Below are 72,089 nucleotides of genomic sequence, written 5' to 3'. Positions count from 1 at the left end.
ATCTTACATTTGGACATTTTTATAGTTTGTAATCATTCATAAAAATCGGGTTTTTATTAGTTCTGAATAATTAAAAAACATTGTTTTTTATAAAATATTCATAATCTTCTTTGGGTACTCAGAGTCCCAAAAGAGACGAAAGAGTTAACGGACGGATGGACGGGACAGACTAGTCGGAACGGAATGGAACAGAGGAGATATGAAAATAGGTTTTTAGCGGATATCGTATTCTTGATATATGGATGAGTGTGAAAATGTATACGTACAAAGTTTGGATCGGTCAAGTCCAGATTTTACCTGGGACTACAAAAGAAGCAAAGGTTATAAGGAATCTCAGCCAACTAACTAAGAGATGTAGAAGTCAGTTCTTCTATTAAAGTTAGTTACAAAGGTTATAATTTGAAAACCTTAAGTTACTTTTTCTCCCTTGAAGGGAACTGTATAGAGTATTCGTGGAGAGAAGACTCAGACTTGGTTTGAGCGTGGAATGAGGAGTATCACAAGTTTCGAGTTCTGGGCTTCTGAGAGTTCATAATTGGTTATCCCAGGGTTCAAGACATCAGAGACATCTTCCGAAATTCTGTAGTAATTCTGTAGAATCACAAAGCTATAGCATCAAGATTCTCCAAAACTTTCCTAAATTCATGAAAAAGTAGTTAAAAATTAGTGAGAAAAGTACTCCTGAAGACAGAGAAAAATTGTGAGAACATTTTTTAGGCGACCACTAAAGTAGGTCCACATTGGGATCGAAAGCTCTGAGCAAGACGAAGATAGTGTTTCCATCTTACGGTGACCTTTTTTAATAATAATTGGTAATAATATTATGGATCTACAATCTCAATCTATGCTGTACCATCGGCAATTGGACTATTATTGATCTAATACTGCATTGCTTAGAGAATTCTTTAATACAATGTGAAAAGCAATTGCTTCACATTGTATTAAAGTGTGGTAAATGTAGCGGAAAAGATTCTCCCAATAAATTCAACAATAATATCAATTATAATTAATATAGATTAATTCAATTATTCTCAAGTGGTTTTTCTGCATGCAAAGAATATTCTATGAAATGGGTTTAAATATTTCCCCATCAACTTCACTGCATAAATAATCTTGTTTTATTGACCATATGACCTCCGTCGAGATGCTGAGTTTCTCACTCCAAGAATTAGTGGGTGGTAGAGGCTCCTTTCTCGAATCTCCCCCATTTCATTCAATATGCTTTTGTGGTGAGAATCTTCATTTTCTCCCATTCTCAAGTGTCTGTGGGTAGTAAAGTGGCAAGAGAAAGAGGAAGGCAAAAGTTTCTTCTCAGCACCCAGAGACAGGAGCATATGCTGGGGGATTTGAGTCGAGACAAAAGGGAAGCCAAGAGAGACTTTATTAGTTTGGTACTCATGGGAATTCACTCTGGTCACCCAGGCAAACAAAAAGAACGAAAGGAAGTAAAAATGTGCTGGGCGCCAATGAACCTTACTAGTCTCTTAGGAATCCCACCCCTCGAACTGGGAACTTTATCGATCCCCCAAGAGTGTCTCCTCGGCACTATGCCTTCCAATGTACTCGTACGCCTTGTCATCGTCAATTGTTGAGCTTTCAACGTGTGATGCTTCTTCATTTACAACATAATCTCTACCAATTAATTACCAATACGATGATTCTTTTTCTCAGCAGATTTCTATTTAGTTCACAACAACGAGTACAGAGTGATGTATTTGCTTTTCACGGATTAAAATACCGATTCAGTAGCATAAACTAATTCCAATAGGGGAAAGTGGTCTGGCCTTTAAATGCGGCAGCCTTTGAACATTTATTTTTTTTCCTTATTTCCCAAAGTAAAAATTCTATTTTGTTAATCGAAGTTAATAGAAAATAGTTAGTTGTATTGACTATAATTTAGGGAATAGAGTTTTTGCTTTGGAAAATAAGATAAAAAAAAAGAAATATTCAAAGGCTTCCGCATTCAAAGGCAGGCCACTTTCCCCTACTTCCTTTTCATGAATGTTGTTTGGGAATTTGTAAAGTAGTTTATCATTTTTGCTTTTCTAAAATTAATCTTCATACGTTCAAAAATAAATAAAAAGGGACAGATAATCCTAACCGGCTTATGTAGGTGAGATTCTTAACGTGAGCTAACTCGGAGTGCATGCAAATTCGATTTAGAGCCGAAATTGTGAGTCGCCATTCAGTTATCTTGAATCAAATTCGTGAAATTATACAAATTTTGTATTTAAATCAAAATATCAAGGATTTGGATGAACTGACAAAAAAGTGTTATATGGGTGAAATGTAAACCAGAATGTTCTCTATAATTTTGCCGTAGAACTTGAACTCATCGATTACTCAGAAGCCAAGATAAGCGAGGTTTTTTGTTTCTTAACTCGTTTTTCCATCCAGAGTGCCCCAAGTAGTCATTTGTTGAACTTCAACTATATCAAAGAATTGTTGTCTTTTGTGGGACTTTCCATTTAAAACCATATTTTAAGTGTCTTTGTGGAGTAGAGGCAGTCAAATTGGCATCTGAGTGATTTCAAAGCGTTATTATGGGAAAAATCAATTTTTTCACACTTAAACGGCAAAATCGGAGTGATAGCGTAGTCTGAGCGGAAAATGATGTATGGACGAAATGTAGAGACAAATGTGCTCTACAATTATGTTGAAGTAATCATCAAAATCGGTTCAGCGACAGTCGAGATAATTGAGGTTATGTGATATTGAAATTGGTTTTTCGACGGTGGCGCCCCTGGTGTTGGTCCCACGAAGTTCATGTTTTCTAGAAAGTTGTAGCATTTGGTGAGATCTTTCGTTTAAGCCCTCATTCATCAAAATCGGTCACATAGAACCGGAGATATGATTTTTTGAATTTTGTGAACTTTGACCCCTCATATCTCCGGTTCTATTGAAACCACAGCGCACATACGCACCATTTTGGAAACGTCCTAGACTGGACTACAACATACTAAAATTTCATTAACTTGCACAATGCCGTTTTTGAGAAAAGTGACTTTGAATTTCGATGAATTTTGACGCTATCACAGCGCCACCTGTGGTGACTTTTTGAACTTCCATCTGAAAGTGCTCATCGAGACGAAACCAAAAAGGTAAAATTTAGGTTGCTATGTTAGTTAGAACCGGAGATAGAGGACGGTCAATGTTCGAACTTTGACCCCTTATAGCTCGGGTCAGGGGTTTTAGATCGACTTAAGGTTTTTTTTTGTTTGATAGGTATAATCAACGGCTACAACATACTAAAATTTCAGCCCGATGCACAATGGAATTTTTGAGTTATTTAACTTATAAGATTTAAAAAATTTCTTTTTAATAATAGCGCCCCTAGCGGTGGTTTTATGAACTTGCGATGTTAGAAGGGGGAGTGGCATTTCACGAGAGCTTTCCAAAAAGCCCTCACTTTTTAAATTCTGACAATTAGAACCGGAGTTATGGCCATTTTAAGAAATTTTTTTTGGACCCTTATAGCTCGGGTCAGGGGGGTCGGGGGACCTTAAGTTTGGTATTGATGGAAAGCTCTAAGGCCGAGCTATAACATACTAAAATTTGAGCCCGCTCGATGCCATAGGGGCGGAGCTATTGAGAAAACAAAAAAGGGGGATCTTCAAAATGGCGGAAGGAGGGGTGGGGGGTGGGGGGTCAATACACCAAGTTGCAATTTTCACCCGATATATAACCTTTGCCGAAAACCGCAAGTCAATATCTTTTTTAGTTTAGGAGCTATTAAGCTCCAAAGAGCGGCCGGCCGGGAACGTAAAATAGCCACATATATATTCGTGATCAGGAAGTGCTGAAACACATTTTGGCCAAGTTTGAGGTCGATCGGACGACATCAAATTTTGTTAGGATTATAGTAGGTGAGATTGTTAAGAATCTCACCTAATATAGGCAAGAATTTGATTGTAATTTTGGACACCTTTCTTGGAATTTTGGCCACTTTGTTTGTAATTTTGGACCGCTGATCTGCCTCAATAGGATTCACATTGTCCTCCATTTCAGTAACCCAACTTATCAAGTTCTCTACCTGTTTATGAGACGGAACTTCAGGGTATACCAAAGAGGCTGGAAACTTTCTAAATAATTGATCGAATAGAGTTGATATAGACACTTCAAGTACGCATGGATACACGCATCTTACTGTCTTTCTGGGACTCTTTTCATGTGAATTTTTAACACGAAAAACGTAATTTGCATGGCATATTTTACTTCAGGTTGTAAGACGAATTCGTTCCGCGGCTAAAGAATCTGTTGTTATTTTGAATACCTAAAGACTGATTGGGTTCAAAATATGCCTTGTCCCTAGCATTAGCCCTCTGAATGGGAGGTGAAGAGTGTACATCTTTACCGCCATATAGTGAGCTTGCCTTCCGATGTGTATAAGATTATGGGGATGAAGCACTCATGTCTTTCTTTGGCATAACGCTCTTGCAAAGAATCAGTTGTTCTTCAGCTATGAGTACAAACGCATCCTTAACAAGAGAATCCTTGTTGGGCCATCATCACCAGTCGCGTTACTGTGCCCGCTTTCCAAGACCTCGGTTATTTTAATCTCATAAGGTTTAAAAAACAAATCACACTGTCAATATAAATTTACCATATATTCAATGTATATTTAATAATATCACTTAAAAATTTCGAAGAAATACTACTGATGCTTCATTACAGTTTAATAAAAATGAAAATAAACACAAAGATTTGTCTGATTTGTCGTATTTTTCGGAAGGAACTGCACACACTGAAGATTCAACAAAGCAATTTCAAGTTATATTACATTCAAATTTGTACGAATTTAGTGTTAAATACTAAAATATATTATATTTAACATCAAATATTAAATGTGAATAAATATTTAAATAGAGTACCATTTATCATTAAATGTGTAGAGAAAATTCCATAATTTTAATCAATTTATTTGTGGTGTCAAATTTTATCCTCAAAGCGTCCAAAATTACAAACTTTCCCAAATTATGAGCTAATTAATTATAAATTTAATTATTAAATTCGTCATTGATTTGTCAACTTCATACCTATACAACTAATGGAAATTGCCCTTGTTTTGTACAGTCTCACGTTTCATAATGACTAAATTTTTGCTATGTTTCTGAATAAATGTGATTCCTACACACATATGCAGGTATGGATATTTTCAGACCTATAATTTTTTTATGGCATATATGATCTAAGGTTTGTATGGGTTCTGCCGTTTCTTAAATGTTTAAGCTTAAAAGTGTTCAAATAAAAGCATATTTCTGAACCGAATGGTGTCATGGTTGCAGCAGTTAGATAGATTTTGGAATTTTTGATATGTCTAAACCGATTCCAAGCGATTATCGACTGGCGATAAACCGTTTATGAACCGATAAGTAATTTATAATCAAAATTCAATTGAATTACTCCTAAGTCATTTTGTACGATTTTTTTTACGAAAATACTTTTGATGTACAGCATCGAAGTAACAAGTTCGAGCCTTCTGCAAAGCATGGAATGCCTTACCAATATTCTTTAATTCCAATAATCGCTATAATAATGTTTTTTAGTGATGCCAAAAGCTTGCAATTTGAATATTAAATTATTAAATTTGAAAAATCTGATTAATTTTATAATTTCAATTGCATAATTAGCATTTAATAAATAAATTAAATTTAAATACTATATGCATAAAAATTGAATTAAGCGAAATGTACCACATTTCGGACAGTTTTGTATATTAAACACATTGAAAACAGCAACTAAACTGATTAAAATTATGGGGTTATATTTGAATATTTAATGATTTTTTTCTAAATATTTATTTCCTTTAGTACATATAATATTTAAACAACGGAACAGCGTAATCTTTATAAGCGAGATACTGTGAATAAAGTCGTGGAAGAGTTGCGGAAGGATAAGACTATTCGAGAAATTTGGTCTCAGATTCCTCTCGTTCAGCAATAACTTTCCCGATTTGAGAGCCTTCTCCTGTTGAGATTTTTCGGTACCGATTCAAAGGTATATCAGAGAGGACTTACCTAAAAACCCGTTGGAAGTTCGAAGGTTTACACCGACGAGATACGCAAAAGTGAGAAAGTTCATCAAAAGGACATTTATTTTAATGAAATTGCAATTCAAATGTTCTGCTATCCAGATATTCCACAAAACCGCAAAAAAATTCACTTTTTGCAGCAAACAAATTCTCACAGAAATGACTTCTAATCTCCGGGCAAATCCGGGGCAAGTTTATTATAGAATCGTCCACGGTTCACCTGCCTGAAGATGATTGCACTCTGTCGTCATCTCGTGCATCGAACCATTTACTCGAACGTCAGCCAAAGTCCAACTAACTGAAATGAGTGATCTCCTTTCTCCCCTTCACTTTTTAATCACCCTTCTAACTCGTACTTCTGGTGCGACTTTGTGTAGTTTTTGCTACTAATCTAAAATCGTCATCTGGGGCCCAACAGCCACAAAATCGTAATAATTTGAATAATAGAGATAACGACTTCCTATTTAGAGTCCTCTCCCTCAATAAGGCGATATTATCGCCAGACGTTTTATTTTCTTTTCTTCACCGATGCGATGTAGGTTATTGAATAAAATTTTGTAAACAGCTCCAGCAATCTCTTATATTTCCAAAAATGATTTTCGAAATGTATAGACGACGACTTTGTCTCTACACATTTATGACCTTAATTAATTCCTTTTACTGATTTTTCATTATCAAATGTTTAGGTTCTGAAAAATTATATCACAGTGAGTATTTAAAACTTTAAGTTTAAAGGTCAATTTCTCAAAAATTTACACTGGCTAAAGGATATTCAAAATTAGGATGATTTTCTAACAATTTATGAATTGTTTTAAGTCAGTAGTAAACCGTTATGGATCCAAAAAAAATATGCAAAAGAGAGTGCAATTCATGGAGAATTCGATCATGAGACCTTGCACATTCCGCAAAACCGGAATGAAGACAATTTAACATCTCTACAAGGTTTCAAAAAACACTTTTTTTTTTAATGAAAGTGATAATAAATTTTAATTTATATTTAAAATAAAATTCTTTAAGCCATGTTCATTATAATGCTTTATATGTAATGATCAACGCACAATAACTTTTATTTGTAAACATGTTTTCAAGACTTCCTATAAGAGAGAGCGAGATGACTAAATCTAAAAACATATTTACAAAACAAAAGTTATTGTGCGCTTGGCATAACCTATCAGAAGTTTGCTACAGTTTGTTTAATAATATTGAGCTTTTTGGGCAGTGTATTATGGCATATTTTAGTGAAAACAAATCTATATTTGTACGTGGCATAATTATGGTCAGAAATAATGTACTTATTTTATAGCTCTATCATAAAATACTGGTAACATAAGGGACACTTCGCACAACTGAGGATTAAATTTCGAATTTGAACACTGAACACATATGTTCAATTTAATGCAATTCAATAAATACTCATTTGTGGTTTTTATTGACTTTATCTTTGAATTTCGATGTTTTGATATTTCTATAATTTTAAATAAATTTTATTTAAACGTCAAAAATTCTTGGAATACTTGGAGTTTATATTGACTATAATAAATGTGTTGTGGTTAAATGTATAGTTGCATAAAAACGAAAATTGAACATACGAACAAACTGATTTGAGATGATGTCAAATTTTAAAAGTTGCTGATAAATGTTGGGCCATCAAAAGCAAACCCCAGATAGAGAAATTTGAAACATTGGGCATATGATGTTATGGGTGGTAGGAAAACTTGCAATGTCACATAAATTGTTTCATATTCAACAATGACACGAACATTTTCGTTTCAGTGTGATACATTTGAAATTGTGTCTCGTGCTGATGATATTTTCATAAAGCGCCTCTTCTCGAGGACTCATCATCGCATCCACTTTGCTTGACTCTCCCATTCCCAACACATCTCATACAGCATCTACCAGATATACAATGTTATAGATGCCAAAACGTTGGGGTGGAACTGTGGGGGCAGAAGGGAATGACGAATGGTAAGCAACAATTTGTGGAAGGGTCTTCCAGCGACAAGGAAGTGAACTGGGTTCTTCGAGTACAAGATGTGCAAGCATAGGATATGTCTAAGGCAACAGCACGCAGATGCAATTGAAGTATACTCTTTGTCACGTCAACCCTGCAGCGATGACAAACACAAAAGTAGAAAAGCATCAGCCTAGCTAGCACTTGGGTATGTTGGGAATGGTGAAAAAGGAGGTATAAATACTCCTGTTACATACTCTTTTTCTCCCTTTTCTGTTTCACATTCAGTTCCATTTGCCAACTTGCTTGAAGGATTGTCAAATAGTTTCTCTGAATTTAACTTACATTTTGAGAGATGATGGATCCTTAAAATGAGGGAACTCTCTGACTCTTATTGCTAGAATTCCACAGAGAGAGCAATAAATATAATCTCTCGTTTGTCATATTCTCGGTGACTATGTTTTGATGTGGGAAACCCTTTTTGACATATTTTAGCAAATCGTTGATTTCTGCAAGAAGGTCATCCCACCAATTGACACAGCTAGAGTCTACACTACACGGTTAGAAATAGGGGCTTATGACCTCTATATACTAGAGAAATTTATGTCCATATTGAAGAGTTTTTCCTACACAACCATAGGGAATTTGCTTCAACATGGACATAAACTTCTCTAGTGTGTAGGGACTATTACAGTCTGCAGGAGGCTTTCCTCATAGATCTACTTAATATTTTTAGTGTAATACAAATAGCGTATAGGGAAAAGTGCCCATGCTTGATACGATCCAAGTTTAATAATAACTATTTTTTCCTATGTTAATCAATAGTTATGACTCATAGCAATATATTTTAATATCTGGTCCTAAGCCTCACATTTCCTAAACAAAATTAGGGTCTTAGCTATTTTTTTCTAGTTTCAGGAAGCAAAAATCCAAAATAGGTCCAAAACTGTAATTTTGATACATGATATTTCGGGTCCCGGTCAAAATCCCGAACGTTAAAATCCCGAAAACCAAAATCCCGAATTCTTAAAACTGTCACAGCTACTCCCACGATTGTACCCGCGCTTGCTGGAGGCAAAGGGAAATCTTCTGTGTCTTAGGAAATTATTCTATGCATTTTCCTCTATATAATTTTATCCCTTTCAGGATTTTGAAAATTCGGGATTTTGGCTTTCGGGATTTTGGCCTTTTCGGGATTTTGGCATTCGGGATTTTGGCTTTCGGGATTTTGGCATTCGGGATTTTGGCTTTCGGGATTTTGGCTTTCGGGATTTTGGCTGCCACCGGATATTTCATAAGTTTTTTTCTTAATTAATGCCGCTGTTCAGAAAAACTGCTATCATAGTCACATAGAGGGTTCATCAGTATTAATATTTATGTAAAAATATTTTTACTTGGGGACACTGTTTTTGTGGGTGGTGACAAATTATTAAATTCTACCTGTATCCATCCTATATTTTAAGAAGGGTCCATGAATGATAATTTAAATGTGGCAACTCTATCATTAGATGTGATTCTTTCATAATTACACCTATTCTAATCCTCCAATTTTATCGACAATTGACATAACCTTCAACCCTGTTGCCTGAATTTTACGGTTGCAGAGTGACATTTTCATGGACTCAAAGTGAAAAAATGGTTTTCGCTAGTGCCCTAATGTATATCATTTAACAATATCATCAGGGCACTGATGTATATCATTTAACATATCAGGGCACTTTCCTCTATGTGGTAAATATGTATTATTCTTTTGTTTTTGATCATTTTTTTTAAATAATAGAAATATTTTTTTAAGTAATTATACTCGAAAGTTGAAGATCTTTTTAAGGAATGTAGTAACTGTTCACCAGGAAAACAAGCACTTTAAATTTTGTATTAAAAATCGCAAGTGAAAAATGAACCGCAACATGCCGTCTTTGGTGCTGTGTATTTAGTTTAGTCACATGATTTAACTAGTCTAATTTCTTATCGGACAAGTTTTTTGTGAAAATTTTGACTTGAAGTATGTTATAAAGGGCAAGATCAACTGGATTCTCAAAATCAGTACTTAAATTGCTGAAGTGGCAGAAGATCGAGAGGCGTGATCTGCTAACTCCAGTTAAAGTTCATCTAACGTTACCAATGTTACGATGTGTTTGCAGCTTAAACACATGAGAGAGAGAATTATGTACTATAAAAGATCATAATTCACAATTAATATTAGAATGTTCAAGAAGTTTCTCAATGAGTTTCTCTATTGTAAAGGCCAACATTCTTGTATGAATTTAATCTGAAACAATTCCTCATAAAGATTACATTTAAGTTTAAAATACTAAGAAAAGCGGGTATGTAACAAAGATAGTGTAAGAAGTCACTGGAGTTTGGAGAGATTCTTGGCTTGGTAGGGGAGACTGGGGTAAAAAGTCACAAGTCGAAAATTTCATAATTCAATATCTTCCAAGATAAAAGAGATAGCGGCTTCAATTTTTTTTCTTAGATAGCTTCCATGGACCTTCTTCAATGTCGTAAGTTTCTTAGAATTCGAACAGGGGATTTAGAAAATAAAAAATATTGAAATTTTTAGGCCTGTTTTTGAAATATTTTTATTCCAAGAGATATCAATTTTTACCCACTTAATTTCCAAAATTGATGCACTGGCGAATATTTCCTAAATGATTTGGATTCCCTGAGTACGAATCCACTACCCGTTTTAGCTTTTTCCAAATATTCTTCTCTCCAGAAATCTTTTTCTTAAAAATGACCACTTGGGGTAAAAAGTATCAAAAGGTATGGGGCAGAAAGTAACAAAAACCGAAGCAATTCCTGATGTCTCACGGCGAAAAGAAACGTCATTCATTGCCATGTGTCGCCGCTTGTTGTTTATTTTGCATGGGTCAAACAATTTGCAGTTTTATTGGAATAATACTCATGAATCACAGAACTGTGATTCGTTACCTCATTCCCCTTAGCCCATCAACCATCGATGTTCTCTGAATTACTCCCCGATTGAGAAGTTTTGCCTGGTTCTCCACTTGATCATCGTGCTCATTTTTTTGTGAGACACAGAAGCAATTGAACACCCCGGATACCCCATGGAACCTAAAAAGATTGCGATGACACGTTGAGAATCTGCATTCCTTCGTTTATAGGCATCAACTATATTATATAGCACTACTGAATGGACACACATAGTTAAATTGAGTGGCATATACTATGAAAAAAAACTCTATTTTGCACTAGCACTTCTTCCTTTTTCTAATTTGTTTTTATTTTGCACTTAAGTGACGTTTACTCGGCAACTCTTCAGCAGATTTCGTCAAATGCATCTCGCCCAATTCGCCATTTTCGCCTTTTCAGAATGGTTAAATAGAATTTTCTTGCCAAAAAAAGCCTTTGGAAAATAACTTTAAAAATGTTTTTCTCGTTCAGATAGGAAAAACTATGTTGCACAAAGGTGTAGAGAAATAAACATCCTATGAAAATATGTCATCTAGGCATTTTTTAATGTTATGGGAGCCCGTAATAAAGGGTATCAAAATGTGATAATTTTACCCCATGCCTGATACTATTTGCCCCAGCATTTTTGAGAATGGTCACAAAATCACCTTTTAGAAATCGGCTCAATAAACGTATTTCCTTACAAAATAGAGGAAAAATTACTTCCACAAAGTTGTAGAGCGGTAAATTTCCTATAAAACTGTGCTAATTAGAAATTTCTGAAGCGCTCGAGTAGCTTGTAAAAAAATAAAATATCCGTTTTGTGACTTTTTACCCCAGTCTCCCCTATAGTTATTATGGGATATCACACATGGAAAAGACAGTGGGTATTACAAGAAGAAATACTGCTTATTCTTCATAAAGGAAAATTTATGCCTGGTATGTGTTACGTGTTTCGGAAACTATCAAAGTTAATGTGTCTTTTATCGTGTCGCTCAGTGTTCAATTGTACTGCACCCGAACCCAGACTGATATTGAACCAAGAAGGGTCCTTTTCCTTCTTCCATTATTGTCGTTCACTGTATAAACAAGTGCTATTGAATTACGTGAGGATAGCTGTGATAAGGCATGTTTTCTTTTCCTTTGGACTCCTCCTAAATACACCTTCTACCAAATATTTGTACTTTTTGCTCCAAAAACCCAAACCTGGGTAACTCTCATTTTGCATATTCGAATAAATTCCATTTGGAATTTCGTTGAATATTTCAAAAACGTGCCATACAATTTCTTTTCATTTTCTCAAGGATTTTCCTTATTTGTATGAGCTCAATGTGTCTCAGATATTAAAATATATATGAGGACAATGTACAAGTGATTTTTTTTATTAGAAGTTGAAGGTTAAACGTGAAATTTATTTTAACAATTTAATACATAGCTTTTTAGCATATAATGGTTCAGAATACGAAAGCAATTTTTTTTAATAGAGTTTTCTTAATATTAATAAACTAAATAATTTATATTATAATAATTGTGAAAGATTATGCTCTCTTTTTTTCAAAATAAAATATGAAGATTCATTTTTTGTGTTGTGAATAGTAGATTTAATTTAAAAGGTTATGAAGTTTCAAACAATCTTGAACTTTGTACGTGCAATCATTATTAAATCTCTACCTTGATCTATACTTAATCCAAATGAACCTCGCGGGTCGTTCTGGGGCACTCATCATGTGGATGATCTGTGAAGCACTTAACTCATCTGGATTAGTGTCTACATCTTCATGAGGCATGGCCAAATTTCAAATTGTAATTTGATTATGCCTCGTGAATGGAAACTCTGGCAATTGAAACTCTGCGACAGGTTACCCTTCTTCTTAGAGTTCATTGGACATGGATAGCAACTAGACAGTAGTTTCCTTTTCTTGAAATGCACGATAAAGGTACCGTCTTGGACATGGCTGGTTGTGAACTTAATCACTTTCTGGACTTTTGTCTCTTGAGTGATGGCAAATTCCTTGATTTTCTCTTTTTTTGTGCGTAGATCCCTGATTGGAAAACCTAGAATGATTTTTCCTCTTTCTTCATGAATGAGTGGAATGGCCTATAGTTCCTATTTTCTGGAGACCGTCGAGTGACAACCATGCGTCTCGATAATCTTATACGTAATAGTGATTTTTGTTGGATACTGCTCTTTCACCTTGAGTTGCATGTCCTTGATGTCGCCCTTGAAAAGCTTTTCCTTGAGTTTCCTGGCCTTGTTATGAATGAATATGATAGGACTGATCCTCTTCTCGTTGGTTCTTGATGATCTCGGTCATTAACTCATAGTCATCTGAATCAGACAGGGGGCCGAAACGATTGGCCGTTGGCACCGAGACAAGTTGAAGAAGTTTCCTCTTCTCTAGAGCTGAAGGCTTGATGATCAGCGTCGCTTTGCTGTGTCAAAAGAATATATTCTATTTTACATTTAAAATAATAAGAGTTATAAAATAATAAGAGCAATAAGAGTTTGTTTCGATTTGAGTGTTTTGATTTGGTTAGATAAATACTTTGTAACTTAAATATTATATATAAGGTTTCATTTAACCCATTCCTTACCATTGTATTATACATCATACGCAAATTGAGTGATTTTTGATGATTTATTTCTGGGGAATTTTCATCCGAATTGCTGTCGGGAATGGATTTTTAGTAACGTTAGTTATTCAATTACTTGAGAAAAATTGTTCGACAGAGATGAAAATAGTTTGTTATTATTTTCTTGCTTCGTGGAAGGTCATTCAAAATTTTTGTTCAAAATGGCGGACGGAAAATACGACATCCCGTCGAATTTGCTAAAATTGGCCTCTTTCCTCTTTCCTGATTTGAATTCTAGTTGCCAATTGGTGTTCTTGGATAGTTACTCTATCTAAAGCAATAGAGTTTGTAATGAATTAATGCACAGAATTTAAATTCACTGACCGTTAAGACGTGTGTTTGACAGAGGCTCCCCGCGCCCCCATATGAGATAAATTTTTTTTCTTTTCAAAAAATTCATCTACTAATCTGTAGGAAACTAATCCCAAAATATGAACATTCTATCTCAAGTATTTCTGGTACATTGACTGAATGGGTTAATAAAATATGTGAAATTCTGTTGAAAAAAGATTTATTTTCAATCCAAAAAGATTTGCTTCAATGGTTATATTGAATGTTGCATTGTTCTTTATGAACCATCTGCATGTTGCCAGTTTTGTTTAACGGTTATATGTTCACATTTCACAATCAAAATGATATTTTTTACCGACCAAAATTAATTTTTTTCTAACAATCTTGATATATAGGGGAAACTGGGGCACCACCAAAGACGGGATGCTACCAAACAGTGTGATTTTTTAATCAGATATTCAACTTCAGAGGACAAGACTTATAGGAATTTATAAGCGTTATAGGAATGCTTGTCCACTGAAGAAATGGTCGAGATAGGCCAAGTAGTTTAAAAAGAAAAATTAGTGTTTGGTGATGCTGCAGTTTTCCTTACGCTGACTAATTTGATTGTTTAATATCTGTAAGCCTTGAAGGGGCTTACTTAAATAATATTATAACTTACGGTGTTATCACACTTGCACATTAAAATTTGAATGTGATTTACATTAATTGTCGCTTGTGAGCGTCCGAATATGTTATTTGTGTCTTTGAGTCACTTAATATTTCGGGTTTTTCTATTTATTGATAAAGAAGTGAACTTGGCATGCAAAAATAAGTTTAAATTAAATTAAAAAGAAAATCGCATTAATTTTTCGCATTAATGCTATAAATCAATTTATATCAAATTTTGCGGGCCAAGTATACCTATCAAAATTTTGAAGTTGCAGCCCCTGTATCCAGACAATCGCTTGACCTAGGTCGGATTTTATATATGTTCTGAAAAGGCCTTAACATCAGCTAGAATGTACTAAAATTTCAGCTCAATCGAATGAGATTTTTGTTTTGACAGTTATTCAAAATGGCGGACAGAAACGTCAAATCAAGATGGCGACCATACCATCTTGTAGATCTCGATTATTTTATCTTAAGTTCCAAAAAAATTGGATAACTTTTAGCCAAATACTTCTGTAATAAAGCTTTAGAAAGATCATTATGTGCAATTTTATAACATAAATCATGCGTTCTTAGGAAGATAATAGTAAAAAAAGTATTTTAATAAAAATAATGAACAAAATCGAAGTGGATTATTCTAGCCAGATAAATTTAGAATAGATTTGGGCAGCTTACTACTCTGAAATCGATTTTGGAAATGTACCTTCAGATAACTTTTTCACGGAGCCGTTTTTTGACAAAAAACCTATATTTGCAATTCATTGACTATTACTAAGACTACAAGAATCCTTTTGAGGATCGTTGTATCTTACTTGGTACATAATATATCCCTATATACTTTGACATGGTAGACCGGATCAGCTAAGACCATCAATAAGTGCTAGAATTTATGAAATTCTTCCGGACAGTAGAGTGTAAAGTCACCCCCCGAGTGCAAAGTCACCCGCAACGACGGTACACTCAATTTCTTCTAAAAACATTACTTATGTTCATTTTTTTTAAAATTTGAATTAAACTTTCCATAAGTATCGTCATAATGATATAGAATAGTATGGAACGTAACTGTCGTCGTCGAAATGTATTTATTAAAAACTTACTCATAGATCTAACCTATCTAACCATGAATTCTCGACACACAAATTTGAGCTTAGAGTTCAATCGTGGTGATTTGCGTGATGAAAAGCCAGTGGGTGAAAGCGTCTGGCTGGAAATATTGTCACAGAGGGAAAATTACTATTTGAAAAGCAAACACTAATCTCGAGAAATTTCAATTTCCATTAATAATTCCACCATAAGGGTTATTGTGAGTTGCAAAAGCCCTCTGGAGGTGTTCTGTGTTGACCTCAAGTTTTTGAAAGTCCTCCAAGAGGATTAAAAGCTCACAGAGTGAGCCAAAAGAGGACACACTCAAACTAAATCATATGCCTCATAGAGGCACGATGAGAGTTTACTGAAAAGTTAATTACAGTATATAAAGGAATTCTCTCCGTTTGACTAAATGGCTGGCTCAACTTTTTTTGTGCTCACCACATCCATTTGCCAAACTTAATTGTGATTATCTTGCACATTTTTTTCCGTGCTAGTTAAAATTTCATATTCTTCTTTTATGACTCCAACTCACTTTTTAGATCGGGAGAATTTCATGCGATCAAAATTTCCATCCCTTTCTTTATAAAACATTTTGCATACTTCTGTTCCACTCTTTCGTGCTAAGATCCAAGTTTAATTTGTTGTGAGAAATCAGGTCCATGAATTTCGGCCATTTAATTTCACTAAAACCTGCAGATTTGCATGTGGCACCCCTAACGCTGAATTGCTTTTAACGTGTCTGACAATTCACACGGATGTAAAGAATGGTGAGTGAATTTGTTGTGGGTTATCAAAGTGCGAGATTTCTTGGGTATTTTAATGCAAGGGAAGTAAGATATTTAGTGCAAAACCACACAGATAAAAATTTGGATGGTGTTTTCCACAAATCGTGTCTTTAAATTCTACTGCCTTAAAAGATAGTAGAAAATACCATCCTTAATAGATATTTTCCTTTAGAATCTATTATCTTGGAATTTTAAAATTTACTATCCTATGGATATTAAATTCTAATAGTCAGATGGTAAAATCAACTATCCTTCTTTAGATTTTACTTTGAACTCTCCTAGATTCTAATATCCGAATAGTAAATTTTACTAGCCGGATATTAGATGTTAGAATTTAACTGGAAGACAGAAAATTTTAACGGAGGATAGTAATTTGGATTGAAATTACTATTCTTCGATTACCGAATCCGAAGAATTAAGTCGAGCCAATTTTACCCATTTCGACTGATAAAAACAGTTTACTCGACGCTATTCTTTACCTCCAAAATTCAACTCAAAATAATATTTTCACGCATTTCAACTTGCAAGCACTCCTAGTTGCACGCATTTAAAGTTCGCATGTAAAGAATCTTAAATATCATGAGCTCTTTTGGGCTTATCTCTGGTCATTTTCTATACTTTTGTTTTTTAATATTACCGTGTAGTTGCGGGTGACTTTGCACTCGGGGGGTGACTTTGCACTATGCTGTTCGTGAGAGTTTGAACAATTCTAGCACTTATTGATAGTCTTCGCAGATCCGGTCTACCATGTCAAAGTATATAGGGATATGTTAAGTACCAAGTAAGGTACAATGATCCTCAAAAGGATTCTTGTAGTTTCAGCCATAGTCAATGAAATCCTAGTATAGGTATTTTGTCAAAAAACGACTCCGCGAAAAAGTTATCTGAAGATGCAATTCCAAAATCGATTTCAGAGAAGTAAATTGCCCAAATCTATTCTAAATTTATCTGGCTAGAATAATCCACTTCGATTTTGTTCATTATTTTTAGTAAATTCCTTTCTTTCACTATAGTCTTCCTAAGAACGCATGATTTATATTATAAAATTGCATATAATGGACTTTCTTAAGCTTTATTATAGAAGTATTTGGCCAAAAATTATCCAATTATTTTATAACTTAAGATAAAATGACCAAGATCTACAAGATGGTATGGTCGCCATCTTGATTTGACGATTCTGTCCACCATTTTGAATAACTGTCAAAACAAAAAACTTATCCGATTGAGCTGAAATTTTAGTATGTTGTAGCTGATGTCAAGACCTTTTCAGAACATATATAAAATCCGACCTATGTCAAGCGATTGTCTGGATACTGGGGCTCTAAGTTCAAAATTTTGACATTTTCATTAATACAGAAATACGGGGAGCTTCTTTTATCGAAACCATCACGAAAAAGGCAGTATTATCGTTAGGCGATAAGATCTAAATAACAAACAAAAAGAAAAGTAATGTTTTTCTATATAACAGCATATTATTTCAAGATCTGAAAAACCTTTGCAAAGACGAAAAAAAAATAAATGCACTTTTCATTTATTTTTTTTAATTATGTAAGAGTAAATAAATACATAAAATAAAAGCCTCAACCATTTCTAATGGTTACTGAGGTATTTCGTTTAGGTTTTAAAATTCAGGCTTAGAAAATAAAGATCGCCAGTATATGAATATTTCAAATTTTTAAACTTTGAGCCTCTGTATCAAGGTAAATACTTGACGTAGACCGGAACATAGGTACGTTCTGAAAAGGTCTTGATAACAGCTACAACATACTAAAATTTCAACCCAATCGAACCTGTTTTAGATTTTGACAGTTATTCAAAATGGCGGACAGAAACGTCAAATCAAGATGGCGATCATGTCATCTTGTAGATCTCGTGCATCTTACCCTTAGATGTGAAGATCTTCATTGTCGTTTATTATCAGAAATTGTTGATTTTTTAGTATTTATTAAAAAGTGCAAAGTCACCCGCACCTTATCCCCAGTGCAAGCCTTTTTTCTTGATTTTTTTAAATATAGTAAAATTTTATAAAATTAATGCTAGTGGCACAAAATCCATTCATTAACAACTGAATACAAATAATTTTACTCAAAAATCCCCCTCCCTTCACTTTAACTGCCCACTTTTAGAGGGCAAAGTTGAAAAACAGCGAAAAAACGTGCAAAGTCACCCGCAACGACGGTATGTTGAGAATTATAGATTATAAAGTAAAATAATTAAATTCGTTATTCTGATAAATACAAAGCATTTGAAAACATTTTAATTAATTTTTCAGTATTAATATGTATTCATTTCCACATAAAGTTATAGAAATTTAGTGATCATTTACAAAATCTTACATATTTTCTTATGTTTGTTGGATTATATTATCAACATAGCAAATTATGTAATACTTTAAGTAATTCTTTGCAAAAAGTCTGGTTATATTATTTTTTAAATAAATATCCCTAAAAATAAAATAAAATAGTAGTAAAATATTTCAGAAAATCCTTGCTAAGGTACTTAAAATTTTCGAAATACTTAATATACAGTGGAGACTGGTGGTAATCCGTGCCTATACGCATTGGAAACGTTTCCGCCTACAATGATATGGGATTTACAAAAAAAAAAAACATATTTTAGAAAAATTGCTCCCAGTATGGAGAGGCCTTAAGTTCAGCTAGTTTATCTTACTTACTGGTTATTGGGAATTTTTGGCACATTTTCTATATAAATTATTACAAATTTTAAATGAATTTGATTTTTTAACCTGCGTCCTTTTTGTGTGAACTCTTTCTGTATTGAGGAACTTTTATAACTTCGTCATTTTTTGGTAGTAAGTTTTGGTTATTTTTATTATCAAAACTGATTATAAAATAGTTTTACACTCTCATGCGAAATTCATACTTGAAACTTCTCCACTGTTCTGTATTTTTGCTCAGAGTATCAAAACCAAATTTGCCTCTGATCTCTAAGGGCAGTATTTCATTTATTAGTTAATTTTTAATATTAACAAAAAAAATTTTGAAGATCAAATCGTTGCGAATGAATTCAAGAAATGCAAAAATTCTCATATTAATAATAAAGTTAACAGAAATTAAAAAAAAATCGATTCAAGTGCCACTCCCGGTGGCTATATTGAAAAATCGACGCTATGTTGAACATTTGGTAAATTAAACAATCACAAGGTGTAAGCTAACTCTTTGGAAAGTTAAAGAAGATATCCCATAGAAAATTAAGACACTTTCTCATTCAACCATTTGCCGACAAATTTGAATATGATTACCGAGAGAAGCTGCGTGGAAAATATTTGTTTTGACAATATTTGCTGAAAAGTCGAGTTGTATTTGGATTGGTCTTTAAGCTCACCTACGGATTATAAGAGCCATTACTTGAGAAAATTCCACCTAAGATTAGTCCAAGTGGGATCACATTTGTAAATCCGGCAGAGAATATGACAATTAAAAGAATTTGATAAACTTCTTTTAAATAATACGTGACTCAATTATGAATGCTTTTTCTTTTTGCATAATATATTGATTTTCTGTCCTCTAGATGCTGGAACAAAAGACACAATCAGTTGATTGTGATAATGAAAACACTGTATAGACACGATAATTAAGCATGAATGATAATGATGTGCCATTGAGAAAAACTCTAGAATGACTGAAGGAATCTTTCGATAAATCATCTCTGATTGCAGAAAATATTGTTTCAAAGGAGTAAATTTTTACTGTTTTGCATTCAAAACGAAAGTGATGTGTATATTGTAGATTATATTCTATTCTATTCTATTCTAAAACTACTTTGAATAATTTTACTCCAAGAAATATGTATTTTCATATTGAGATAGTGCTGAAGATATTAAGGTAACGAAACAATTAAATTATACGATTCCATTGCTTTCTCACTTTAATAATTGTTCATATGTTTATAGGTCCACTTTAAGAGCTGATGTTCAAAATTATTTTAGTTTAAGAAATTGAAACTGAAAGTTCTACAATCAGTATAACAATTTTCTAACTTCAAATAGTCTTAATTTCATTCTGTAATTTTAATCAGAACATTTTGTGAAAAATTGCTATAATATTGTTAGACTATCATTACAAAGGTAAAGGCTAGATTTGTGAGTGATTTGAGATTTTCTTAGAAGGTTAAAACATTTACTCGATGGGGCTTTAAACTTTAAAGCGTCACGAAATTTATCTCCTATTAAATTTCATGGGCTTCAATATTTTTTCCACATTCGGCTACATTTTAAAAATTATTCTGCTTGTTGTTAGAGTATTTAATTGGAAGAACTTTAGGTTCATTTAATAAGTCTTTAGGTTTTAAAGAGTTTGGAGTTTGGACCTGTTCTAATCCATTTTGAACTAGCAATATACTAGTTAAATTCCTATAGATATAAATGAGAGAAATATTTAATATGGATAGTGAGTAAATGTTTAATCTGAAATTTATTTATATTACACAGAAAAAAAATAATATCATAAATTTGTTCATAAATGTTTATGAATTCCTATTGGAAACTTACGAAATGCTTGTAAATCGTATAACAGCTAAACGTTCGTAAAATTTTGTATATTTTTTACAAACATTGTTCGTAAGATGATCATTTGACGAGTATGTTTTGTACTTATACAAACATTTGTAATAACACTTTTACACAAGTATCACTTATCGAAAGTATAAAGATGTCATCAGATAGTTATGTGTTGTATAAGTAATTATGAATTTATTGGAGTCTTTGGTATTTCTTATGTGTTTTAAACAGTTGTTTCAAAAACTGAAAAAAAAATTCTTGTCCTTTGTACGTCCAAACTAATACTTTGGAGTATGAGATATATATCATTACGAGCTTTTAATCCATCAGTGTTGCTCTCAGTGACTTTGTTGAGGGACAGATGAAAAGACAGGCAGGGGGATGGCATGAGGAGGTGCTCAACATCCAAAAGGATCAAGCTCAAAGAGAAGGATGAATTGTTATCTGTTTGATTAAAAGATTTCCTACCATGTAAACTTCCCTAATATACCCCAAATGTCTGTTTTCTTCCCTCGAAAGCTTCTTGTCTCATTTTCTGATTGAATAGCCAAAGGTTTATTGTCAATAGGAGGTAGGAGCACTTCGAGCCTGGTACTGAAAACTAACAACGGGCATTTAAGTTTGCTCTATAATTTCATATTCCAGTTGCTCAAGAAATGTGTAAAGTCGACATTATGCTGGCCTGTTTTGCCAACTACATTCACTATTCTGCAATACAGCCGAACAATTGGGACCGCTCATCGTTCCGTAAATTTTCTCTCAATGTTTACACATAAGACATTTACACATTTTCACTTGAAAGGAACATCGTATATCTCTGCAACTAGTGTTTTCCCAAGGTGCAATCAGTATGTCGCATGTGGTGTACGCGCACTATGTGCTGTTCAAAGGTTTTAAATTTATAAGACAGTAAGTCGTAAGTGCATCATTCTGTTCAGTGGACTGGTCTTAGGATAGTACATGTATTGCTTGAATAATCATATATTAAAAACAAAAAGCTTTGAATATTTGTATTCAAAAATATGTTCTATTTTACTTGTAATCTTCTTTTATAGAGTAGGAGAAGATACGATAGATTTAGGCCGTTAAAGTTTTCTTAAAGATTAATTTGCCAAAGGTTTACAAAATTCAAGCTAACTAAAGGTCATCTGGTGTCTTAAAGCTATTAGCTAGTTGGAAATATAAAGCATATTTCCTATTTCATATTAATTTATTATCTCCAAATATTAAAACATCATCACTTTTCTCTATTTAAATAAAAAAATAAAAGGTTTCCGAAAAAACTGTTTCCTAATTCGTAATGTTTCCCAAAAAAGAATTACAAACGCGTGGCCGTGATTCACACTAAAATAAACGTTCAACATTGACAATTTAGCACAATTAGGCATTACCACTATAATTATAAACCAAGTGTAAAAAATAATTCACGAAAGCTATACATTGGTACAGACGATAAAATTATATCAAGCATAAGAAGGAGTGTTATATAATAGCTGACTATAATGAAAAGTTCACTAAAGTGCCTCGTCGCAGTACTTGGTAACTGGCGGGAAATCTACGGATCGTAACTCTTCAATTTTCATAAGTGTTTCCAAGTGTTTCATAGTTAAACCAAAAATTGGAGAAAATTCTGAAATAGGAAGTTTATGTAACCCTTTAAGGACGAAAGGGGTTAAAATTAGAGGTCAAGAAAAATTCCTTTTTCTAACTTTTTAGAGGAAGACATAACTTTAGGAAGGACTAGGATTTTTTTCATTCACCGGTGTTTTAATCGTTCTTACAAGGTTAAAGGGTTTTTATTTAATGCAAATTTTGAGATGAAATATTGACTTTAACATGCTGCAGAAGATATTATAAAATAATTTTTTCAAATGTTATTTAAGTTCAACAAGAATAGAATTTAATTCTGAATAGAATAAGCCTTAATTCATTTTATTAGGTCTTTAAAATTTTTCGTAATCTTTCCCACCAATACGAAGGAATTATCAAAATGAGCAGTTGAGAAAAAGCGCTTCAGGGTTTTGGATGTTCGCCCGAACGTTTGAAAATCTGCTCATTTTATTTCCGTCCCTGTGTCTTCGGAAATATTTCTCATTGATTTCTGAAATTTTTATGGTATAATTTTAGATAGTTTATTTATGGATTTAAAGAATAAAAAATATAGACCACTTTTGTCCTTCTAATTCAGGCTTCTTCCTTAATTTGACGATTTAGGGATTTGGATTTTGTGAAATTATTGTATACCCTCCATATAATTTCATCCCTTTCAGGATTTTGGCTTTTGGGATTTTGGAGTTCCGGATTTTGGCTGCCCCTGACTGAAAGGATTAATAATAATAATAATCTAGTGGATTGTCTGCACTTACTGATTTGCAGCTTATATCAAGATATTGTAGAATACTCTTTTATTTGCCCACAAACTGATTTTGTAATGAAAGTTTCACATATGTTATTTATTTTTACAGTCTAATAATTTCCTTTTCCTCTACGGAATTGAGATTGTCAGTTTCATGGAGCTTACAGGGGTTGCAGGGTGAGAAAAATTCTGGGGACTTAAAGCCCATCCGAACTCGGAAATCTTGGATAAAAAAACGAGCATTCTACCAACTTAATCCATTCCTTGCTACATCATTAGGGTAGACTGGGGCAAAAAGTCACAAATCGAAAAATTCAAAATTCAACATCTTCCAAGATAAAAAAAGATAGCGGCTCAAAATTTTTCTATAGGTAGCCTCCATAGACCTTCTTCAATGTCACAAGTTTCTTAGAATTCGAACAAGCAATTTAGAAAATATAAAATATTGAAATTTTTAGCCCTATTTTTGAAATATTTTGCTTACAGAAGATATCAATTATTACCTATTTATTTTCCAAAATTGATGCACTGGTGAATATTTACTAAATAATATGAATTTTTTGAATACGAGTCCGCTATAATCTATTTTAGAATTTCACTAAGGTTCTTTTCTCCAGAAATCCTTTTATTAAAAATGGCCACTTGGGGTAAAAAGTAACAAAAGGTATAGAGCAAAAAGTAACAAAAAGCGAAGCAATTTCTGATGTCTGAAACGTTATTACCATGTCTCGCTGCTTGTTGTTTCCATTGGTCAAACGATTTGCAGTTTTTTTTGTGTTTTATTCTAAAATAGCTTTAAAAGCGCTTTTCTCGTTCAGATAGAGAAAAGGGTGTTTTACAAAAGTGTAAATGAATAAATTTTCTATTAAAATATGTCCTCTAGGTATTTTTTTCAAATTTACGGAAGCCCGTAATGGATCGAATCAAAATATGATAATACCCAATATCTGGTACTATTTGCCCCAGCATTTTTGAGAATAGTCACAAAATTACCTTTTAGAAATTGGCTCGATAAACGTATTTCCTTAAAAAAGAGAGGAAAATGACTTTCACAAAGTTGTAGAGCGGTAAATTTCCTATAAAACTGCGCTAATTAGAAATTTTTGAAGCGCTCGAGTAGCTTGTAAAAAAATTAAATATCCGTTTTGTGACTTTTTGCCCCAGTCTCCCATATCATTTGTCATCCGGCCTCTTTATTTTAACCATTGTCTGCCACAAACCGCAAGTAGATATCTTCTTGCGTTCTCTAGAAGGAAGGCATAGTGGTACACTTCATCAAGGAAATTACATCCCCTTAAACGTGTATTGGAGTTCCTCGCTTTCATCTAACCAGCCTTATTGAAAACCAAGCCTCACTCGTTACCTCACAATGAGAATCACACAAAGTAAGCAGTTGTAGAAGCAACTTCCCCCAAGTTTGCAGGGTCTTAGCCAAGAACGCAACTTGTATTTTAATTTGACTTAACATCGTTGCCATCATCCCTTAAATAGCAGATCTTCCCCCGAATGTCGGAGTTGTGTATGCTGAGGAGTCTTCAAATAGAATTTTCACTTATGCTTATTTGGTGGTAAGTGGCCTAAATTTTCAACAGCATAAAACCTTCAGCATAAATTTCATGGTGTGGGTATATCAAATATTCTCGCCCCGCACAATTTCAGCAGCCAAAGAGGCGCGCGTGTGTGAAAAAGAACTTGGCACAATTCAAATATCTTTATCTATGTATTATCATACATGGTGAATATCTGCAAGTGGTGAATTATCATAAAAAGCATCGACTCAACAACCAACAGGGTGGAAAATGAATACAAATCAGGCATTTCAAAGGATGCTATTCAACGAAAAGCTTACCCCCATCACAATGGCGGATTTAACATACTATTTAGAACAGAATGAAAGTCAAATATATTATTTAAATAATTTTTCATACTTATATTTTGTTGGAGTTTATGCATGAGTGTAGCAATTTGCATTGTGTTTGAACATTAGAGAAGCTTCCAAAGCTCCCCTAATATTTTTCAACTGAGCTGCAAGCTTGGAGAGGCGTGTGAATTGTTGAGTTTCCACGAAAGACTTCCTCATTCCTCTTTCATATCAACATTAATTTATCGTTAGATGAATAATATTAAATTAACAGAAGGAAGAAATTAATTGTAGCTATTCATTTTTAATATCCGTGGACTCGTTTGAGCCAGGTTTCGTATAGTTTTAGGATATGAATTATTGTGGAAGAAAAATAATCTTTCGTAAGAAGGCATTGTTTTCCGAAGCCTGATATAGAAGATTGTAAGGGAGACCGGGGTAGATTTAGCCACGCATGGTATTAGACAGTGGGATGTTATAGCCTGCTTTAGAAGGAATATTGAGGAAACCACTATTTATTCATTCATTTATGATTCATTGAAATATTTTTCAGATTGGTACAAACATTTTTTGTATAAATTATACGCTATGAAAAATTTCATTTGCTGGATAATTCTACCCCGGTTTCCCCTACTGATACATTTATATTTTATGCATTTAAAGTGAATATATTTTGAATTTTTTGATTTTTTTTTTAAATTTTTGGTACAGTTATCTTTTTACAAATCGACAAGCTTGAATTGCTGGACTTATGGAAAAAACTTGATGGAAAGGTCCGAGAAGCAGGCTTTTAAACAACTTGGACAACTTGTGGTTTATTTATTTAATCATAAGTCCAGAATATATTCGTGCAGGTTTAATCTTAATAAGTGTTTCCAAAATTCTAAAAAATGGGTAAAGAAAGAATAAAAGAAGACCACGAAAAAAAGTACTCCTATAGTCAAGAGTGCTACTCCGTGCTTTTCCTGCCTATTCAAGACAGTAAAGAAATCTCAAAATTTAGTTCAAATCCGATTCGAAATCCGTAATTGATAAAATTACAATTTTACACTTAATGTGAAATGTTACCAGAAAATTAGTTTACTTTCTTTGTTATTTTTAAAGTTTAAGGTTCAAAAACAGATAAACAGGGGATCAAATTTCACGAAATTGAATATGCCATATCGTACATCATGTTTGAATTTCAGTACTTAAAGTAGAAACGCAGGATTTTACAATATTACATCTTTCTGAAATATCTGAAAATCTTGACCTATACGCTGGCCTCAGATTCAAGTTCCGAACACTACTGTACCAAAATGGTGGCTGGGCTAACCCTGATGGCCGCTTAAGGTATAACAAAGTTATTCTTAATACAGGCAATTTATCTCAGAATCTAACTTTAAAATTGAATGATGACTGGCATAGAAAGTGGAATGGAGTAGATGAAAAAGGAAAATGAAAGAATGTTATAATAAACCCGATAAAACCATAATTTTCAGTATTTGAAATACAATATTGCAACATGAAGGTTGACCAATACATTTTGTGAATTTCACTACGCCTTTTACATAATGGTTTAAAGGCCTCTACGCATTGTTAGAAATTTTCATCAAAAATTGCTTTTATACTCTATTTAGGTGGAAACGTCAAAATTCTGTCAAAAATGCAAATTTTCACGAAAATTGCTGCCAATGTGATGAGGCCTTAACATCATATCTAAAATTGAAAAATAATAAATTTAGCTAAATATATTAACGCCAATTTATTAAAGGCTTATAAACTTAAAGTAATATTTAAAATAAATCTTTAATAGTAGTGCTGATAGCAAAAGGGGCTCATTGTATACTCATTTTCCTAAAAAATAGATCACTCTTGCTCTAAGCTACTCACTTGTCAATTTATTAATTTTTTTTCTGCTCGAATTCCACAGAAAGAGCAGTTTATAATAATTTTAAATTCAAAATTACCAAAAGAATTTGTGAGGTTCAATCTAATAAATCGATTCATTTATGCTTTTAAATAAACATTTTATAACCTTCAAAATTTATTATATTGTTTTGGTGTAACACCAAAAACACAGAAAGAAAAATCCACATTTTATGACCGTTCGCGTTTGACTAAAACCCAATAAATATGATGATCGTGAGCGACCCTAAAAAGTTTGATTATATTTTCCCTATTGATTCCAATATGCTAAATTTAAAGCATTTCCACGTAAAAAGCATCAATCCCGCAGATGTAGAAAAAAGTCTCTCATCAAAATTCCATCAATGGCTGATAATTTACGCAAATTGAACCCAATTTGGCTGAAAAGGGTGGTTTCTACTCAGTGAAAGCTCTCCCCATCCAGTGCAGTGTATGTCCCCATGAATAAAGAAATAGAATGGCCCTCAAATGTGACACCAACTCGCACATGGAAGGACCTTCGTCAGCAATAAGAGACCATCAGATAAATTTACCCTCAGCATCTCTCAAAAGGTGTAACTTTGTCGATTTTGTGCTACAAATGATCCGGAATGGCATTATGTTTGGACTTTGCAGCAGTCAGTGGGCATGCGAACTATTAAAATTTCGCTGTGTCCACTCATATTGTTAACCGAGTCATTGAATTTGATGACACCATTTATCAGCCTCTGTGAAATCATGAATTTGTTCAGCATTGAGCGTTATTAGTTAAATGTGGGAGCTTTAGGGTTGATTCACGTACTTCTATCACATCAGATGAGGTGGAAGATGGCCTAGATCTCAGATTAAAGGCTGCTATTGGTCCTTTACTGAAAGATATTTAATTAGAATACCTGTTGATTTACACAAAGTGACATACTTTGACAAATTGCTTGGAGACTGTTTTTAAAAATTACTGATACCTATCGTGATAAATGATTTTAACTAATTTCTTGGATGCACATAATTATTATGAGGTAAACAAAAATAATTTTCAATTGTAAATACATTTCAGAATGTATCTAAGGTAAAATCACTTTAGCCATTTTTTTAATATTCCAAGAAGAAGATGCTTTAAAGCGAACTTTTTTAGGAACGGGTAAAAAATCGGTAAACCTAAAATGGTAATTAATATTAACTAATTTATTATAATTCTCTTCAAATCACATTCAAATAATTTTGTTAAACTTCCTAATAATAAATAGAAGTGATACGAACGTGATACGACCTTTTTTGTAATTAAATAAAGCATGATTATTACAAAATATTTCAAACTTATTTTACCTCAAGTTTAAATCCTTTTTAATTATAAAAAAAATCATCATTTATTCTTTTAAAAATACTTTTAATGTAATAGAAAAAGTGTTCATGCTTCGTACGATTCGAAACTTCGTAATGAGAATGACTATAAGATTTTGCAATGTTTTTGAATAAATGTAATTCCGCAATATATTTTAAAAACTGGACACTCTCCCCTAGTTTTTGAAATATGGGTGCGCACTAAGTCACATTTATTGAGAAAGATATGAGAAATTTAGTCATTACGAAGCTTGGGATCGTATGGAGCATGTGAACTTTTCTCTAGATAAGTGCAACAACTTGTAAAATTCGTTATTGATACTTATAAATAATCTATGAAATTTAATAATCTGAAAAATACTTTTAAATTCTCTAGTTTGTTGAGGCCATAAATCTAGATGGATTACACTAAAATGTTTGCTTCCCCATATAGGAAAAATGGCCCTGCTCCTCAAAGGAAACTCATCAGATCTCCATGGGCTTACCCTGCCATTTTAACTCCAAAAACGCGAATGATAACGCCCCGGACAGAGTGCGGTGTATTTTTTAAGCTATGTTTTACGGGTTTCTCTTCCGAAGTTTACGTTTACATATTGCTTTATTTACAAGAATCGAATTAGTGAAACTTTAAAGGTTATTACAGGTTTGGAATTTTTATACAAAACGCTGAAGTTATACGTTTAAGAAGCATAATTTTTATTTAAGTGCTCCAATTACAAGTATCCTTTTAAGCCAATATTCTTTTGACGGAATTCCCGAGGAATTTCTTATTTTTTTACAAAGTGAATGTCATTAAAAAGAAATTTGGATAATTTTTTTTTGTTGCAGTTTTATTAAATAAATTAGAGATCAAATATAAAGCTTGACTAAGTTAATGATTTTATTTGAGATTAGCCTTTGGAATTACTATAGTAATGGATATTTTAAGTTATTTACTTCACAGATATTGGAAAAACGCGAAAAATTAAAATTTCCCCCTTAAAATTTTCCTATGTTTCCTATATATAAAATCACATAATGGCAAAATAATTATATACAATTCTGGAAGTATATAAATAAAGGATATCTTCGACAAGTTTAGATTAAGTTTATTAAGATGCATTATTCAATTATAATGGATTTATTCATATTCAATTTAAGCTGTTTAATCATTGATAAACTATGAGATGTGAAGTCCTTTCAATTATGGGGGACTATTATTACAGGAGATTAATAATTTCGAATAATAAATCTCTAGTAATTATCTTGAATTTAATCTCCTTTGTTTTTTTTAATTGCTAATAAATAAGTATTGGTATTGTTTTATTTTGCAATTGAATCCTTGGTATTTCGAAAAGCTTCTACAATTTCATTGGAAATTGGAAAAATATTACACCTACAATGCTTATATAAATGTTATCTGAGAATACATAATTTTTAATTAATTTCTTCTATTTAAATACTCTTTAGTTTATCGTAGAGTTCCTGGTATATTGCCAAATATCTTGAATTTTGATGGTATCATTGAAGACTGGTATTGTGGACAGTGCAATCAAAATACTGGAATATCCTAATCATGAAAGGAAAACAATAGGAAATATAATTAGGTGTGAAATTTAGACAGATAAAATAAAAATAAGTGTGAAATTCCTTATAAATAAACTTATCACATTATAATATTAATTTTCATAGTTATGTCTCTATACGTTTTAAGAATGTAATTGCAAATGCTTACACTTGATGTGTGTGAAAGTCCTCGGAAGTATTGTGATGTTCAAATGTAAATCTCTTGGGTCGTCTTTCGTGTTATTTGATAAATGTTTGACTCACTGACGTGCTACAGAGGTGTTTAATTAACGTGCGGGACTGCAAAAGTCCACTTCAGGTGAGATATAGCATTTCCAAAGTGAGAAAATTTCGACAGTTGACTCTGGGGCTTGGAGAAGAGATAAGCTCTCCCGTTCGATATCTGTCCGGTATTTTTTTTTTACCCCAAAACCAGCACCGGACCGTAAAGTTGGGAACTTCCGTATAGTGGATTGTGTTTAACTTCCACCCTCATCATCAGCATTCATGTGAATTTTCTGGTGAGGTAGTTTAGCGAGAACACGGGAGGAAAAGTGTTGATGAAAATAGTTTTCTAGTGTCTGACAAATACAAGTGTTGCGTATATGAGGCAAAAGCTCAAACCTTTCCGCAGAACCACCAAAAGTTTTGGTACATAAGAAGAATCAAAAAGAAAGACAGGGGTGCCACAAATTGTTTCCACCAACATTAATTACTATTGATTCTGTGATGGAGTTACTCTCTTCAGTTGTGATTGCTTAAAGTGATTTGTAAAGTCGACAAGTGAATGTGTGCAAAAGAAGACAGACTAAAGTCTCACTTCAGTGTGCTTTTTCCTCATTTAAAAATTTCACCTTCAATTGAGTATATTCTCGAATGATTTTCAACAAATGCACCAAGTCGATAAATCAATCAAAGTGAAACGCTTCAGCACAAACCTTATCATTTAGTGCAATTTGCAGAATTTTTGTAATTTAACTCAGTCATTCAGGTATAATAGTACTCTTGCAAGTCAATTTTGTGATTTATTGTGCCTTGACTTTTTAGTTCTATTCACCAATCAATCTTTTTGCCGTTTTTCTGCATAGATGGTATATTTATATTTGAATATTTGTTCAGTTTGCGCAAAAAATATGATAATCTACTGTTGACACTATTATTCATAGAAGAATGGCGGGTTATTTGTGACAATTCTCACAATTTGTTAAGAAATAGATAAATTTCTCAATAATCTCACGCAAAAACTAAAAGATGTTAGTTGAAAAACCAAATCTATATAAACGTTTTTAGCGTAAATTAGCGTCATCATTGTGGCATATCGCGAAATACATTGCTATCCCGAGAATTATCATTGGACAAATGCGGAATGTTTCTTATTAGCAAGTTGCGTATTTCTTGTACACAATCTTATTTTGGAAGAACTTGAAGGTCGCGATTGCACATTTGTGGATAATTTCTATTTTTATATAAATTGTGTAAGTTCTGTAGATACATTGTCATTCAAATATATTCCAGGATATACGTATTTTCTATTTATTCTGATTATCATATGTATTAGAATTTGTTCTACCTGAATGTTCACAAATTTTTAGGACAGAAGAAGAAGGCGATAATATCGAAAATCAACAAATAAATCTATTAGCTCATGCAATAAAACATTAAAAGCACGGAATTATTGAGTAAATTTAAAAAAGTTATCTAAAATAAAAAAAAAGTCTTCCCTAGTTGTACCAAAATAATAATCAAAATTAGATCATTAGGAGATAGATAGGGAAAAGAGTCTATGTTTCGTACGATTCCAAGTTTCGTAGTAATTATTTTTTCCTATATTTCTCAATAAATGTGATTCATCGCATCCATATTTTAAAAACTAGGGGAAAGTGCCCAGTTTTTAAAATATATTGCGGGGTCAGATTTATTCAGATACATAAGAAAAATATAGTCATTACGAAGCTTGAGATCGTATGAAGAATGGGCACTAACCATATTTGAGGGTTTTATCATTTGCTCATTCATTTTATTTAAGGGGTTAAGGGAAGAGCACCAGCGATCGGAAGTGTTCCTCGGATCGTCAGGTTATTACCATATTGTTGCACCAATTCAAATGAATTTTTAAAAATTATTGGCTACTTTTTACCATTTAACTCTCACAAGAATGTAGTGCATTAGCTCATATTTAATTTATAAAATCAATTTTCCGCGAGAAACCTGATTAAATTCGTGACGATTCGAGGTACAGGGTACATAGTTATAATTACACCTATATTTTTATTAAGTTATTATAAAAATGTAAAATTGAAATGGACAGATATAGTTAAGTGGATCACTAATATGCCGATTAGCATACACAAAAATTTTAAATAGTAATTGAGGCTTATATTTTCAACTAAATATCGGGCATGTCTCTTAACATTTCTATCCGGGGTGCTTTTCCATTATATCTATGAGAACACCTAAAATTAACGAGCTTGTTTTTTGTGAATTTTTGTAAGTTTGCTAATCAATCGATCGCTATGAAATTTTCAGGGGTTATAATTGACTATTATGAGTATAATCTTGAGGAACTTTACTTCAATTTGGAATACAAAATGGGGGCGCAGCAATGCGCGGATTCAGGATCTATGTTTTAGAGGCGCTCCGCAGCGAGCAGTAGAACTGGAGTAATTTTCATCCGATTGATTGAAATTCTCAGGGTAGCTGTTTAGATAAATTCTCTAGAGAAGTACATTAAGAAATATTGATTTTTGCAATTTTGGCGGAAACTTACAAAAAATATGGTTTTTTTGTCAAAAAATTGACGTTAATTATTTATAATAGGGGAAACTGGGGCGATACCGAACATAGGGTAACACTGAACAGTGATTTATATTTCTAAACAAACTACTTGGACCATTACGAACATTTCTTCAGTCGGCAAGCATCCCTATATTTATGAATTCATATAGGTCTCGTCTTCTGAAGCGTAATCTTTAATTAAAAAATCGGAGTGTTCGGTGCTACCCCGGATTCGGTGGTACCCAGTGTTCGGTGTTGCTCCAGTTTCCCCTAAATGTAACTTTTTACCAATTTTAAAAATACCATGTACTTCTCTGGTGAATCTATCTAAGCAGTTACCCTCAGAATTTCAAGTCAATCGATTGGGAAAATCGAGCATTGCTGAAAACATTTATATAGTCAGTAGTACTTATCTTTTAAAATTAAGAATCTTGAACAAAATTTACCAAAAACTTTCGCAAGAAAAGTAATTTGAAACTTACTTGTTTTTACTTGTAACGCTAAAAACTTCAGTAAAATAATTAATGAGGTCATATAAATAGAACACCTGGTTTCTAGGTTGTACTACAATTAAACCTTACAAATTCTATTTAAAAATGTTTTTTTGATTAATTAGTACTTAGTTAGGTAACTTTTAAACACAATAAGGGTTTGAAATCAAAGGATTGTTAACCCTTTAATGGCCTCTACACACTAGTAGAATTCTCTTTAAAAAATGCCTTTTTAAAGAAAATTTCCCCTATCCTTGTAGGCAGAAACGTCTGATTTTTTTTTAAAACGGCCAAAAATGGCGTCTACACACTAGTAGAATTTTTTTTTAAATGACTTTTTTTAAAAAAAATCTGACGTTTATGCCTACAAGGATAGGAGAAATTTTCATTAAAAAGGCATTTAAAAAAAAAATTCTAATAGTGTGTAGACGCCAGAAACGTTAGAATTTAAAAAAAGCGCAATTTTTGACTAAAATTGTTTCTAGTGTGTAGACACCATTTAAAGATGAGAGAGTATAAAAATCGGTGTCAGCAAAAAACGCTTTTTCTGACTTTGTAGTGCAAACCATAACTTTAGAAAGCCATAAGAAAAAATAATTTTTCGGTCACCAGTGACCCGATTGTCCTTATTTTAAGGTTAAGGTTAAGGATATTAGAATTTAGCACCATTTTAATGTGATTGCATTTTATATAATTTTGGATATCTAATAAAAACTGTTCCAAATTATTAATATTTGATCGATTAATCTTGCGGTTAGCCTTCCATAAGAAATTCAACAGTATTGAGGTCCTTAAGTCATCATAGCCATTCCAGAAGATGAATTTTGTTCTGATATGATCATTTTTTAATACCCTTGTGGTATGTTTAGGATCATTAACTTGGTTAAAACATAAAAAAAAACAAAATCAAATTTTTCTCGACGTTATGTGCTAGACACACATATGACTTAAACCGAAAGACGGCTTAACGTAATTATAATCAAAATTATAATTTGACTAAATTTTCATACGTTTCCCACTAACTAAGCCATTTTTCGGCTTAAGACGAGTAACAGATTAGTCGGAAAGTGATAGAAATGTTATCTGATCATTATTTTGAATATAATTACGTTAAGACGTAGGTCATATACGCCACTCCACACCTCCACAGAGAGAAACCCCGTACTATAAAATTTCCATCGATACACTGATAAAAATAAAAGGATAAAATTGATCCAAATTTGATCCTTTTGCAAAGGATGGATCAAATTTCGAACTCTGAAAGCACATTTTTCATAATAGAACATGTTAATTTGATCTATTGGATGTTTGGACTGGCGTGGCCAATGTATGATTGAAGATTTTCCGGTGATCGCCAGTGGAAACGAAGTCACCTGAAGATTAAAAACACTATTTTAATATTCTCCAGAGCTTTCGGATTCTAGAGAGATTCGGATCTTCTTCAGTTGTCGACTAAAGAAGGTCCATATTCGGACCGAAAGCTCTGGGAAAGATTAAATAAGTGTTTTAATGTTAAGGTGACTTCATCCCACTGGCGATCACCGGAAAAACTTCAATCGTTAATTTGATCCATCCTTTGCAAAAGAACCAATTTGATCCTTTTATTTTTACCAGTGTAAGTTTTACGGTTTTAACCTATTCAGTCAATGTACCAGAAATACTTAAGATATAATGTTCACATTTTGGGACTAGTCTCCTACAGATTCATAGATGATTTTTTTTTAAAAGAAAAAAAATTTATCCATTATGGGGTGCGTTAAGCCGCCCTCAAACACGCGTCTTAACGGTCACTGAATTTAAATTCTGTACATTAATTCATTACAAACTATATTGCTTTAGATAGAGTAACTATCCAAGAACACAAATTGGCAAATAGAATTCAAATCAGGAAAGAGGAAAGAGGCCAATTTTAACAAATTCGGCGGGATGTCAAATTTTCCGTCCGCCATTTTGAGCAAAATTTTTGCATGACTTTCCGCGAAGTAAGAGAACAATAACAAAATGTATTACCATCTCTATCGGGCTATTTTTTCCAAGTAATTAATGGACTAAAGTTACTAAAAATCCATTCCCGACCGAAATTCGAATATCAATTGCCCAGAAATTAAATCATCTAAAATCACTCAATTTGCGTATGATGTATAATACCATGGTAAGGAATGGGTTAATTGTCAAAGGCAGAATTTTTGACTTATTAGAAATCAAATGTTTTCTTAGGTCAGACCCAAAAAGATTTAACAGATATATATATATAGGTTTAAAGCGTATTCTGTCCAGAATTACTGGTTCTTCTGCGCATTGTCTTTAACAGAAATTAAACAACAACTAACATAAAACATAAAATAATAAAAACACATGATTTCTACAGATGAAAATATTAAATATTTATCATTTTTATTTACAATAGCCGTACTCACTATGGCGCTGTTATCTTGTAATATCATTATCTCGTTATCTCGTTATGTTCTCGTAATGTATTTTATAAATGAAAAATTATAACAAGATAACAGATTACGGAGATTACGAGATAACAACGCCATAGTGAGTACGGCTAATATTTATTGTAATTTCTATGAAATTAAGCAGCATCATCTATATCTATAAATATTGATTTATCAATCATAAAACATCAATATAAATCTTTAAAGTTTGCTACTTATATGATCGGCTGTGTCGGCGCTGTATATGGGTTCAATTTTGGCATTATGATGAAATTTTCTCAAAATTCTAAATGAACTTTGAAATACCAATAAATAATTTTAAAAGATAGAAATTTTGAACGAATCATCCTTTTTTCTCGTGATGTTAGGAAAACATGACAGTGTAAATATAGATCGTTATATGCTAATATTAGGAGAATAATAAATTTACTCTGTTGATTCTTGCCAAAGCATTAAAGAGGGAATTTTTTTGTTGCGGGTTTTTCCATGTTCATTGACACATATTCACAAATATCCCATGAACGTCAAACTACTTTAGATGCATCCCGATGATAGTATCTTCCTTGCGCGTGCTTCAATTGGGTATATTCACTAAAGTATTGTGGGAAAAGCTCTTGAGGTTGATAAACGAAATTGGAAAATTTTCCACTCACACTCTCTGGAGTATATGGTAGATTAAGGTAAAGTGTAGAGAAGTTTGTGTTGGGGAGTAATATTCCTCAGGGTGTTAGGTACTTAAGTAAGCATTCAAAAGACACACATTTGTGTTTTGTGTTTTGGACAATATTTAAACAAGCTGAAGATGATTCAATTTGGCGGTATCTTCTTATAAGCTTCGACTTCTCAAATTTTCTTTGAAGCTGAACTTGAAATACTTGACAGATTTTCTGGTCAAATGATATTTAATATAAAAGATAAATTGAATTGAAAAATAGTTACGGCTTTGTACAAAAATACATTTTAAACTTAAATTTGAAATTCCCATGGCTCGTGAAATTATGCAAGTCTTCGTAGTTTATAGTAGTTTATCTATCAATTTAAATGATAAAAAATCTAATTTTTGGCCTTGGTAATTCGGTAAACTCTTTTCAGGTCAAACGGACATGTACTGTATTATTTTAAAATAAAAATGTTTTTTGTTTAGATATTCAAACTGATCTTAAATTATTTTCTTTAAGAGAAATTAAGCTTGGTATTCCGGCGTTCATTATTGGCTTTTATCACATGAGCTAAATTATAGCTTTAATTGTAAATTTTACGAGCTAGCTTTATATAGGAGTATATATGCCCATACTTGACAAACAGGTTATTCGTAAACTCGTTATCTCAATGCTCTGGAAATTAGATTCTAAAAAATATATGGGAAAGATGATAATTTATATTTTCCTGCTTTACTGTAACTGTATCAAATTTCGACATAGTTTCATGCAAGTGCTAAAGAGCTTTAAGTTTGAAATATAATATTTTTAGTACAAATTGAATTCTTTTGTAACTTCTTTTTCTTTTAGTGTTGTTTGGAAACTTGTATATAGTTTGTCGTCCTTGTTTTATCTAAAATCATTCTTAATACATTTTAAAATGAACAAAAATATAGACATAGCTTTGGGTATAATTTCGGCCACCTTGATTCTCATAATTACTTGCCCTTCGGGAATTCTTCCAAAGTTTTTTTTACATAATTTAGTTCGTCTAACGACACTTTTTGTTCTTTTTGCATTGTATAATCTCTAGAGTATGCAAAAACTAAAAAACGTCATGAAAATTTGAGGAACAAAAGAGGTGGTCGAAATTGCAAGATGGCCGAAATTTGGTACAGTTACCCTACCAACTATTTTTTTCATTTTTTTCTGTATGTAGCTTCTCTTGAATATTCTTTAGTTGTCTTAGCTATGGTGATGACATTTTTATTATAATTCCAAGTCATGATTTATTTGTTGTATTTTTTTGTATCTATGTAGGGTAAGTGTGCCAAATTCCGGCCAGCTTGCAATTTCGGCCACCTTTTTAGTTCCTTGAATTTCTATGAATTTTTAGTTTTTATATACTCTAGAGATTATACAATGCAATAGAATAACAAAAAATGTAGCTTCGACAAACGAGTTGACGTGAAAAGGCATTGGAAGAATTCCCGAAGGGCAAGAAACTATGAGAATGAAGGTGGCCGAAATAAGGCACAAAAGCTATGTCTACATTTTTATTCATTTTAAAATGTATTAAGAATGATTTTAGAGTAAATAAAGACGATAAACTGTTTACAATGTTCTAAGCAACACTCTTTAAGAAGAAGGAATAAAAAAAAATCAATCTGTATTAAAAATATTACATTCCAAATTTTAGACTTTGGCTCTTGCATGCAACTATGCCGAAATTTGGCACACTTACCCTATTTCTTTATTTGTTGGACTTTTAAAAAAGTTTTAACTTTAATTTTAATGGAGGTTCGACCCAAATATCGTCTATTGATATTGAGATTTTTCGACATAAAAATTTCATACTAGTATAATACATCCTCTCTAGAGGAGAGGAATGTATGTTATATTTGAGTGCTGACTTTTAATAAACTAAAAGACCTTCGATCCATAAAATATGATGCTAATAAATCTGGGGAAATTTTAGACTTTCATTTACGACAGAAAAGCTGAATAAACATTTGGTGAACGGGGCTCTACCGAAATCCATATAGTCCGTTATTGATGTTTGGAAATTTGTAAAATTAAGATGTGTAATAATTAGCAAAATTATCACTCTTGTTTATTGTAAAATTGTTTGTCTACTTTTAAAATTATTTTTACGCAATCTTTTAAATTAACAAATACTAACGAAGCGTTTCCTACAAAATTATGAGTTCATCATTTTAATTTATATTTAATTTGAATAATTGAAAAGGAAAAGAATTAATTGTGAAAGGACTGAAATCGACATATTATTTTTGAAATTAATATTACTAATAAGTCTGCATTTTAATCGAATTTTTAATCCAATTTAGAGACTGATTTGTTATCACGTGAAATAAACTTTAAGAAATCAGTTGAAATATTTTCAATTTCTTAGTGAAGCTGAGAAATACATTTTCACGTTTCGATTTCATCCCTAAACCCCAAAACATTAATTCTCCGTTCAATTTCCTCTTACATTCTGTGGGCACCTTGTCTGGTCGTTTGGGTGACCGAAAATCAACAAGAAAACCTGTTGAAGGTGTAAGAGGAATCACAGAGGATAAAGATTGTGTGTCTTTTTGCCCATACAGAAAGCATCTGGTGTAGAATCAAATTGGCAATTTTGGAACTGAGAGATGCATCACGCTGATTTGTGGTCTTGGATCTTTATCGCACTTGGCGGAGTATGGGTCAGAGGTATCGATGGGATCAATGGAAATTGCTCAAAATGCCAGGAAGTATTCGAAATCGAATCATATCCATTCGACGAGAACCACCCACAACACCATGGCAGGCAGCTGGATATTGAGCAACTTGGGAGGATATCTGTGATATACGGTGTTATCGGTGTGTCCCGTGAACTGCAGGTGAATAATAGATGCTACAGGGAATTGGATACTGTTGGGAATGCATTGAGAAGAAGGGAACTCTGGGCATTGAAAGGTAAATTTTCTCACACTTGGTTCTGTGTCTGGTCTTTCACAGGAAAAATCACAAAAACATTTTCCATCTACATCGTTCAATTGAGTTTCGAATTTTTATGTCCATTTGCTATGGAGTTCAGGATACATTCTATATAGATGACACATTCAATTGCGACAAATGGACAATTTAACGAACGACAAAAGTACAGAATGCTCTATTCAGGCATGCCTGGCCACTTTGCGAGAGATAGAGCACTTTTCGAAGAGATGTTAGATAAATTTATTTATACCTCTAAATATCTTTTTCAATTTTTAATCTTTTTTTTACAAATTGAGCACAATTTATATTGTTTTCAAGGTTTTCAATACTAAAATATATTATAAATAATACTTTACAAAAAAATGAGCTTTATTTCGAAAGAAAGACAACATATCGACTTGTAGTTCTGCAATTTAGAAATTTGGAATTAATTTCTTATTCCTATCTTTGCAGAGTACTTTATTTGAATCGAACGCATCAAGGTCATTGGGTAGTAAGTTTAGCAAAAATAGGCAGTAAATGTTATTTTTCAACTTTGAAATCATAATTTATAGTACTACATTCTGGAAAAAGAAGAATTATGAAATTATGAGGTATTTTAATGCCTCAGTGATTTCAGAAAAGTTTATTTTCGGTTTAAGTTATATTCAGAAAATTATTTACTGAGCAAAATAGAATGCTCAAGGGGTAAATGGGGTAAATACTATGGTTGCAAATGTTGTATAAAACATTGAAAGTTTCTCTAAAGGATGTGGTGTACACATTATTCTCATATCTTTCCCTCTAGAGATTATTTTAATAACAAAAAAAAATGTTTGTTGTGAAATTGTTCTCTTAAAAAAATCCCATTTGTTGGAGAAAGGAATCAATTTATCAATCTTTGTAATCTAGTTAATGGACAAAATTTGTAGTATTATAACAAGCTCTGACGTCTTATAGAATTAACACTGTGTTAATAGTTCGACAAACTTTTCATTTATATTTATTTCGATACTGCTATGTGATAGACATGGCGGCGTCTCGTAAAAGCTCTAAAAATTTCCAAATCATTCAATACTCTAAATCGCAAAACTTGGCAATAACAGTGACTTGTAAATTGGCTAGTATATGGAAAACATAGCCTGAAAGACTGTGATGAAATGCTGACTTAATTGATCGAATCTGCTCACTTTTCATCAAACAACTTAATGAGTCATTTACAAGTGAAAATAGATGGACTATGTCTTTGACCTTTTTTTGTGATTTGACGCTAATTAACTGGAAGTTTGTGCAATTTCTTTGAACTTTATTTCATTTGACAGTGTTCGATGGATCAGCGAGCTTCACGTCAGGCTTTAGTCTCGGGAATAACCATTGGTTGGGTTCACAGGGAGCTTGTGAGGCTGCTCAGAAACCAATGGGTGTAACATTCAATGACCGATATCCGCGATCCATGGATCCTCAACTTTTAACCTCAACTGCACCTTTTGCTGTTGATTATCGTGTGGTTCATGCCACTCATGCATCACCGATTCAATTTGAGATGAAATTCCTCGCAGAGGTAAGTCACAAATGGGGTTTTTAAAAGAATTAATACCTAACATTTACAAATTGTAGAAGATTTTCGACAAAATGGAGCATTTTGAAGTAAATTGCTTCCACATGTGAACGTAAATAGGTTCAAAATGTTCCATTTTTGTGAAATTTCTCACAATGTGGAAACTTAGAGGCTATAAAAGAACATTCAAAAGATTTATAATTGTTTTAGATTAGAAAAAATGGGACCTTATAATTTCTTTGATATTTTTAAATTTTTTTTATGGAAATAGGGCTTAACCTTCTAAGATTCACTCATACATTATCTTAAGTTATTCCCATTGTAAAAATTATGGTCTCTAGAAGCATAGGGGAAAGTGCGCTACCTTCGGACGACTCAAACTTCGAATAACTCATTTTCTTTAAATATATATGTTGTTAATGAATTTGGCCCATTATATAGCAAAATATTTCAATAGCTATTCCAATGTCTCAAATTTCCTAATAAGAGTCATAAGTCAATTCTATCAGAAACATTGAAAAAATTAAGCGTCCGAAGGTAGCGGGCTTTCTCCTACACTTGAAACTGAGACACGGGTTAGTGAGAAAATGATGGAGATGTTGTTTAACCCATTCCTTACCATGGTATTACACATCATACGCAAATTAAGAGATTTTAGATGATTTATTCCTGGGCAATTTTTATCCGTATTGCTGTCGGCAATGGATTTTTAGTAACTTTAGTCTTTGAATTACTTGGAAAAAAAGAATCTGACAAAGATGAAAATACATTTTGCTATTGTTTTCTTCCTTCGCGGAAGGTCATGCAATTTTTTTTCCAAAATAGCGGACGGAAAATTCAACATCCCGTCGAATTTGTTAAAATTGGCCTTCATCCTCTTTCCTGATTAGAATTCTGATTGCAAATTTGTTTTCTTAGATAGTTATTCTATCTAAATCAATCGAGTTTGTAATGAATAAATGTGCAGAATTTAGATTCGGTGACCGTTAAGACGCTTGTTTGAGGGCGGCTCCCCGTGCCCTCATAATAGATCAAAAAAAATTTTTTTCAAAAAAAATCATCTATTAATTTTTAAGAAACTAATTCCAACATATGAACATTCAATCTCAAGTATTTCTAGTACCTTGACTGAATGGGTTAATCGAAAGTATTTTTCGGCTAATTTTCTATCTGGACTATTGTAGAATACTAAATTAGACACTTTTGCGTACTTGAAAATTAGTAATAAAATACTATAAAATTCTTTAAACATACTATTTCAAATTACTAAATAATAATAGCATATTTCCAAAAAATTAACATGTCTGATAATAATTGATATCTTGTTAGGGTCACATAAAGTAAGAGAGTCAGGGGGATTGACCAATTAGAAAATATGTTTTATACTTTGCTTAAAATATAGATTTTAAACCATTTTTTGGCATTTTTGTATGAGCTAATTGGCACATCAGTATTCCATTCATCTAAATCTGTATCTGCACATTTATTTATTTATTATTTAGAGAAACTAATAATTGTTGTATAATTGCAATCACATACTGTGAAGGTAGCATCGTCCGGAGGTACATAAATAATAAACAGGGGTTCAATAAATGAAAAGAATTGTTATAATTTTTGTAAAAACTAGACGAGAAAATTGATTCCATTGTAGATTAAACATGATCAAATGCCATATATTTTGCACAAGATAATCAGTAAAATATAAATAATATTTTATTTCGAGGAGGCGATCTGTTTTGAAAACAGGATGATCCGAAGTGCATGGTCGATATGTTCTTCTCTTATTCGGGCTTCAGGCGGAAGGCTTAAGTTCTCTAATTTCTTATCAATCGAAAATTTTTGGAAAATTTTGCTCGAGAAATGAACTATTAGGGGGAATCTATTTGAATCAGAAGAACAAATTAACCCATTCAGTCAATGTACCAGAAATAACTGAGATAGAATGTTCATATTTTGGGATTAGTTTCCTACAGGTTAATAGATTATTTTTTTATTTGAAAAGAAATAATTTTTATCCATTATGGGGGCGCGGGGAGCCGCCCTCAAACACGCGTCTTAACGGTCACTGAATTTAAATTCTCTTCATTAATTTATCAAAAACTCTATTGATTTAGATAGAGTAACTATCCAAGAGAACACATTGGCAACCAGAATTCAATTCAGGAAAGAGGATGAAGGTCAATTTTAACAAATTCGACGGGATGTCGCATTTTCCGTCCGCCATTTTGAGCAAAATTTTTGCATGACTTCACGTGAAGCGAGAAAAGAACAACAAAATGTATTCCCATCTCTGTCGGACTATTTTTTCCAAGTAATTGAAGGACTAAAGTAACTAAAAATCCATTCCCGACAGGAACTCGAATATCAATTGCCTTGTAATAAATCATCTAAAATCACTCAATTTGCGTATGATGTATAATACCATGGTAAGGAATGGGTTAAATTGGTCGCTATTTAGCATTTTGAGACCATCGGAAACTAGGCTAAACCCTTAGTCTGAAGACTCGTCTTACGTTAGCTTTAGGTTAGAATTTGGATTATTAGGGCAATGATCACAACAATGATATGTCTAATAAGTTATAGATTTCTGGGCCTTTCTCTTGAATGTTCTTCTTTATATTGGTAAATTGCACAAGAATTTTTGACATGTGTGAAGAGCAATATTTGAGCTTTTGTATCAATGGAAGAAAAGTGTGTCCTTCCGCAAATGCATTTGTATTCATATGGACAAGGCAAGATGGAAAAAGTGTGGAAAATCATTTCAGAAAATTCTGCATATTGGCTTATGTGTTCCGACATCGTGTACCAATGCAGACATTTGGAACATCACACAATTGTACTTAGACGAGGAGATATTTCAATATCAGGACATTTTTCACATAGAAGATGTCAAAGTTGTACAAGTAAAAAGTCTCAGAGTGGGAAATGGATTTTACCAAAAGACCAGTGTCAAGCTTCTTTGGTAAGAATTTATTTACACAAAACTTATTTCTTCAAATTCTATTTGAATTTTCCTCCACAAGATGGAAATTTCCACAATGTCCACAAATTTTTGAAAAAAGAAAAAACATGCATATTAATACAATATCAAAAGATATGCGACATCATATTTAAAAGAATATTCAGACAATTCATAAACATTTTTACTCAATATACTATTGAAATAAATCAACATACCCCTTTTAAAGAATATAATAGCATTTTGGTTAAAAAATTTTGTTTTAATATAAAGCCCATTGCATACTATTAATGTGATAAATCATTAAGTTTTGTATTGAGTAAAAATATTATTGTTAATTCAATGTAGGTGTCACATCGTAAATTTTGCGATAATAAATGTGCATAATAATTGTATAAAATTGATGAGCATACAATTTACGATTGACTTTTAAACAGTTAATGGTCTATTTGTTACATTGTTTGTGAATTCATTACAAAAAAAAATTGTTTTACTTTATACCAGTAGGAAAATTAGGTCATTACTTGACACAAATAGGGGAAGTGCTCATAATTTTGGACAGTCTGCTTATAAGCATCGAAGTTCCAAGTTTGAAGTGCGATATTTTCTATACTAATTGACATTTCTTGTTACTCTCTTTTCAGAAGGGTTGTTTAGAAACTTAGCAAGCTATTTATCGTCTTATTTTTATTAAAATTAGTTTTAATATGTTTAAAAATGAATTGATAAGTAGAGGTGACCTTGGCTCTTATTTCGGACAACTTGTTTATTAATTTGTCCAACTTGGCTGTAAATTTGGACAGCTAATCCGCCTCAATAGGATGCCCATTGTTCTTCATTTGATGAACCAATCTTACCAAGTCCTCTTCCTGCTCATGTAAGGGAAACGTAGAATGTCACAGAAGCCCGGAAACTTTCCATATCATTCATTAAAGTGAGTTGACTTCGATACTCCAAGTACGTGCGGATTCGCTCATTCCCTGACCTTTCCGGGAGCCGTTCAAGGCTTTTCTCGCTACATCTCTTTCGTAGAGATGATGCTCCTTTGTTTCTCCAGGCATTTGTCCAACCTAGTCATCACAAAAGCTAAAACTTCACGAAATTTCGTGAGAAAAACACCTGTCCAAAATAAGAATCATCACCTCACTGGTGAATGTCTTAAAAAATTTCCCATCTTTCACACGAAAAATATAATTCACAAGGCAAATCTCACTTCAGGTCAAATGTACAAAACATCAGTAACGTGCATCAACACAATATTCAATGAATATTCAATAATATCATTCAAAAACAGCGAACAAACTTTGTTAGTACTTCACCAAAACTAAATAAAACTGAAGTAAGCCACGAAGTTCTGTCATATTTCTCGTAAGCAATTGCTCACACTGAATTTTCAACAAAGCAATTTCAACTCAAATCATATTCAAATTTTAACGTATTTAGTGCTAAAATCTTCCAAAAAGAACAAATATTTAGATAGAATTCATTATTCATCAAATATTGGAATAAAAATCCATCATTTTAATCAATTTATTTTTAGTGTCCAATGTTATCCTCAAAGTGTCCAAAATAAGAAACTGGACAAAATTATGAGTATTTCCCCTAAGGGAGATTTTTTCAAAGTTTTTCGTCTGGATATTTATAGTAGGGTGATGTATATAATTTTTGCTTTAAATACACCTCTAGGGGAGGGGGGCTGTGTTGTAATTGGTAAGAACGTTCGACTCTTGGGCGATGTGATCCCTGGCTCGTCTGTCACAGTTGTGAATCCCGCCCGGTGTAAAGGATTCAAGCGTCTGAAGGGATGTATGTATTTCTTATATATATTGTAAATCGAGTAAAAAAAATGTAAACTGAACAATGTTCAATGTACACCGAAATAAATAAATAAATAATAAATACACTTCTTCAGTTGAAATTTAAATTGTCCATAACATTTTAGAATTTGGACATAAAGAAATGAAAGATTTAAATTATCATACAATTACAGTAAAAACATAAAGAAACTCATACAGATAAGAATACATTGTGTTGCATTTTTCTCGCCACGCGAAAATTGATGCAAAATTTAACATCTCGTCGGTTGTGATAATATTTTTCGTTTTGTCTTGCCTAATTTGAATTCTGAGTGACGAATTGAATTTTTGGACAGTTTTGCTGTATAAATAAATAAAATTTGTAGTGGTATTATCTGTTTTATTAAAAAGAAAATCAAATTCCATGACGGTTAAGGCGTGTGTTTGGTAGCGTCGCTGCTATGCTCTTTGATAGATATTAGCTGAAATTCTTTACAATCTCAGCTTTTGTAATCACAGGTGAAATGCGACCTTGTCAGATCGGGCCTAAATTTTGGATTTACGCGTTTTGACACTCATAGATCACGAATATCATATGAGCTAAAAATGGATTTTCGTGGACGTCCCGTCCGTCTCGTCCCGTCCTGTCCCGTCCCGTCCGTAGTATAACCACTTCTATCGAGAGAACGGAAAGAGATATCGACAAGCGGTTTTCGGCAAAGGTTAAATGTCGATGGGTGGCTAGAAGTAGGTAACGTCAGATCTACCCCTCACCCCTCCTTCTCCAATTTTGGATCACCCCTAAATTTTGTTTTTTCAATAATTAATACCCTATGGCATGGATCGCTCTCAAATTTAATATGTTATAGCTAGGCCTAAGAACTTTCTATCGACACAAAACTTAACCCCCTCCAACCCCTCTGACCCGAGCTAGAAGGGGTCAAAAATTCATTTTTCTAATGGATATATCTCCGGTTCCATTATCAGAATTCGAAAAATTCTAGGGTTTTGGAAAGCTGTCGTGGAGTACTACAACTCTCATGACACCCCAATTTCATCCGATTTAATCGAAGGCCCGATTAATCGAAAAATCGATTTTCGAAAATTTAATTTCGAATATTTCGAAAACTAGACTATGCTTTTTCTTTAAATTTTAGTATGTTGTAGCTAAGGTCGAGACCTTTCCAACGGTGGGTCGCGCTCCTCCCTCGATGTTCCCTGACCCGAGCTATAATCAAAAATGTCTTGACCTGACTGCATTTTTGGTGTTTATGATGCGATTTCGATGAAATTTTAGTATTTATTGTAATTGAGATCGAGATCTTTCTAACGATGGGTCTCAGCTGTTTTTACATCAACCCACATAGAATTTTTACACATTCGTAGTTGCAGGCACTCCGAGTTGCACGCATTTCGAGGTCGCCTGTAAAGAATCTCAGCTACCATAAGCTTATTTGGCCTTATCACTGGTTTTTTTTTCATAATAATCGTTTACATCTACACTATTCTGTAAGCAACAACTTGAAGAACATAAACACCGTGTATCCAGTATTTCTAAATCATTATTTTAGTGAATTAAGTGGAAACCATCTTTGTGGATGCTATAATATCCATTTCCAAAAAAAAAAAATATTAATTTGAACTGTATTATGTTTTTACGTGGTTTCTGTTCATATATTACTACCACAGCATATTGGTCTTTTTCACATGCTTGATGACATTTTTATCGTGGCGCTTCGATAAATGTGTGAAAATAGACCAGGAAAATAATAATGGCCAGAGTATGGACAAAACTGAGCAGCATCTAAAGAATGGTGCAGCCACACTCTCAGCAGATAATGGTACAAATTCGATGATTCAGAAATCGGAAATTGCACTGTATCAAAGGATTGTCAATTGCTTCAATGTGGAGGAGAATGTGCGAGGACTTGTGAGCACAAAAGAACCCACCAATTCGATTTCCGTCATCAATGGCATCAGGTATTGTTCCACATTGTTGCTGTCCAAGATATAATATATTGTTAATCAAAAAGTTCCTTTTCAAAACTTCTACCACCACCATCTTTCTCTTTCTTTTTATTTCCATGATCCCAGATCGATTGTATGCTTTTGGATACTGTGCTTCCATATGTACTGGTTTCAGCATTTCACCGTCAGCAATACTGCAACACTCTTTGCCACTGGGGAACGTCCCTATTTCTTGTTCATCGCCAATGCTCCCCTTCTCGTGGATGTTTTCTTCGCCATCAGGTAAAGGGTTAAATTGCACAGTGCAGCAGAAAATTAACAAACACTCTCAGTGGAGCAACCTAAATAAATCTCACCTTTGTTTACATTGAAATGCCCCAGTGGATTTCTTCATTCCTACAACTTTTTGCGAGATAGAATAAAGCTTGAGGAGGTTAAGCGGAACGATTTGATGCAGAATGCTAAATTGTTCGGAAGGATGCTACTCAATCGTTACATTAGGTATGTAGACTTCTATTTAGTACATTGTATTTTCCTGATAACGCTACAGCATTTGCTTCGAGCTTGGGGGGATCTCATTAACTATATATATCGCATTTGATATTTTAATGACCTATTGAAGATATAGGTGTTTTCCAACGGGAATACGCAAAAAAATGATTTTGGTCTTTATTTTTAAACTACTTATATAAGGAATGGCAAAGCGTCCCAGCTTTGACAAATACCCGAACTTGTGACTTGGATGTTGAAGCTCAAAAGACTTTCGAAATATTTATCTACTTATCAGTACAATGTGAAATATTTACCTGTATTTGAGTATCGGATAATGGATTTTCTTAATGGAAATATTAAACTAGTCTGACTTATGCAAGATTTTCCATGATTGAGTCTTCATAGTTTTTAGTTCTAAATTGAAAACTAAACAAATACGACAAATACAGAGAGTAAATTCATTATAATCGTAATGTTTCTACACACTAGATTAGAGAAATGTAATGTGCTTTCCTAGAAAAAAAAACTGTCAAATTTGGATATGAATTTCTCTAGTGTGTAGAGGCCATAAAGTGTTTTAAATTTAAATAGAGAATTTTGATTGGGAGTCCATCTTCTGATCCTTGTATTTAATTATTTGAGAATTAATCTTAATTTCATATTGTTCTTGTATATTTCGTATTTCCTAACTAAGTTCTACTCATAAATAGATAATAATTGTTAGTTTATATTCATTTGTGTATTCAGAATATACAAATGATTATACAAATTAGTCATTTCTTAACTTATTTTGATGATCCTGGACATTAAGAAAAGCTGAGAAGAATCCCTAATAACAAATATATTTTGAGATTTTTTCAGAGAAAAGTCTCTGAAAACTTTCAAGTTGAAATTTTAAATTAAAAAATGTAAAACTGTTGAATGTAGTCATAAATTTTGAGTTAAAAAATGGTTTTTCGAAATGCTTGAACTCGTACTATTATACATTAAAAGTACTTTCGTATCATTTTCCGTTTACCGATTCACAACCGATTTAAATCACTACATAAATTACCGAAAAGATCCCCAAAAATTACTTACGACGAGTAATATAACTGATTTTCGGATAAAAGTTAGTTATCGGTTAACTACCGGTTCAGGGAAAGACCTCCCCATCGAGCCCAAACATCATACCATTTGGTTGAAAAATACGTTCTTGAGAGCCTTTTTAAGCTTTAACCTTGCAAACTGTTATTATTAATGATTCAAAAATATTTTTGTATAAAGACAAAATATTCACTTGGATAATCTCTAAAACATATCCAAAAAAAAAAACAGGTTTTGGCTTATTGGGGGCCCCCGAAGGTCCCAAGTCTCTATCTCTAATCGTTTGGCCTCTAGACATTGTAACGTCGGGACACACGGACAGACTGACGAACAGACAGCGTGATATCATTTGTCTGAAATCATCTTAAACACGAAGACATGGTGAGAAAAGTGCTCCCCAGGCGGAAGAAGTTGGAAATTTTGGGGGGTAAAAACATTGATGGGGAGATAAAAGCACTGGTAATAATTTACTATTCCGAAGTTTTGATAAAAACTATGATCTAAAATTTAATGCTACAATAGAAGTATATTTATTTTTTTCTTTAGCAGAATTCAGAAGACACACATTATTTAGCTTTTCGATTCGAAAGGAATTATGTTAACCGAGAAACCATACTCGTTGAATTTCAATTATTAATTCCTGTTCGGCATTTGAGGTGCTTTAACAATTTCCTATCTCCAATGCAAGGTTACTAATATGCCCTGTGTTAGATTAAGTTGCAAATTAAATTAGATTAGAATAGATTCCGCAACATTCAATGTAGGGTTGAGCTATAAAGTTCTCAGCACAATGAATCACACTATCAACCTGTTACAGAGTAATTCCATATCCCTTGCTCTTAAATACTGCATTGGCTTAATTACAAAGTGCTGGGAAATCTACAGGAGAATTATAGGATGGAGTTTGGGATATTTTTCCAAATGTATACGTAAGCTTCAACACATAGAATATGCTTGAGCTTTAATGATGCTGTTTGTGTTCTCTGTGTGATATAAAATATACAAAATTGTATTTTATCATCAGAAAACAAAACACGTTAAAAATTCTGAAGAGTTCATTAATAGTACAAACAAGTTATTTGTTTTTTTTTAGCGAGTTTGTAACTTAATGTAGTGTTTATGAATTGTTTATATTTTATCATCTAATTAAAAAATGTTTGAACACCGGTTTTTGAATAGCAAATGTTTCAATTTGGTGTTTCAGGAAAATTTACATGGTTGGAAAAAAAACTAACATACATAATAATAAATTCTTTATCATTTCAGACTTTCACCACTATACTTTGTCGTGTGCTTGTTTGGCGAGGTGATTACGGCATATCTTATGGATGTTTCCCAATTTTGGATACATGAGCGCTATGACTTAACTTGCCAGAGGTCTATTTTGTCTCAATTTATTTCTTGTTTATTGTACACCACCCCGGAAAAGTTGGGGCAACTTTATGAATTACCCTTTTGCTCTTTCAATAGATATTGGTGGCGAAACGTGCTCTACATCCACAATCTCTTCGATAAGGATGAACTATGTATAAATTGGGGATGGTCAATAGCATGTGAAATGCAGTACTCAATCATATTCACCATTTTGTTGTTCATCTACGCCAAGTAAGAAGATAAATCTGTGTCCTCTAGGTTCTTTCCACAAAAATCTCATTTTAATTCCCATTTCGTAGAAATCCTGAATTATCCAAGAAGATTTTTCTCAGCTTCTCTGGTAGCATCTTAATCATTTCTCTGGTCAGCCATTGGAGGAATCGATTTCAGTGTTCGTGAGTATTGCACTATTTCCTCTACAATTTCATAAAATTCTCATTTTTACACATGTGCGACGTCCTTCCTAGTTTCGATGTGATTTATAACACCGGTACAGAACTGTACATGGCACCATGGAATCGAATTCATCCATACATATCGGGGATATTTGCTGGATGGTATCTGATTTCCCGCAGTGGAAAACTCAATATAAGCCCGGTAAGTGGGAGGTGCATGCGAAAAGTGTTATTAACTTCTAGATTCTATGGAGTCGGGTGAAAACTCAGTGCTTATAAGACCACATTTCACAGCATGATAGTATGTTTGCAAAGATATATTAAACGAAGAAGGTTCAAAGACGGGTTACTTATATGTGAAAAGTATTTCAAGTTTGTCATTTTATGCCACGAACGTTAATCTAAGGTCCCTTCTTGGGATAAACAGCGGACCGAGATTTTATTTCTTGTATGAGACCATTTATAGCAGAAATATTCTACATAAAAGTTATAGCCAAAAAATTATATGATAAAATATTGTACTACTCCGTTACAAAATAGTTTGTAATCTTAATAACCATGATTTTACACTATTAAAATAAGAAGACGAGTGATATAAATTGTGATGAGTGATATGCAAGTAAAAGTACTTTTTAGGTGAGGTTCTTTAAAATTTCATTTTGAATTTTAATGGGTCCACCTTTTTCTTTCTCACATGCTTTGCATAAGTCTGTTTTATTCTTTCGCACTCCAAATTCGACTAAGGTAAATTGAATTTGTTGTGATGTTAAAAAGAAGAAGAAGAGTGCGAAGGATTGAGATGGTCACACGCAAAACGTGTGAGAAGAAAGAAGATTCGAATTTCGACTTGATGAAATTTTCCCAATCTAAAAGGTGTGCCAGAGCCATAATGTCTACGGCACACCTTTTAGATCGGTAAAATTTCATGAAATCAAAATTCACATCCCTTTCTGTCTCAAAAGATTTGCATAAGTCTATCTCACTTTTTCGGACTTCAAGTTGGACTGAATTAAATTTCATTTGGTGTGATGTTCAAAAGAAGAAGAATTGTGCGAAAAAACGTATTAGACATAAGGGAAGAGCACCAGCGATCAGCAGTGTTCCTCGGATCGTCAGGTTAATACCGTATCGTTGCTCCAAATAAAATGAATATTTAAAAATTATTAACTATTATTCTTACCATTTAACTCTTATAGAAATACACTGCATTAACTCAGATTTAATTTATAAAACTAATTTTCAGTAAGACACCTGATTAAATTCATGACGATCCGAGGTACAGAGTGCAAGTTTGTAGTTACATCTATTTTTTATTACTTTATTTTAAATATTTAAAAATGGAATGCACAGATATAGTTAAATGGATAATTAATAGACTAATTAACAAAAACAAAAATACCAAAAAGTGTTTTGGGTCTTATATTTTTAACTAAATATGGAGCATGTCTCTTCACATTCAGATCCGTGGTGCTCTTCCCTTATGCAAAGCTTTTTGGAACGTAAGAGATGTGAATTTCGACTTAGTGAAATTTTCCTGATGTAAACGTGTGTCGCAGCCAAGTAAATGAATTAAGGGGGTAAGCGGGTATGAAGCTTCCAAAAAATCGATTTTTTAAATTTGCTTATGTGAGATCAAAATAACCGAGGACTTGGAAATCGGGCATAGTAGCACAACTGGTGGTGGTGGCCCGTCAAGATTTCTCTTGTTAAGGGTGTGTTGATGTACTCGTAGCTCAGGATCAACTGACTGTCGGATCAGAGCATTATACCGTCGGAAGGCATGATCGCTCTCTGCCTAAAGATGCACACGCACACCCTTCACCTCCCACTCAGAGGGCTAACCCTAGCGACAAGGCACGTTGTGTACCCAATCAGTCTTTGGGAATTCATAATAACGGCAGGGACTTTAGCCGCGGAACCGATTCGTCTTACACTTATTAAATAGGATAATAAGTAAAGAACATTTTCTGAAAATCTCAAGTCAATTGGAGTAAAACTCTCGGAGGTAAAGCAGTTTTAGTTATTCATTCCGCCTGCGCGCACATATTGTTGTGAAACTTTAAACGCGTTTTTCTCAAGATACCATTTTCAAAACCGGTTGTCAAGATATTTCGAAAACGCCTGAATTGATTTTTCTGAAACTTTGCACACTTCTTCTAGATATAGTTGGCTCGTGCTTAGAAATATTGATTTTGACGGATTGTTAGTATAAAACACGTTAAAAAGTGGCTGAAAATTATCACTTTTTTGAAAAAGGTTGTGCCAAAAATCGAAGAAAAATTCCCTCTGTTAAGCACGAGCCACATTCATATCCTAAAAGAAAATACTAGTTTTATGGATTTAAGATGAAGATGCGAGGAAAAAACGTGACAATGCAAAAATGAGGGTGTGATCATACCATTTCTCAACGGTTCAATTTTTCAAAATTTTCCAGTGAAATTATCTACTAGACTAAGACCTACTCTAACAGATAGACGAAAATCTGAATTTACGAAATTTCATAAGTTCAAAAATAAAAAAATGGACAAAATTAATTTTCTTTTCCTATGTCAAACCCGCTTTCGCCTTAAAGGATTTTGGTTTACATAATGATAACAAAGCCTGACTTAATTTTCAAATATATTTTTTTTGTTATAAAATATTATAGTTTCTAACTAAAATGAAGGAGAAATTGATAATTTTAATTAGTTAAGTATATTTTAACCAATTTTTATGAGACAAGTTTGAATATTTAAATCTAAAATATGCAAAATTTAATAAATTGAGGAATATATTAAAAAAAACACTTGAATGCACTTTTAACCGCATATTGACAACAATTATGTGAATGGTTGTAAAATTTTTATACATTGTGTTATAATTCTTATTTTATTACTTTAATTATTATTTAAATTTTTACAAAGATTTTGGACGTTCTTGACCAAAATACATAATGTTACTTACAGAATTTAATTTTGCTGACCAAATCCATTTCTATTTCGAATTTTTCTTCAAATCTCATTTCAGGGTAAAGTGAAGTTCCTCAAAGCTATATCGGTGTTGTATTTCGTTATCAGTATGCACTCAACTCTTGTCCGCAATATTTCGTATTATTGGGCATCACCTCTTCTAACGCTAGGTCGTTTTGGGTTCGGTTTATCCATTGTATGGTGGATTATATGCAGCGTGTGTGGCTATGGAGGTAAGTTATATGCAACATATTTAGTTAATAATTTAGTTTTCCAATCTAAAATCAATGCATTTAAATGGAGTATTATAATCATTTACTAGGATGGTTTACGGATTTCCTGAGTTCCAAACTCTTTATTCACATCAATAAATTATCGTATGGAGTATATCTCCTAAATCCCCTGACCATTGCAACTATTCATGGACTCCGCGATGGCAGCAGTCACTTCTCACCAATAATTAGTGTAAGTTTTGCGCCTAAATCACTGCAAGTTATTAAATATTATACAGAATTTTCCCACAATTATTACAACACCTGGCGGCTCTTTAAAAGCCACTTCACCTTTTTTTTTTACAGTGGGTCATGACATTGGGAATGATGATCATTGTGTATTGTGTGTCTTTCGTATTTACACTTTTCTTCGAGATCCCATATCATAATTTGGCGTCTCTTCTGCTGCGGAATCGGCCGAAATCAACATTTAAAGTTAAATCCAAGTAGATATTAGAGCAATTTTTCCAGTAATTTATACGATGATTAAATATGATTTTTATGATGAATAAAATAATTGTTGTAAACGCGGGTTATCTGTGTTACTTCTATTGAAGGTCATCAAGAGCAAAGTTTGCAGAGATTGATGTTGATGTACTTATTGAGTGTCTTCGGCATCGTCAATTTGGGAGCGCGATGGTTTCAACAAATAAACTTAACGTGTGAAATAAATCTAATATATCTGCCTGACTATCCCATGTGTTTATCTTTCATTTAAACTCAACTTCGAGTAAGACTTCGAGTCATCTTGGACGTTGTCTATTCACTGAAGAAGTTGTTAATTGCACTTTTGACCACACTTTTGTCTGCTTTGACATGAAACATCGTGTGGAAAAAATATCAGTGTCAACGAAAGTTATTGCATAAAACATACTTGAGAACAACATTCGTAAATAACACTGTGATGTTCTACAGCTTGAAGTCGTCCGAGGGGCTATTCATTTTGAAATTAATACATTCTTTCATGTCGAGAGTCAGCGAAAAATTCATAAATCAAATGCAAAATAAGAAAATTAGCGAGACGTGATTTATGAACTATTAATCACATTTTCTTAACAGTCACTTATGCTACTTTTATTATACTTATAATATTTGTCTTCGACGGTTGATTAAGTAGTTTAATATTGTATACAATTTTACTTACCCATATTCCAATTGCTCAACTAATATTTGCGGCATTGTTGAGATGTTTTTCCCATTATTCAATAAAAAAAAATGGAGGAAATACCTCAAGTATAGCTTAAAACAATCGTCACCTGTTTACGCAAAGATTGTTGAATTAAAAGCATGAGAGATGTAAATAAGAAGCTCAAATTCGGCGAGAATGTTTTAATGTTCTTTCAATGTCAGCATTATGTTATTGCCCGAATTCAAAGACTTATCAAATTAAATAATCTATTTTTTTGTATGTCTAATTTTTTAACTCTCTCTAATTTAGATAGTTATACTTTGAAAGGGCTATAGTAGTATGGGCTTAATAATTTGGTAATCAATTAAAAGGGACAGATAATCCTAACCGGCTTATGTAGGTGAGATTCTTAACGTGAGCTAACTCGGAGTGCATGCAAATTCGATTTGGAGCTGAAGTAGGGAGACGCCATTCAGTTATCTTGAATCAAATTCGTGAAATTATACAAATTTTGTATTTAAACCAAAATATCAAGGATTTGGATGAACTGGCACAAAAGTAATATATGGGTGAAATGTAGACCAGAATGTTCTCTATAATTTTCCCATAGAACATGATCTCATCGATTACTCAGAAGTCAAGATAAGCGAGGTTTTTTGTTTCTTAACTCGTTTTTTCATCCAGAGTTCCCCAAGTAGTCATTTGTTGAACTTCAACTATATCGAAGAATTGTTGTATTTTGTGGGACTTTCCATTTAAAACCCTATTTTAAGTGTCTTGGTGGAGTAGAGGCAGTCAAATTGGCATCTGAGTGATTTCAAAGCGTTATTATGGGAAAAATCAATTTTTTCACACTTAACGGCAAAATCGGAGTGATAGCGTAGTGTGAGTGGAAAATGATGTATGGACGAAATGTAGAGACAAATGTGCTCTACAATTATGTTGAAGTAATCATCAAAATCGGTTTAACGACAGTCGAGATAATTGAGGTTATGTGATATTGAAAATGGTTTTTCTACTGTGGCGCCCCTGGTGTTGGTCCCACGAAGTTTAAATATTCTAGAAAGTTGTAGCATTTGGTGAGATCTTTCGTTTAAGCCCTCATTCATCAAAATCGGTCACATAGAACCGAAGATATGATTTTTTGAATTTCGTGAACTTTGACCCCTCATATCTCCGGTTCTATTGAAACCACAGCGCACTTACGCACCATTTTGGAAACGTCCTAGACTGGGCTACAACATACTAAAATTTCATTAACTTGCACAAAGGAATTTTTGAGAAAAATGATTTTGAATTTCAATGAATTTTGACGCTATCGCAGCGCCACCTATGGGGACTTTTTGAACTTCCATCTGAAAGTGCTCATCGATACGAAACCAAACAGATAAAATTTAGGCCGCTATGTTAATTATAACCGGAGATAGAGGCCGGTCAATATTCGAACTTTGACCCCTTATAGCTCGGGTCAGGGGTTATGGATCGACTTAAGGTTTTTTTTGTTTGATAGGTATAATCAACGGCTACAACATACTAAAATTTCAGCCCGATTGCATAAGGAATTTTTGAGTTATTTAACTTTTAAGATTTAAAAATTTTCTTTTTAATAATAGCGCCCCTAGCGGTAGTTTGACGAACTTGCGATGTTAGAAGAGGAAGTGGCATTTCACGAGAGCTTTCCAAAAAGCCCTCATTTTTTTAAATTCTGACAATTAGAACCGGAGTTATGGCCATTTTAAGAATTTTTTTTTTGACCCTTATAGCTCGGGTCGGGGGGGGTCGGGGGAGCTTAAGTTTAGTATTGATAGAAAGCCCTAAGGCCCAGCTATAACATTCTAAAATTTGAGCCCGATCGATGCCATAGGGGCGGAGCCATTAAGAAAACAAAAAAGGGGGGTCTTCAAAATGGCGGAAGGAGGGGTGGGGGGTGGGGGGTCAATGCACCAAGTTGCAATTTTCACCCGATATATAACCTTTGCCGAAAACCGCAAGTCGATATCTCTTTTAGTTTAGGAGCTATTAAGCTCCAAAGAGCGGCCGGACGGATGGACGGACGGACGGGAACGGTTTTTAGCCATCCATATATTCGTGATCAGGAAGTGTCAAAACACATTCTGGCAAAGTTTGGGGCCAATCGGAGGACATGAGATTTTGTTAGGATTATAGTAGGTGAGATTGTTAAGAATCTCACCTAATAAAATTAGAGCGGTATATAAATCAAAGGCTGTAGCAGAATGAGCATATGGTTAAATTGGTCAGTAAAAGAAACAAATAGGCGTGATTATGTAAAAATCATACCTAATTGGTAAGTAGTGAAATATTATTGATAAAGGTAGAATCAATTGAACCATTTTGGAATTATCGGTTTGCTATATCAGGATTTCTGATCGCTTTTTATTTTCTTATTAATTAAAATAAGTTTTTACTAAACGATTTTTTTGACAATAATTCTTTAAGTTGAAGTGAGGAAAATTTGAATTGGAGTATGTGTACCTTTAAAATATGTTTTTTTCCCCTATTTTTAAATGGAATTGTATCTTACTTATCATTAAACCAATGGTGAAGCTGAACTACAATAAGAAAAGGCTCAGTTCCATTTATAAATAGGAGAAAAACTCCTTATTTCTAAGGTGCCCCACTTCTTTCTTCTTGCCCTTTTTAATGTGGCAATCGTGGTAATAAACATCGACGGAAAATTTTTAAAAGCGTCATAATTCGTTTCCCGAGTGACAAAACCTGTAAACATTTTTTATCGAATGGTTAAAATAATATTTTGGGCACTCGTATGTTATATGTTCAAAGTAGAAAATCAGTGTTCAGTGTTATAATAAGGTAATTATAACAATAAAATTACCAAATGTAGGTTTCATTTCATATACATTTTTTCTTCTTTTCACTTATTTAAAATTAAATCTCGGGATAGAGAAAGAATGGGCCTACATTTAAAATTCTATTTTTTTTATCTTTAAAAGAAGCGGGACGTATTAATAATTTAATTAAGATCCACAGTTGTCTTATATCTCTAAACTACATAAAGTTAAAGCTTCTTGAGAAATATGAAAAAAATATCACTAGCTATTTCATGCAATGATTGCAATACAGCTCCGACTCAATGAAGCCCGAGATCGCTCTATTCTAAGATTTAAATGGCTTTGTATATTATCAGAAATGTATTAAAGCTATCTTTCCAAAAGATTTGAGTGATACTCAAATAAACTCGTTTACGAAAAAACCAATAATTTCAATTAAATTTCGAGTATTAACAAATTAATATTAAAATTATCACGACTTCAAAATCAAACGAAATAAAGTTTTTTATAAATCATAAGATATTTATTTTAATTCGGAATGGAATTCAAGTTCTGGAAAATGTAATAACGGTGATATGGAGAGTAAAACTGAGTGATAATTGCTTTTACGTCAGTGAAACGTTAGATCTTGCAATTGCAATTATCACACAATTTTCCTTTCGATGATATGTCACCGTTATTATATTTTGCACTTTGCAGAACTTGAATCCATGCTAAATTAAAATCAATGTCATATAATTTTAAAATCATTGATGTGTAGGGAATTGTAGTGATACAATAAGTAAGACCATGGGCTCTTAAACGGATAGATCTCTAACTTGATACACAAATTTGAATTCGATTCTCGCCCGGTGCAAAGATTTGAATATCTGATTTGGGTAATTTTCACACGTAAGAGATAAGCTTATGGTAGCTGAAATTCTTTAAAGGCAACCTAGCAATGCATATGCAACTTAGGGTGCTTGCAACTTCGAATTCGTGAAAATTCGTTTGTGAACTAAATTTTGGGTGTAAAGAATAATATCAAGCCAATTTGATCCAAGAAAAAGATTCGAATTTCGACTTCATGAAATTTTCCTGATCTAAAAGGTGTCAAGGAGCCATTACTCCCTTGATTTAAATTCGGCTCCAACGATTTCATTAATTTTCGAATATATTATAGAAGTAGTCAAGACGCATATTCCGTCCTTGGACTCTTATGTTCGAAAACCATTTCGATATCGGATATTCTAAGATCAAAATTAACCCACTTTGGAGGACCTACTTTTCAACCGATTTGCTTAAATTTGGATTTTTTTGAAAGGTCTTAAAATTTTAATTATATCTTAGTACAAAGCTCTACTTTACATAGCAATAACCTTGAGTGATTACTTTAAGAGAGTTTTGAAGGTAGTAAGGTACGTATAATATTTAGGATGTGTATTAGGTATTTCAATTCAAGTTATCATTAATTTTAAATCAATTTTTTATACGAAATTAAATATTTCTTCTATTTTGTTTATACTTCCTGGATATGATGTACATACATATGTATCTATTTACATTAGTTGTAAACCTGTAAACTTAAGATAGGTTGATGAAGTGCATAATATTTCAAGGAATGCACAAACTTCTAAGTTTAAACAAACTTTAGGAAAGCATGGTATCTAACTTTAAAAGTTTGAATTGTACTCCTCTAAGTCTTCTCTTTGCCACCTCTTACTAAGTCACACAACTGAACATATATACAGGGTGGCTGAAAAAAAATACAACAACTTTCAGAGCACTTAGCTGTTAAACCGCTTGTGAAAGCAGTTTCATATTTTGCATAGTGGTAGCTCATTTTATTGGCTAAAATCCTACAAAAGTATTTTCGATAATATTTTGTAAAACTTTTTTAAACTGTAATGGAACTCAAACGTGACAATTTAATGTCGTTATATTTTGCAATAAATTCGGAATCAGCTATAGTGAGGGCTCTTCAAAACCGGAATGTAATTAAACTTTCCGTTTTTCGAAACATAACTTGGTACAGGGATACTAGTAGCATTTTAAAATTCTTTGGTGAAGGTCTAAAAAAATTGCTTCATCCCTAGTCATCGTTCATAAAGTGAAGAAGCAAATTGAACAAAATCTGCGTCACATTTGCAAACAAACGATCTCTGACACACACAGATTGCAAATATCCATGAAATAAATATTGTTAAAGGACCTCTGTATGAAGCCTTAAAAGTCCTGAAAAAGACGAGATTTCATCGATCCTCAAAAAAAAGTTATGCTCGATCGACGAAGACGAAAATTCACTTGCACGTTCCTGGTCAGTTTCAGAAATGTCATCTTTTCTGATAAGAAAAACTTTTAATCAAGCAATTAATGCTCAAACAAAATAATTGTGTCTATCTGAAGGAAAGATGATACGATAATTTAGACGTTCGAATGACCACCGGAAGTCAAAGATCACCTTATTTGGAGGGCTGGACTTCCTTGAAGACAAATTATAGCTTTTCAGTGGGGATTTTAGGCTGTACCGTCAAAACAAATGCCAATGTGTTTCTGAAAATTGTCCTGAAAGGACTGTTGGAGTCGTGGACAAACAAAAATTTTAGTAAGAAGTAATGGAAGTTCGATCAAGACTCGACAACGTCTCAGAAATCACGCTCCGAACAAGATTTGTCTAAAAAAAACCTTTCGCACTTCATATTAAGAAAACAATTACCTCCACAATTCTTGGATGCAAAATCGTTTGACTTCTCCAAAAGAGGCATTTTGTTGGTCAATGTTAGGACTAAAAAGTAGCAAAGTGTCAATGAGCTGAAGGCAGCTCTTCCTCGTGAATAGCAGGACATTCAGAAGACTCACATTCACATTCATGCAAACTGAGATAGCGCTTTCGACAAACTTAAGACCATAATTAAGTCAAAATAAGATCGTATTGAACAAAACCGATAATTTTCTAAAATTTTGATGTATTTACTACCATTTTTTCTTTATTTCAAAACAGTTGAACAAGAAATGAGGATAATATAGCGCTTTAGTTTGTTGTATTTTTTTTCAGCCACCCTGTATATTGTAAAATTTTGAAGTTAAATTCATTTGTGTTGGAAAAGATGAACAACTGGACTGTTTATGTGGTAAAATCCTGGAAGAATTACTTCACGAAATATCTCCAATTCTGCGTATAGTGACGTCAACATTTTTTTTAATACTTTGTACCTATTGACAGTCATAAGAATTTATACAATTGAATCTCAATAACTTTAAGCAAAACAAGTTTTCCAATTTGTATTTTTTGCTTGAATTGTTCAGTTCTAGGTGCTCAATAGGGTCAGGAAATTCTTAGAAGAAAAAAAATAAAGTGCGTTGTAATGTTATTTTCAGCATCTATTTACTTTGAAATGCTAATGAAAGTGTGGTTGCCTTTAAGCATTTCATAATATTGATATTTATAAATTAGTAAATGTACAGGGATTTCATAAAGATGCAATTTCTGATAAGATAATTATAGTTAACGGGAAATTTGAAAGATAATAATACTTTGTTTTAAGAATTACAAATTGTTTTCATTTTAGTTTTATTTGCATTTTGAAAAACTTTTAGTATGCAAATTATGTAAAGTAAAGCATTGAACAGTTTCAAATTAAATGCTCTGTTATAAGAAACTAGCAAAAATTAAAATTGGAGGTATTCAGAATTAGTTGTAAGTGTTGTTATGTAAAGAAAAAATAAATATTAGGCTTTCCTGGGAAAATAGGATGAAATTAAACAATTAACGATCTAATACTTTTTCTTTTGACGTCTGTACAAAGCTTTCGTGGCGGATTTAAGGGGAGGTGGAGCTAAATTTGACTAGGGATACATTATAATACCGTGAAATTTCTAGAGAGGGCAATTTTTTGTAACATCTTTGCGAATAAGACCATTTCATAAAATTCATATAGCATTATTTGTAATTCCATCCATTTATACATGTATGCCTATTGCCAAAGCTAAGGTGCAAACGGTTAGACGTAGCGACTTATCGTTTTTAGAAGGCCCCCAAAAAATACCCAAAAATCTAAAAATTCAACTTTGTGATATTTTAAAGTTAGAATTTCGGTATTTGAATCATCATCACCAAAGAAAATATTTTCTTTAATAATATAAATGAAAAAAAAAACATAATACTAAATAATAAATCAATTAATCAGTTTACCATATCAATCAATGAAACGACTTTGAGTAGGGTGAAAGAAACGCTTATTGACACTTTAAGAAGTCATGTCAGGACTTGTTGACACCCTACCCTGTACCATTTGGAATACAAAATTTGAACACCTATCCTTATCAGAAAATGCAGATTAAGGAAAAAAGTCATATTAATTACATTTTATTAGATACTTTAAATAAATTTCAAGATTTTGACAAAAGTGTCAATAGGGGTTCCCTGTCGAAGAGGTGTTCCTCGGCCCTACAATATAGATTTTAACCTACGATACCGTTTGTATTTGCATAAATTGTCTGAACTTTCTATTTGAATTATTATTAATTTTTGATAAATTTCAACATTTTAAGATTTCTAATAAATTTCAAAGGAATTGTGATTTAATTAATTCAATGATTGTATATTGCGGTTGCGACCTGAGGAAAAACATAATCAATCTGCTAAATGTTTTACTGATATTAAAAGAGAGGTAGGTGAAAGGTCAGCACTTGTTTAACTCTAACAAATAGAAGTTTCTTTTATTTATATATTTTATTTTGATCAGGGATGTCATCAGACAGTAAAGGCAACAAAATTACTTTCTTAATTTGAAAAAATAAATAGTTTGATGGTGTTTTGGAAGAATCATCACTTCAGCATCAATATGATCACCATTTGCGTCATATAGAGATGAAGTGTTTTTAACTTTAGTTCCAGTACAATTGAGGCACAGTCTTCGCTTGGCTACCGTTGGATTGAGTCTTCTTCTGCATCTTCTCGGTTCCTGGAGACGATGTTATTCGCTAGAGTGGTTCTCTTGTTGAGCTCAGTGGTAGTTGTGATAAGTGCAAGTATCCCTGCTATCCTTCGGGAAAATCTAACTGTGAGTGATATAGCAGAATTTCGAGAGAATTTAATCCACTCTTCCATCCTGTATGGAATACTCAATGCAACGTTGGAGAACAGTATGGGGGGCAGTGTATGTGAAAGGGAACTGGAAATGCTATTTGAGGGAGTGAATACCGAGGAATTGTGGGCTCTGAAAGGTGAGATGATGGCCTATTGAATTGCCAACTTGGGCAACCATAAATGATAGGGTTGTGAATTAATTTATGTGCACCCCACTCGAGAGTGGCCATTAATTCCTCTCCGATTGACCACAGACACATCATCCGCCCTCAAAATACAAACGCACCCCTTGAGAGTCATTTTTGAATAATTCAACAACATTGTTCTCAATTGGGGGATGCCCCATATGTGACTCACTCCCAATTGGCCAGGAAGCTTCCTGGGTGAAATTGAAAAGCGAAATTACTCACTAAGACTCTGATTTGTGTTTGCCAAAAAGCTCTTCAAGTACCCTCTTGACTTTGGTTTGAGTGGGAATCTTCATGAATAAATATCTAGAGAAGATTCCTATCACTGCTTCACATTCGCCAATTCCAGTGTCCATTTTAGACGGGGAACTGTTTTTTTTCTTTTTCTATAGTACAACTATAGTTATATGGAAAATCTTTAGAATCTGCACTAGACATTTGGGGAAAATAGCACAGAAAGTTCATTCTTCGATGTTCATTTAATCTGGCAGAATTTGCTTCTCCTAATCGAACATCAAAAATTCTAGTTATCGATGCATCTGCTTCAGTTCCGGAAGCTTTTATATGGGGCAGCAATTTCTGGCTGGGTTCTCGCCAAGAATGCAATTCTGTCTCCAACTCTATTGAACTTACTCTCACCGATGCTCCAGAAACTGATGCTCTAGTGTATGCTAAGGCTCCCTACCCAATGGATTATCGTGTAGTTTACCTCAATATCAGCACCGTTCTGCAAGTAGATGCCAAGTTCACTGTTAAAGTGAGTAATGTATACTTTGAGTTAATTTAATTTAGCTAGTTCCTTGGAATGTTCCCAAATTTGCATATTCAGATTTGAGTATTCAGTACTATTGCAAAATAATTTCTTAAATATGGGAAAATGTGTGCCAATTGCAAAATATTCTAGAACAAGAAATTTACTGAGTGTTTCCCAGCATGGGAGATGCTTCAGCATTGAATGCTTAATTACTACTACAATATTTTGCAACAAAAGGCTTGACAAAAGATAAAACGTATAGATATAGATATAGATATAGACTTTGTAATTGTCGTATTTGATAAAAAAATTTCTAATTTAAAAACACAAAAAAAAACAAATTTTATTTATTTAAAAATTTGTTACGTACACGTATTTCACACAAAATTGCCCTTATTGGAGTTTTAAGTTAATTTTATGTGAAATTTATTATGCTAAACGTACTCATAATATCTGAAAACCATTAAATTGCACTCTGACTTTCATAAAAATAAAATTTGGAACCAAAATGTCGAGTTTCGATAATATATTATATTATAATAATAATCCTGTATAAGAAAAAATAATGAAAAAAAATAATATTTGTTCTTATTTCGTAATTATATCTATTAGTTTTAATACACTTTTAAGAAAACAGTGATGAAACGGAAATTCAATTCAGTTTAATAAGAATTTGTACTTGTTAGATATAATAAAATTTTTAGATTGGTATCACATAGGACACCGCATGATTTTCTTTTAATACTATTCTATAGAAGCCATTTTCGATATAGATCATGCAGTTTATTTTTGTGGTAGAGAAAGTTGTATCGAAAAACGACCATAGGGGAAAATAGGGCACCTTTGAATCGGGGTAGTTTTGAAATTGGGTTTTTTCTCCTATTTTTAAGTGGACTTGATCATTATGATGATATAATTTACCTTCGTGATTGGTTTGTTCAGTCAAATAATATCATAATAAGTTTCAGTTTCATTCAAAAAGAGATGGCAAAGCGTCAAAGCTTTGCGGAGTGCTCGAACTCACGAGATAGAGCTCACCGTGAATTAGTTTTTTTTTGCATAATCTTTTGGTGTCACTGATCTACTAGAGATCAAATTGACTCATAAATCACAAAAGCATTTGAAAATCAAAAAATCCGTACTTAACCGATTCACTACCGATGGAGACCGATGCAGCCGGATTATAAATTGTAATACTTTTCCAAAAAATGCAAATTTAACCAAATCGGTTGAAAAATGAGCCTTCTAAAGTGGTTGACCTTTGACCGCCAATAAATCAAAATGGCGAATTTTCCGGTCATAGGTATGTTTGGGCGAAATGTTCGCCTGGACTAGCTCTAAAACATATCCAAAAATCATTGAAAACGCTTGGGTCAATTTTGAGAAAAACCGAAAAAACATTATTTTTAGGGAATATTAATTGTTGGGGATGTAAAATTATTCAAAAATCGTTGCTTAACCGGTTCATTCGATGAAGACCGATGCAGTCGCGTTTGAAATTGCAATACTTTTCCAAAAAATTCAAATTTAACCAAATAGGTTGAAAAATGAGCCTTCCAAAGTGGTTTACCTTTGACCTTCAATAATTCAAAATGGCGAATTTTCCGGTTATAGGGGAAACTGGGGCACCACCAAACACGGGGTACCACCAAACAGTAATTTTTATTTCTAAACTACTTGGACTATCTCGACCATTCCTTCAGTGGACAAGCATCCCTATAGTGCCTATAAATTCCTTTCGGTCTTATCCTTTGATATCGAATATCCGATTAAAAAATCGCAGTGTTTGGTGGTACCCCGTGTTTGGTGGTGCCCCAGTTTCCCCTATGTATGTTTGGGCGAAATGTTCGCCTGGGGTAGCTCTAAAACATATCCAAAAATCATTGAAAAAGCTTGGGCCAATTTTGAGAAAAAACAAAAAAAAATGGTTTTTGGAGGGGTTAGATGGGGGGGGGAAGAGGAAAAAAACGTCGATAGATTTTGTTTTTTTTATTGGGGGTCATCGAAGACTGGAAGTTGATATCTCTTAACATTTAAACTCCAGAAAATTGACAAGTTGAAAAAAAAGACGATTAACTGCTCTCTCTTTGAGTTCGAGCAGTAAAATAGAAGAAAAAACTCAATTTTAAAGCTGCCCCACTTCCCTCTAGTTCATATCCAAAGTGCAACTGATAAGATTTTGATCAGCAAAAAATATTTTCGGTTTGTATTCAATTGTTATCAGTGATAATTTAAATTTCGTGAGTAAATGAACTGATTTGTCCAAAGGCAAATTTATATATAACAAAGAAATGTAATAGTTTTGTAAATTTGAACAAGAAACATCATGAGTTGTATTTTATGTGCTGAGATTCAAATTGTATAAGTTAAACTCGTATATTTAAGATTTAATTGTTACATTAGTAAAATTGATTCTCTTACAGGTGATTGTTTTTTTCTACTGATATTGATATTTTTTACAAAGACTTTGTTTTACCAACTAAATACTATTTTTCTGAAAATTGAAAAAAAAAACTTACACTGGTGTACTTAAGGGGATACGTATATGACACACACTAAAAAACACTATATTTTCTTTACAGTCTTTGCAACATAATAAAAAAGTGTGGCAAAATGTCCCAGGCTTTGCGAAATGCTCGAACTCGTGACTTAGATCCTATACTTCAAAAGTACGTTCGCATCATTTATTGTTTACCTATTCTCAGCCAATTATAACCTATTCATATATCATTTAAAAGATCTCTTGAAATAGTTTTAAGAGTAACAAAATCGATTTTCGGTCAAATATTTCTTATCGATACATACCGGTTCAAATCAGTTTTGAATCGCATTCATAAATCACTCAAAATATCGCCAAAAATACCTTAAGAGTAAAATAAATTATTTCAGTAAAAAAATAGATTGGAATCGATTCAGGCCTGTCCGAAATTCCAAGACCTTTCGAACAAGTCCAAATATGACTCCATTTGGTTGAGAAAAACGTTCTCTAGAGCCTTTAAATTCCTTGACTTTCAAAAACTATTATTAGGAATGATTCAATGGAATTTTCGTATATGAACGAATATCCGGCTACGTAACACAAAGAATATCACACCACAGATTTTCGAGCAAACATAAAAAGAGGGTTTGGAGAGGAGTACCCCCGAAGGTTCCAAGTCGCTATCTCTAACTGTTTGACCTCTGGAGCTGCCAACAGAGAGACAGACAGACGGACAGTGTGACATTACTAAAGTGATCTCCAGGGAGAGCTAGGTGGTAATTTTAAGTTGTTAAAAAATCGAGGGATTATATTGTTCCCTCTTTGATAGTTCGAGGAGTAAAATAGACAAAACTTGCTGTTTTTCAGACTTCTTGAACCACGTAACCCCGTAAACGTTACGTTATGTTATGTTTACGTAATGTCTTGTTCTTGCTACGGCAGAACGTATGTAATACTAAAATTAAACCTACAATTTGCAGATTGAGATTTTAGTGAAGACTTTTTCCAGAACATTCTGCATTTGCAATGCAAATTTCTTATTTTCAGCCTATTCTACATTTAGGATTGTGCATGCCTCAATCGTGCTCCAATTCTGAAGTAATTGAAGCTTTTGAAAGATACACCTACAAAGCCCTAGTAAGTGCTTTTGCAACTTACCGAGTTCACCCCAATGTGACTGGAATTAAGAAGCCATCTCTGACCTGGTCTCTTTTACTCCGTCCAGAACTGATTGCTTTCATGTATGAGACACTTCACATGCAGACTTAAGCATGGATTGTATAAGAGCTAATGAATGACTCTTGCAGTGTATTTTGTGGAACAATCGTGGCTCTGATGCTAATTCAGGGATTATCCAGTTTCACTCAATCTGACTGCAATGGGAATGAGAAGAAAAGCTCAGTGGGGATCTTCCTAGACTGTTTTGCCTTCAGATGCAACATGAGCTATATTTTCCGGACATCGACGCCAAACTCAATCTCTGCAATTGCTGGTATCCGTTCTATTGTGTGTCTTTGGATTGTGGCCTTCCACGTTCTCTACTATGGATTACACTACAGCGAATCAGCGTCACTCTTCCTGGCCAACTCTCAGGGTTTGCTGTATCAAGTCTTTTGGGCAGCTGTAATTTATGTGGATGTATTCTTTGCTCTGAGGTACATAATGTTGTGTGATTTTTTTTTTAAATTGTTCTTATAAGATCTTGCTTTTCAGTGCTTTTCTCCTAGTGTACAATATCTTGGGCAACATCGAGCTACAGCATGAAATTCAGGGTAATGGTTTTGGAAAAAATGTGGTACTTTTTGGCAAGCACGTCCTTCATCGATATATTCGCCTGACACCAGCACTTTTGGCCACAGTTCTCCAGACGGAGTTTGTTAATCAATTCATGCAAAAATACTCGAGTTTCTACATCAGTGAAACACGTGATTTCCAATGTGACAGGTATATAACCAATTTTCTCTGCATTTCACCTCACAAATTTCACTGAATAAAATCCCACGAGAGAAATGACTCAATGAAAGCTCACATGAAACTTTTCATTTTCTATTGCAAAAAAAAAAATCAAATCCCTATGCGACTATGGAAAATTCTTTTAGTACATGGTGGTACAATTTACTCTACATTCAGAACTTCCTGGACATCAGTATGATGTGTGGTGAGGAGACATTCACAATTGTCAAGCTCCACTTCCTTATCTCATCTCTCATTTTCTATTCACAGGAGGTTGGACGTGGTATTTGGCATGTGATTTCCAATATTTCATCGTCTTCCTGTTGCTCCTCTTCATCTTTGTGAAGTCGAAATCTCTAGGGAAATTGGCGTTCATCATTGTGGCAGCAATTTTCATTCCACTCAGTTTTTACACGTTCTACGTGAATAATTTCACATTCCGGTGAGTCATTCAGAGACAATGATGAATTTTCATGTGACACTTGAGTTGAATTTAATTAAGAACTTTTCCACTATTTCTCATTAGTTTTGACGCGATGTTTGAGACACTCAATCACGTCTACTACAAGCTCTGGTGCCGAATGAATCCCTACATTACAGGAGCTTTTGCGGGATATCTCATGCGGAAAATTGCTAAGAATAATATCAAAGTTAAAAAGGTATTGAACTATGCGGTGAGAAAACTTCGTACCCGTAAATTCGTTTCTAACTTACTCGTACCGTACCTAATGGGGTTTCAAGAGCTTTGAAAAATGTTATCACTTTAAGTGCTATTTTTCCCCATATTCATTGGACTACGTTAGTAACATAAATTAAATTATTATATCTTAGGTTTTAGGTTTTATTTAAGTTTATTTAACTTTTACTGATTTAAACTAGACATCAGCCATTGGATGGGTCCATTATTTCTTTTCGATTTTCATTAAAAAAAATACATATTTATAATACATATACTTTCAGAGTTTTCATTCCGTTATTACTAAGTACTAAGTCGCAGCCTTTTAAATATCTTTTTTCAAAAACAATGTTTAAAACGAGTATTCGTAGCATATGTTAGACAATTTTTGGAAATTAATTGAAGTTCTAAATTAAAAAAAAAGTCTTGTGTTTATTTGTATCACGCTCTTGCTTCTCGAGTTGAAGAGAAATTGTTTTGAAGATTTCGAACTGGATTTTTATAGTCCTTGACCATGGGATAACTAATTATCCACTCCTCAGGGCCCCGAAAACGGAGCTCCTCGCTCCCATCTTCTCGATCAAACCAACCAGCATGCCCATCTGCCCATCCACTTACTCTTTCAATCCCCTTCCAGTGACGGGAAGGGATTTGCAATTTTCAAACAATGACCGTTAGAATATTAATATTAATAATAATTGAAGAACCTAATAAAATCTAATAAAAATTAAATTAAGAACCTAATAAATTTGTCAGTTGAATTTTTTTGGTATGAACTGTAATGCTCCAATATTAAAATTTGAGATTAACAAAGAGTAGGAATTTAAACAAAACAGCAAACAAAATTTCTGGTTATTTAAAAATTTGCAAGTGGAGTGAAGATTGTGATATAACTAAAACTGGGTTCTGGTGGGTATATGCCAAATTGACAAGTCGGATGTTCTTTCCAAGAGCATCTTGCTTTCTAATGTGAACTACAGAAGCTGAAATTTATTAGGCTTCTTATCTCATTTCTATTTTTATTTTTTTTTTTTGTATTTCATCTATGAATCGAGTGCACAGAATAAGAAACGAATAACTCACAGTAATAAAATTTTACTGGAGAGCTATTTGAAGCTGAGATTTTACATGTAGAGTATAGGATTTTTTAGATTTAATTACTCTATGACTTTAAAAATAATTATCTTTTAAGTATTATAATATTCACAGGGAGAGTAGAGGGTATCCAAAAAGCGAATAAAACAATTTTCCTAAAAAATTGAGTTATTCGACTTATATTCTGAGTCGTCAAAATAGTAAAATGTATTCAAAGTCAGTCGATCAAATAAAAGGAGAACGAAATCTTCAAACACGAAATGTAGAAGAATGAAGAAATGAATCAGATGGAAAATTTATAGAATGAAATTTATGGGTACGAGGTTTTCGCAGTCGATTGAACCATTGCATTGAATGAATCAATTATTTGAATATATTAAATGCAATTTCAAATTTACAAAGTTTAGAACCGAAATATGGGTTTAACTGAGTGCAATGGTCTTTTTGATAGGGTTACGTGGTATTTGCATGGGTTTGCATCGGGTTCTTGCTGCCGGCCTCATTCACCGTCACATATTGGAAGGATTTACCCGTTTGGATGTGTGCATTCATACTAGCGGGTGGACGTGTAACCCTTGGCATTGCAACTGGAGTGGCCATTATCCTATGTCACCTTGGTCACGGTGGTTGGTTCAGTGCTATCCTCAGCCACAGCGTATTCCAGCACACCCAAAAATTAACCTACACTGCGTACCTGCTGAATCCCCTGGTAATCTTCTCCATAGCTGGTTCCAAAGAGAAGGGTATTCAAGTGGATTTCCTGGAACAGGTATCACAGGAGAATTTTCTTCAAAATATCGTAATTTATTTTTATTTCGATTTCATGTTGATTTCAGGTAATGTTTTTCATTGCTGTTTCTTCAATCACTTACCTTTTGGCAATAATTAATACACTTCTCTTCGAGCGACCATTCCAAAAGCTTTCAGATGCTTTCATTATAAAGAGGGTTAGAAGATCTACAAATATAGGAGGAGAAATGGGAAAAGGAGAATGTAATGTTTAAGTGATTGTAACTATGTACTTATTTAATTTTATTGAAATGAAAAAAAAACCAAAACAATATTTTTTTTTTTAATATATCAGTTTCTATTATTATGATATAGTTAATTGTATGAGTGTCCACAGAATGACAATCAACTCTATAATCTGTAGTACACCTTAAACATAAACCACGTATAATCTTTTTTAGATTCGATTATTTATAAATACAATATGTAGTTTTATGAATATTGTTAAGTTATAAAATGAGGCGTGATGAACAATAAAAGTGACACAGACCAATTTGAATTTCGAATGAACCCTTAGAGTAAAATTCAATGTATCGAAGACTTTCTTAAATTTACTCTTTTTTAAATAACCTAAGCATTTTATTTTGTATAGGACTCAATTTTTAACCGCATTGTTCGAATTTGGATTTTTTGAAATATCTTAAATTTCCAAACCGGTAGTACTGGCCTCAATCAGTAAGTTTATCGGTAAAATACTGCTAATTTATTTGCCTTACATACTGCAGTTAATGTACCGAATGGTGTGAGGAGATTTTTTAAAGGTAGTTTCGTTCCAATGGCTACCGGAAAATCCGATACCTTGAAATTTTTAAAAGTAGAAGTTCCACCACACTGGATGGATTATTTCTTATCCGATACGTTTAAATATGTTTTTGTTTTGAAAACTTTCGACGTGGTATAGTACCCGTAATTGATTTAGCTCTCTCTCAATTTTTCTTTTTTATTTGCTCGCAAGCTTATTATGTTAAACTAGAGGCTAAACATTAAGGAATATTGAATGACGGTTTTCGGTGAAGATCACAATTCAATATTGTCTAAAGACATTTTTTTAATTTTCCCTCACTCCATACCTCCTCCTTGGTTTATTTCGACAATGGTTTAAACATTTTGTTTCATTTTTGAATATAATTTAAAAGA

General features: G+C 33.1%; 2 protein-coding genes and 1 long non-coding RNA gene across 3 annotated transcripts; 2 read left to right on the top strand and 1 right to left on the bottom strand.

Moving 5' to 3' along the window:
* Window positions 1-27,844: 27,844 nt before the first annotated feature.
* Window positions 27,845-30,193, bottom strand: LOC129810219 (uncharacterized). Its single transcript, XR_008752707.1, has 2 exons — window positions 30,027-30,193; window positions 27,845-29,861 (listed from the first exon to the last, which is right to left on the bottom strand). It is a non-coding gene; the product is annotated as an uncharacterized LOC129810219 (long non-coding RNA).
* Window positions 30,170-54,542, top strand: LOC129810218 (nose resistant to fluoxetine protein 6-like). The gene is made up of 14 exons (XM_055860543.1): window positions 30,170-30,848; window positions 38,812-39,163; window positions 40,486-40,724; window positions 43,487-43,683; window positions 47,166-47,456; window positions 47,571-47,726; window positions 47,826-47,945; window positions 50,289-50,399; window positions 50,493-50,627; window positions 50,696-50,791; window positions 50,864-50,993; window positions 53,798-53,972; window positions 54,062-54,204; window positions 54,318-54,542. The coding sequence occupies exons 2-14, from the start codon at window positions 38,857-38,859 to the stop codon at window positions 54,459-54,461; spliced, it is 2,244 nt and encodes a 747-aa protein (XP_055716518.1). The 5' UTR covers window positions 30,170-30,848; window positions 38,812-38,856; the 3' UTR covers window positions 54,462-54,542.
* Window positions 54,543-62,809: 8,267 nt separating this feature from the next.
* LOC129810222 (nose resistant to fluoxetine protein 6-like) lies at window positions 62,810-71,445 on the top strand. The gene is made up of 10 exons (XM_055860547.1): window positions 62,810-63,155; window positions 63,734-63,963; window positions 67,487-67,680; window positions 67,747-68,094; window positions 68,153-68,383; window positions 68,539-68,597; window positions 68,663-68,834; window positions 68,919-69,051; window positions 70,615-70,932; window positions 71,000-71,445. The coding sequence occupies exons 1-10, from the start codon at window positions 62,903-62,905 to the stop codon at window positions 71,165-71,167; spliced, it is 2,106 nt and encodes a 701-aa protein (XP_055716522.1). The 5' UTR covers window positions 62,810-62,902; the 3' UTR covers window positions 71,168-71,445.
* Window positions 71,446-72,089: the final 644 nt, after the last annotated feature.

This window comes from Phlebotomus papatasi, chromosome 1 (genome assembly GCF_024763615.1).
Source record: "Phlebotomus papatasi isolate M1 chromosome 1, Ppap_2.1, whole genome shotgun sequence".
NCBI classification, from domain to species: Eukaryota; Metazoa; Arthropoda; class Insecta; order Diptera; family Psychodidae; genus Phlebotomus; species Phlebotomus papatasi.
Note: the sequence above shows the minus strand (reverse complement) of the source record. Positions and strands in the feature narration are given on the sequence as shown.

What these genes read in the sequence shown, in the direction of transcription:
- LOC129810218 (XM_055860543.1), top strand. Translation starts at nt 38,857, where the DNA reads ATGCATCACGCTGATTTGTGGTCTTGGATCTTTATCGCACTTGGCGGA. An exon ending in TATGACTTAACTTGCCAGAG is followed by an intron (nt 50,400 to 50,492) that starts GTCTATTTTGTC and finishes CTCTTTCAATAG; the next exon opens with ATATTGGTGGCGAAACGTGC. An exon ending in ACTTCTCACCAATAATTAGT is followed by an intron (nt 54,205 to 54,317) that starts GTAAGTTTTGCG and finishes TTTTTTTTACAG; the next exon opens with TGGGTCATGACATTGGGAAT.
- LOC129810222 (XM_055860547.1), top strand. Translation starts at nt 62,903, where the DNA reads ATGTTATTCGCTAGAGTGGTTCTCTTGTTGAGCTCAGTGGTAGTTGTG. An exon ending in GATGTATTCTTTGCTCTGAG is followed by an intron (nt 68,095 to 68,152) that starts GTACATAATGTT and finishes CTTGCTTTTCAG; the next exon opens with TGCTTTTCTCCTAGTGTACA. An exon ending in ATAATATCAAAGTTAAAAAG is followed by an intron (nt 69,052 to 70,614) that starts GTATTGAACTAT and finishes TCTTTTTGATAG; the next exon opens with GGTTACGTGGTATTTGCATG.